General features: G+C 35.9%; 3 protein-coding genes across 8 annotated transcripts in view; 2 read left to right on the top strand and 1 right to left on the bottom strand.

Annotated features, from left to right (window-relative positions):
* LOC112053082 (eukaryotic translation initiation factor 4 gamma 3) overlaps positions 1–621 on the top strand; it is a 14,152-nt gene extending 13,531 nt beyond the window's left edge. The window contains exon 18 of the mRNA XM_024092364.2: positions 1–621. This exon is cut by the window's left edge and continues 649 nt beyond it. The gene's annotated coding sequence lies outside the window, so the exon portion shown is untranslated.
* Positions 622–4,044: 3,423 nt separating this feature from the next.
* LOC128198900 (eukaryotic translation initiation factor 4 gamma 1-like) lies at positions 4,045–26,709 on the top strand. Of its 6 annotated transcripts, XM_052886480.1 has the most exons (17): positions 4,045–4,396; positions 6,004–6,036; positions 7,032–7,126; positions 10,928–11,100; positions 12,472–12,675; positions 13,518–13,658; positions 15,279–15,363; positions 16,019–16,386; positions 17,714–17,830; positions 18,718–18,817; positions 19,351–19,612; positions 19,980–20,166; positions 21,784–21,960; positions 22,455–22,628; positions 23,239–23,458; positions 24,849–24,950; positions 26,411–26,709. In XM_052886480.1, the coding sequence occupies exons 4-17, from the start codon at positions 10,939–10,941 to the stop codon at positions 26,482–26,484; spliced, it is 2,373 nt and encodes a 790-aa protein (XP_052742440.1). In that variant the 5' UTR covers positions 4,045–4,396; positions 6,004–6,036; positions 7,032–7,126; positions 10,928–10,938; the 3' UTR covers positions 26,485–26,709. The 6 variants fall into 6 exon arrangements, with proteins under 6 accessions (XP_052742440.1, XP_052742438.1, XP_052742439.1 ...); XM_052886478.1 differs by lacking the exon at positions 7,032–7,126; XM_052886479.1 differs by lacking the exons at positions 6,004–6,036; positions 7,032–7,126.
* A 7,012-nt stretch (positions 26,710–33,721) lies between these two features.
* Positions 33,722–38,512, bottom strand: LOC112053083 (collagenase-like). The gene is made up of 5 exons (XM_024092365.2): positions 38,322–38,512; positions 36,438–36,705; positions 35,485–35,583; positions 35,182–35,378; positions 33,722–33,914 (listed from the first exon to the last, which is right to left on the bottom strand). Exons 1-5 carry the CDS (start codon positions 38,505–38,507, stop codon positions 33,810–33,812), a joined length of 855 nt encoding a protein of 284 aa, XP_023948133.2. The 5' UTR covers positions 38,508–38,512; the 3' UTR covers positions 33,722–33,809.
* Positions 38,513–72,089: the final 33,577 nt, after the last annotated feature.

The raw sequence follows: 72,089 nt of genomic DNA on the forward strand, positions 1-72,089 counted from the left end.
TTGACAGAGGGGCCATCGATATAAATCATTAGATGGGCCCCTACATACTAAAGAACCCACAATGTTATGTCATTACTCAACGACGTGCACGCACATCTTAACTTAGTATGAACAAGCGCATGCTGTGACTTAAGAAAATATTTTACTGTTTTTTTCTTGTTTAGTCCCATAATTATATCTTCGTGATCATTTTGGAAGTGTAAAAACACAAGCCGCAACACGAATAATGAGAAAGTTGTTACTTTTCATTCTTAAGTAATTGCGAAACTAATGACAATTCCGCGACGCTTCGGGGCCCATCTATAGATCTACGATCGATGAGATTGGCAACGTACTCATATCGAGACAGGTACCTATATAATTCGTTTGAAAAGTAATTTTATATAGGTTAACCCTTAACTGTAATCATGGGGCTAATTTGACATTAAATTAAAAAAAAAAATGTGCAAAATTCTTGTATTAGAAATGTATTTAAATGATGTTTTATATTTTTAGATTTTTTAAGAATAATAAAGAAGGTATGACCGTATGACGTTAAATTAATTTGTATGTTATTGATTTTGTATTGTTTAAAATGAATGTATAAATTTAAAACGAAAATAAAGAGAAATTAATGTTCATTAATCAGATTTTAATTTTTCAATATATCTTTTAATTGAATTTTTATTGTTCCGACTTCCAAGATCTATGAGATCTAGAGATATTTTCATCTCAAGATACTCAGTGAATATCCGGATATGGCAAAATGGTGATAAATTGTCAATGATTCCTAAAATAGTTTTAGTAGGTAGGTACCTAGGTGCAAATAAATGTTGTAATCCGCTAGCGATGACAAAATTAATGAGACTAGCCCCGTCATCAATTAATGCATAATTTATGTACGTATAACATTCGAGGAGAGGAGACCCGTGTTCAGAAGTAAGCCGAATATGGGTTGATAATGATGATGATGTACGCATTCGTAAAGGCCTATCCGGCCATCCATGTAGGTACTTGGTTTTCTTTATTTACTATTTTTTTTTTCTGTATTCATTATCATATTTTATTACATCGTTCTTATTTCTGTTGTTTAGAAGGCTAATTTCAAATGTTCCAATTCAGAGAATACATTATATATATAATAATGTATTAATATTTGGAACAACGAAGTGAATTCCAATTATATTAATACATTATTCTAGTAGAAAACACTTGCATATAAATCATAGAGGGAGAATAGAAATTGCACATTTTTTCTCTGTCTACTACGTAAGTATAGGTACTGGAGAACAGGTAAACAGAGACAAAGTTGCTTCACTTTCCACCGTTAGCTACCCCTCCGGTCGTACGTTTTAAATTAGTATTTATACGTCCTTTTTGGCGTACGACCGAGTCATCGAAATCGTACGCAAAATGTACGATCTTTTTGAATCTCAGATTTTTAAATCATAGTGCAGTCATTTTGGTGCAAAAAATAAGTCCTTTAAACCTGTAAAGTTTTCCGGGAGTTTTGAAAATAGGTAATTTTATAGATTTCTATGTGCTCTTTGCAAATTTCAACTTTGCCACCTCGTATCTTTGTCGCTCGAGCCGCCATATTGGATATTGGAAAAATGGCCTCTAAAAACAGTTTTTTGACAATATCTCCTTTCCGACGATCACAATAATAAATTAAACTAAAGAAAATTTCCTATAATTTATGTAATAACCTACTTTTTTGTCTAACCAATTGTTTTAGCGTACGAGCGCCGCAGACTATTAGAGTCGACGCTCCCTGTTTTGGACCTCACTGTATTTGACCGCTCCCTGTACTTGACCACATTCTCTCTGTATTTGACTCTTTTACACAGGTTTTATGGACAAGGACGAGTCTAGTAGAGAGAAAGGTCCCATACGGGCAAGTCAAAAATAATTTAATGAAAAATATTTTACTAGGTATATGTTGTAGGGTCCTCCTCAGGTAAGAGTGCATGTGAGTGGATTAGGCCTACTGGGGATACCACGATAAAAAAAAACGTGCGACTTACGAGTACGAGGAGTTCCCTTAACAATCCTTCGTCTTCATCACCAGACCCCTAATGACAGTCACAACCCATCTAGGTGGAAAGTTCTCATCAATAAAAATTAATCAAGCCCAAACACAAGACAGCTTACTGTAAACCATTAAGGAGTTCCCTTAATTGACCTTAGTCTTTATCACCAGACCCCTAATGACAATCACAACAATGGAAAGTTCTCATCAATACAAATTAATCAAACCCAAACACAAGGTAAATACTGTAAATCGTTGGAGAGTTCCCTCGTCTGTATTTTGGCTCGAACATTAGAATGATTCCAAACCTTCTTAAAATTGCAGTGCTCAAAATACTCATTTAAAAAATTTACGAACTGATTAGTCATCCATAACTGATTTCTATAATCAGATCCTAACATGATGAATATGGGAAGTATACCTACCCTTTAAAATAAAAAAAATAATTTTTAAATTGGTTCAGGCGTCTTCGAGTAATCGATGTTTAGACCTACCTACATGAAAAATTACTGGCCAACTTGAGAACCTCCTCCTTTTTAAATTTGGTAAAAAATGAGTCGGAAAGGAGATATTGTCAAAAAACTGTTTTAGACGCCATTTCTCCAATATGACGGCGTGAGCGGCAAAGATACAAAGATACAAAGGTGACAAAGTTGAAATTCGCAAAGAGCACATCGAAATCTATAAGATTATCAATTTTCAAAGCTCCCGGAAATCTTTCTAGGTAAAACTACCAATACTATAGTTAAAAGGTCGTTGAAAACTATGAAATGATTGTACTAATAAAAATAAATGACAAAATAAATTATTTTTTTGATAATATTATATACAAGTAGAAGACTTGAACGAGCTCAACTTTTTATATTTTTAAAAATGCATCTAATAATTTATAATCTATTTCATTCGCATTTATTTCTTTCATTTATTTATTTTATTTATTAAACACGTTATCAGAATATTCTGTTACTTTTAACTTGATCAATGTTTTGTTGTTCCGGCTCAAGGAACAACTCTTTTTAGATATTCTTTTTATTACGATAAAAATATATTATTTTTAATATATTTAGGTAAACTAGAAATTGTTGATTCAACTACACAAGCCGGCATTTTTAGGAGAGCTCTTCACATGACGAATACACTTACAACAATGAAACATCGATTCTATAGAACCAGTTTTTATAAACCAGTTAGTTCATCGTTGATCTTATACTTTGACTGAGAGGCAACGTATAGCGAGACAGGTCCCTACATAATTCGTCTGAAAATATTTTTTTCGCTATAGTCTATGTACGCTGCGGATGAGTAAATGTATCCATTAGAGGAGTTAGATATGTAGATGCATCGCGCCCAATTTCACCTACAAAAATGTCTGTCGTTTTTTGAGACGGACGAGGTAAACTCACACTTTGAAAATATTAAACTCCAATAAATATATTGTGTCCTTAAACTACACAAACTAAAAATTTGATTCGCAATACACACACGTATTGTAATTTTAACACAAACTAACAATCACATCGTTTAGATTCGTTACATAGTATTATTATATTATCGGTATTTCGATTACATGATCGATGTTTTTCTGTTCCGTCAGAAGAATCGATTCTTTTTATCCTATGTGCGCTGTAGCATGGTGTGTGTGCCAGTTGCCTGTTTGAATCGCGGCAATCAAACTGTCATGTGCACCATGCTACAGCGCAAAAGTGTAGATATTTTTATTACAAATTTAATATAATTAAGGTAGAAATACTTACCTACAAATATAACTTATCTTCATCTTTTAGTGAACAGCTAGAAGTTGCTATCGTTTTTTATGCTATGCAACTACATAAACCGCCATTTTTTCGACCAGGAAGCTCTTTACAGTTTTTATAGACACGTTAGATCGTGATCTTGAACTTTTGACAGAGGGTAACATCTAGCGAAGTAGGCTCTAAGGTAATTTAGTTATAAGTAAAGGTCTGAGATGTATTCCGATTTCTGATTCTGTCTGTGGACTTAGCGATGTCTATGGCTGTGGGAATCCCCTCAAAATCTGAGTTCACTACATTAATCACTAGATTTCAACATGTATTAAAATAAGTAATAACTAATAAACGATAAGTTTTAAGCTTTAATAAAGTTAGATTTTAACACGTCCGCTTCGTAGTTCGTATTCCGCGTATTCGTAATCGTATTTCGTATCGTAAATACACTAATAGGCTAGGACGCTGATAGTGATAAGATAACTTTCTTTCATTTTAATATCTCTTTTTTTTTCGTGTTGTGTTATGTAGGTCATTTAAGTAGTGTTATTGTAAATATATGTTCGTGTTTTTGGTTTTTTGTCGATTGGTAACGGCTTCAAAGTGCGGTTGGAATACTTTTGAGAACCTGAAAAATTAGGTAAGTGTTTTTCTTCTGCTTTGACATTACTTTATTGATAGGTACTTAAACATGCAAATTGCAATCTGTATGACGTTTCGCACTCGGAAAACAGTTGCGGATGTCGCTAAAGGGAGGAGTTGAGGGAGGACCTGAGGAGTTAGGACCAGGTCTGGCTGATGGGAGGCTTCGGCCGTGGCAAGTTACCACCCTACCGGCAAAGATGTAGGTACCGCCAAGCGATTTAACGTTCCGGTACAATGTCGTGTAGAAACCGAAAAATGGGTGTGGATTTTCATCGTAAACCGAATAAGTTCCATCTTAGATTGTAAAATCAGCATCACTTACCATCAGGTGAGATTGCAGTCAAGGACTAACTTGTAAATAATAAAAAAATGAAAAAAAATGTCATACAAACGTATATCGTCGTCATCAACCCATATTCGGCTCACTGCTGAGCTCGAGTCTCCTCTCAGAATGAGAAGGGTTAGGCCAGTAGTCCACCACGCTGGCCCAATGCGGATTGGCAGACTTCACACACGCAGAGAATTAAGATAATTCTCTGGTATGCAGGTTTCCTCACGATGTCTTCCTTCACTGATTGAGAAACGTGATATTTAATTTCTTAAAATGCACACATCTGAAAAGTTGGAGGTGCATGCCCCGGACCGGATTCGAACCCACACCCTCCGGACTCGGAGGCAGAGGTCATATCCACTGGGCTATCACGGTGTAACGTATATACGCTCGGAAAATTATCGTTCTCTGTCATTATTTTGACACAGTTTGGTAAAAAGACAGCTATTTTGAAATCACTGACAGACACTTCAATACTTACCTGAACTTTAATATTGAATGAAGAGTTCCTTTGTTCGTTAACAACCCGTATTCGACTCACTGCTGACTGACTCTCCTCTCAGAATGGTCCACCACGCTGGCCCAATGCGGATTGCCAGACTTCACACATGCAGAGAATTAAGAAAATTCTCTGGTATGCAGGGTTCCTTATGTTTTCCTTCATCGTTTGAGACACGTGATATTTAATTTCTTAAAATGCACACAACTGAAAAGTTGGAGGTGCATGCCCCGGACCAGTTTCAAATCCACAACCTCTGGAGGCAGAGGTCATATCTACTGGAAAGACATAAGAGGAGAGGAAGGCCAAAGGAGAGATGGTTGGATTGTGTGAAAGAGGACATGTGTGTAAAAGGAGTGGATGATGAGTTGATGAGTAATAGAGACAAATGGAAAAGATTGACATATTTTTCCGACCCCACTTAAGTGTGATAAGGGTAAGGAGATGGTGAATAAATTCACAACAAAATTGTATATGTACACAAGATTTTTCATTTTATTGTTGTAACCTAATTAAATTATTGCAACAAACTGATATAAATCAAGACTCAAGTATTTAAATACTCCTTTCATTGCCCCTTCACAAGCTTCTGGCTTTGCGCTTTACAAAAATACTCTAAGGGTAGGGTAGACAAATCTGTGTGGAATCTAGATTATATAAAAGTATGCTTATGTTCTATTTTATACTGTGCCTAGGCATTATATTATTATATTATACACTGTATTATACACATTGCTGGTAACATATACACATTGTAAATGTTTTGTTCTAGATTAAAACATGCAACCGTCTGATGGCGAAGACAGTAAGTTGACTGTAACTTAACCTACCTATTGTTTCATGTTTGTTATCTGCGACTTCTGATATTCCAGTCATAATTAATAATACTCCAGCCTAAAAAGAATATCCTTGTATATTATCTATTTTAATCAAGACTTCTATGTACCTATTCTCGTTCCCCTCAGTTATGATCAGTAGATGGATCACAGTTTCTAAATAAATAAATAGACTTAAACAATACACACAACACTATCTAACCCCAAAGTGAGCCTAGAGCATAGTCTGTGTCATGGGTACTAAGATAGTTAATTTTATGTCATACTAGTGGACCCAGTCAAGCTTCACTTTGACTCATTCACTACCCCTAGCCAATTCTACTCCCACCCTACTAAAGCCACCCCTGCCCTACCCTACCCTTGCCCCTACCCTTTTTTGTTTACCTTTATGTATTAATTACATAAACCTGCTTGCTATTTTAAAATATATTTGCACAGATTATTATTAACTATTAATAGTGGCCTCAGTTTTCCACTATCACTATGAAGTCAATGAGAAAAAAAAAAATTTAAAGACGTAAGTGAGTATATCGTGAGCATGGAATTTTAAAAGGAATTAAGAGGTGACATCCTGAATGCTTAGTTTGGTTTATTCAAAAGTTTTGTTTTGATGGCACTTGAGAATCTTCAGCAGGTGAGGCTTCTGGCAAGGCAGCAGGTCGAATTTAAGATACGGTTAAGTAAAATTCCAAAAAAAAGGAAACAATTGATAAAGAGGACCCCTCTGCTGCAGTTTGTAAGGTGCTGACTGGACCTCGTAAGCTGTGAGCCATCATCAGAATCTCTCAGCTGCTGTCATTGTTTTGGGCATTCTGGCAACAACAAACCTCAATCTATACTTGTGAAATTCAATGATTGGGCTCTGAAGGATGCAGTGTGGTCCTCTAAGACAAAACTGGATGGCTTAGGGATGATTATGTCCAGAGTTTGTCATCAAAAATCTGTATATGACCTTCCTCGTCAGAAATTTGGAGTCACAAAGTGTTGGACCAGAGATGGCATCATCATAATACTCAGTGACACTGGATAACATCTTTAGCAAAATCAAACACTATCCGGGTACCTTTTTATTTATTTATTTATATATTTATTTAATAATCAAGCAATACCACAAACACCTTCACAAGATCTTTTAGCTGCTGCAGTTCCGTTAGCCGTGTCTGAGGCTCACAAGGACTCTCTCCCAAAGTTAGGAGAGTGGATAAGAGATAGTATCATTGAGAACATTATTTTTTCTTTACCTACTCATCTCTCACTAATGTGCAGTAGGTATTTTTAATTAGTTAAGTTTTTATCATTAAAACAGTGTGTGGTGGATTTACCTATTCATTTAATAAATCAACCTTTTGTTTGTCTTTAAAAATTAACTTTCTGCAAAGTAACTTTAAAATTTTAAAGTAAGTTTAGTTTGAAATAATATTGATTAATATTGATTATTTTTGACAATGACAATTACAATTGACATTTGACATTGATGTTTAACAAAATGTCAATGACTATTGAGTATTGGTTGACTCCACAAAAGAAGTTCCGCGGTAAAATTGACAGCGCCTTACCCAAATGATATTATGACAGCCATTACCAAATGACAATGAGCACCATTATGACATTAGCGCGGCGTCTACGGGACTTGTTTCGTGGCGCGGACTATAGACATCGCACGACACTAATGTCACAGTCCGATCGTGGACAGAGATTGTAATTTGCTTAGATACATAAATGTCATAGGTCATTTGTAACTCTATGTCTATGAGTGCGTCATAGATTATTTATTAATTCCTCCCTAGAATAGATTCAACTAATTATCTGGGTAGGTATATAGGAGACTAGCAGGCACCATACGTTTCCTGTACACGTGGGAATACGGGGATATAATATACCTAATTCTAATGATCAAAGGATTTTTCAATTTGGTAAAGTAGTTTCAGAGCAAACAAACAAAAATACGATAACAAACAAAAAAAAAAAAATCTTAAAATATCAGAAGAAGAAATTCTTTAAAGTGCAGGGTTGCTCATTTGGCGACTGAGGACCAATCATATCTTTACATGTGAAAGATGACATGATTTTTATATGATCAGGAAGAAAATATAAAAAAAACATTACACTTAGTACTCGGATTATTGAGAATCAGGACATTTGAAATCTGCTTATTTCTGAAATAAATGATAGATAAAATTCACAGTGACACATTGCTAATAGGTTGCCTAGTTAAATTGCGGCCAGACACATTTTTTTGATTTTTATTAATAAAGCAAAGAGGGAAGTAGATTAAATAAATTTAATAAACAAATTAATCATTTAATACTCACTGGGCGCAATTTTACTAGGCAACCTATTTGCAATGGCTCAATGTGAATATTTTCTATCATTTATTTCTTATCCCAAATAATTAACAGACGAGGGTAGGTATATATTCCTTAAGCTGGATCTCGTACTTCATTCTTGTAAATAAACATGAAGGAAAACAAAAATAAAACATTGTGCACTTTAATAGCCAATTCAAAATGATACGCCAATTCAAACTAAATAACGTTTTTCTAATTGTAGTTTTTTAAATGACCATGATGTACCATTTTAGAATCCTCACAAAAAGCTCTTGAATTTGATACCCATATTGCAATATTAGAAAAAAAATTTCACCTAAAGTCTATAGCTTCTCACAGTAGTCTTCTTATTTTTCTTTTAGTTTTACCTAATAAACTTGAGCGACTTCAAAATGTTGCAATTCGGTTTATATTTAGCCTTCGCAAATATGACCATATATCTGAATTTCGCCAGAAACTCAAGTGGCTTCCTATTCGCCGTCGCCGGGATCTGCATGTACTTTCTCTTCTGTACTGTGTGCTCTTTAATCCAAAATATCCTCCTTATCTTAAGGAGAAATTCACATTTCTGGGAGTGCAATCAGAGCTAAGAACATGTCGTGCTCTTACTCTGTGTATGCCTTTCCATAGGAGTAAATTTTATAAGTGTTCATTTGTTGTTCGTGCTATTAAGCTATGGAATGCACTCCCAGTCGACATTCGGAAATCCAAATCCCTTGATATGTTTAAAAAATCCGTTAAGACATATTATCTTAGTCACTAGTTACATATTTTATTTTATTAGAATATTTATCATACGACATAATGATATATTTATATATTAGTTTATTTTATGATATTTATAATTATTATATAATTTGTGTATTATGGTTTATGTATTAGTGTGTAGTTATTTGTATGTATGTATATGTACAATATTATTACGTACACACCACCTACAGTTGTCCTAATAAGTTCCTAAGCCTAAGGTTGCCTGGAAGAGATCGCTACTAAGCGATAAGGCCGCCTTTTGTATTCTACTTTTTCTTGTGTTTCTGTTTTGCTTGTTTTCTTTTATTTGTGGTGTACAAATAAAGTGTATTAAATAAAATAAAAATAAACACTTGGGTTATTAAGACAAATCTAACGATATCCTAATTACGTAAATCCGTTGAGTGGTTTAAAAGATATGAGGTAATAAAGAATATTACATACACACATACATACAAGATACGCGCGAAAAACATAAAGAAAAGAAAAGAAGAAAAGAATAACATTTATTTCAAAAATTGTGCCACAATGCCTAAGTAAGCACTATTGCAGTGTCTGATGCTTCAACCACCTGATCAATTGAAAATCAAAACTAAAGTAGTTGAAGCATCAAAAACCACTTCGTCATGTTTGGCACAACCTTGAAAAAAGGTAACAGCTCAGCATTGTGCCGCATAAACCAAGCAATGTACTTGGCCAAGCGGCGCTGATTTTCAGCTGCTACCTCGATCCAGGTGACACCACGGATATACATAGCCACAGTGACATTATACTATATTGTCGTCATCAACCCATATTCGGCTCACTGCTGAGTTCGAGTCTCCTCTCAGAATGAGAGGGGTTAGGCCAATGGTCCACCACGCTGGCCCAATGCGGATTGGCAGACTTCAGACACGCAGAGAATTAAGATAATTCTCTGGTATGCAGGTTTCCTCACGATGTTTTCCTTCACCGATTGAGACACGTGATATTTAATTTCTTAAAATCCACACAACAATATAGTTGGAGGTGCATGCCCCGGACTGGATTCGAACCCACACCCTCCGGAATCGGAGGCAGAGGTCATATCCACTGGGCTATCAAGCTCTTATACTATATTATTACCTTTAAATTAAAAACAAAAACAAACAACCTTGAATTAATATGCTAAATAATAGGACTACGCTAAACAAATAAAAGTGTTTCAACAATATAAAATTAAAATGTATGTACATAACCCTTCTTGCAGTCGGGTAACTAAGGTATAGGTACTCTTCAAAGTTAGTAGAAGAAGAAGAAGAAGAAATACTTTATTGCACACAAAAATACAATTATAAATTGAAACATTAAAAACATAAATTAAACTTAGCATGCAAAGGCGGCCTTATTACTATAAGTAATCTCTACCAGGCAACCCCTGACGAGAGAACTTGCCAAGAAAGAGCGGGAAGGTGCAATACATTATATGTAATTATATATATATATATATATATATATATATATATATAAATATAATATATACGTAAATATAATATTAAAATTTACATATGTATTACATAATATATTACAACTAATACAAATATATATATATATATATATAATTAATATATACTTCATAAATAATAAAAAACAATAAAATAAATACCTCGAAAAATTAAATTTTAATTCAACGACAAATAATGTCGTTTCAAACGAAACTTAAAAATGGCAAGTGAATTACTGGCACGGACAAAAGACGGCAAATTATTCCACCTTTTGACATTTTGTTAGATTTTTGTTAGTAATGAATGTATCCAATTAAAAGGCAAAGGAAGCATGGAGTTGGTACCGCCGCCAGTGACCACTGTGCGTCCTCAATGTATATCCATATCTCTGACACGTGAAGAAGTCAAGTTGAGCCTGTCCAAGGATCCCTGGAGACCAGCTCGCTTGAAGAATGATCTCATGGATCTCAGTGAGGAAGAGGTTAAAACTCAGGTGAGTCATACGAGTAATTAAGTAACTTTATAGCAAAAAGAAAGCCAAATACCCACCGCACGGATCTCTTTTGACTTTTCGTGTGCCGGAACTAGGTACCTAGTGATGTGTATTGTTTAAGTATATTCATTAATAAAAAAAAAAAAGAAAAAGAAAAGAAAGAAAGTTATTTTTATACAGTTCAAATCAAATCAAATCAAATCCTTTATTTGCTGATACAGTTTACAAGGTCTTAACAAATAAATATAATCTGTTCTGTATCACGCCCGATTGGCATGCAAAATATTATAGTTTGCTATACTAATAATAATTATTATGAGCCGTGATAGCTTAGTTGATATAACCTCTGCCTCCGATTCCGACGACGATGACCTCCAACTTTTCAGTTGTGTGCATTTTAAGAAATTAAATATCACGTGTCTCAAACGGTGTAGGAAGACATCGCGAGGAAACCTGCACATCAGAGAATTTTCTTAATTCTCTGCGTGTGTGAAGTCTGCCAATCCGCATTGGCCTAACCACTCTCATTCTGAGAAGAGACTCGAGCTCAGCAGTGAGCCGAATATGGGTTGATAATGATGAATGTATTATTAATCAATTTTTAAGCGTAAATTTCAAATGGTAAGTGTGATTATGTTTGACTCTGCGATGGTTACTAAAGCCTTCCGTTTTTCATGTGTTTTGACTTAGCATTCCCACGTTTCCGGTTCCCCACTCCGCCATCGATACTGTTTCCGTTTCAATATGGCGACGAGGCGAGATGATTGGTGGGGACACTTTGTTTTGTAACTATTAGCGTAAGTACCAGGTAGGAATTATCTGGATCCCTCACAAACAGTAAATTCTTGATAAAGAAAACTAAGTTAAAACTATAACCAGACTACGTTAAAAGTGTTCTAAAAAGGACGAAACATGAAAATATTTCAGATAGAAATCGACAAATGCACAGGTACAAAAATAACAGAGCCGTGGCCGCACCTATTTATTATACAGGGTGCTGGGTAGTATTTCCCGTAATTAACATGATGTGTTCTAAAAATAATATTTCTCTTGTAAATAGATCTTTAAATATGTACCATAAACGCATCTTTATATTTACGACGTAGCCAGGTTTCACTCCTTTTAAAATGCAAGGATAGATAAAGGCGTGTATTAGGTACATATATAGTCCGAATTATTTTCATTACTTTGTAAGAAAACGTAAAAAAAAAATTGAGTTCAAAAATATTAGTTATTCAGTACCTTGAAGTTATGGGAAATACCCCGAGCATGCTGTATAATGGAGGTATTCCTGGCACAATCAATATGCCGTTACCATTTTTGTACCTGTGCATTTCTCGTTTCGTATTACCAAATACAAAAACATTTCAGGTTCTTTATAAAAACTTCCGTGATATACTAAACAAATTCACGCTACAAAAATTCGATACATGGCTGAACAGAGTGAGGGGTCTGGAGATTACCACACAGGCGCGTCTCGAAGGGATCGTCGATATAATTTTCAAAAAAGCAATCAAAGAGCCCAATTTCTCTGAGGCATACGCAATGTTGTGCATGAAATTGTCTCAGTTAAAGGTATGAATTGTTTTATGAATAATAATTAGAAACGTCTTCTAACTGCCTTCTACTATTCGTAATTGAAAACCTAAAAGACTAAAGCAATAAGTGTTAACGTGAAGAAATTATGTATGGATTGATATTTCTTCATATTTACAAGTTTATCGTACGTGCAATTTAATTCTTTAGTATGAATGTCATTATTTTTAACCGATTTTAAAAAACAATATTTTTAACCGATTTCAAAAAAAGGAGGAGGTTCTCAATTCGAGTCATGTTTTTTGTAAGTATATTAATTACCCATCTTGAAATAGCGTCGTACTTGAAGACGCCTGGACCAATTTGAAATTATTTTTTGCTTGAAACGAGGTCCTATTGTCATCATGTCTGGATGATGGGATCCTGGAGAAATCGAGAGGAATTTTCAAAAAATACAAGGGCAACTTAGCGTTTGTTAATTTTTTCATTAAGCACTTACTTACACAACCTTACAATTTAATGGAGGTCTGGAGTCGATCTGATGATGGAGCTGAAGCACAGACGAAGGAACTCTTTAACGGCTTGCAGTAGTTACCTTGTGTTTGGGATTGATTAATTTATGTCGATGAGAACTTTCCATCTAAATGGGTTGTGACTGTCATTAGGGGTCTGGTGTTGAAGACAAAGGACAGTGAAGGGAACTCCTATGCTTCAATCCAGGGGATAATCTAATTCCATTCTAAATTTGAGCTAAAGCTCGATTTAGTAATTATTTTTATTATATGTATGTATGTATTGTAGGATTTTTTTCTTTTTTTTCAGTGAAATGAAAAAGACTTACTTTTACATTTATATTATTAGCATGGGTTTCTCTCTACCAGGTACCACGTGACAACGCTTCCGACCAATATGTCAACTTCCGTGGACTCATTATCAGTAGATGTCAGAACCAATTCATGAACAAGAAGATTGACGAACAAGTATTGAAATTAGAAAAAGAAGTGGAAGATTGCGACGATCCTGTAAGATAAAGTGCAAATTCAAAATAAAGATTTTTTTAAATAGTAATTAATAAGTAGCAGACTTGACCATGTTTTTATTTTTTCTAAAAATGTAACCTAAGTATGCTCCTCTGCTCCAAGGTAAAACTATAGGGGAGACTGAGGACACTTGATTCTCTGGGACACATAAGTACATCACTTTTTTGATCGTACTATGCGTGATAGACTGTTTCCTTGACAGTCTACGAGTATATAGATCAGACCGTGCTCAAAGGGCTAGAACCCAGAGCCGTAAAGCTCATTATTAAAAAAAATACATATATAGACCAGGCGCATACACAGGTTGCTGCAGGGAGTATTTACCGTAACTACAGGGTGTTGACGAGTTCACTTATAAGAGCCGAACTGCATAACTAATATTTTTTTAACTAAAAAAAAACTTTTTATTGTTCTCGTACTAAGTAATTTATATAATTCCGACTATCCATGTAACACACGCCTTTATCTATCCTTGCATTTTAAAATACGTCAACCTAATTTCTACACTATATGAGCCGAACTGCATGACTAATATTTTATTTATTTATACTTTATTGCACAAACTTGTAACATTTATTTTATTTTTTAATTTAATACTATATTTAATAACTAAAAAAGTAAAAAGTAGAATGAATGCGGGATGGATGAAATGGCGACAGGTCTCAGGTGTACTATGTGACCCGCGAATGCCTCTTAGACTTAAGGGTAAAATATACAAAACGGTTGTAAGACCTGTCGTGCTGTATGGATCAGAATGTTGGGCGGTGAAAGGGATGGATAGTAAACGAATGCATGTGAACGAAATGCGTATGTTGAGATGGATGTGTGGTGTGACAAGAATAGATAAAATAAGGAATGAGTATAGAAGAGGAAGTCTGAAGGTGGCGCCAGTAACAGAAAAATTGAGGAGTAGAAGGTTAGCTTGGTATGGACATTTAATGCGTAAAAAGGAAAGTCATATTACTAGAAAAATGTTGAATGTGCAAGTGGAAGGTCATAAGAGGAGAGGAAGGCCAAAGAAGAGATGGTTGGATTGTGTGAAAGAGGACATGTGTGTAAAAGGAGTGGATGATGAGTTGACAAGTAATAGAAACGAATGGAAAAGATTGACATATTTTTCCGACCCCACTTAAGTGGGATAAGGGTAAGGAGATGATGATGACTATATTTAATAACTAAAAAATAAAAACTTTTTATGTTTTCATACAAAGTAAATCAAATCTATCCTTGCATTTTAAAATACGTCAAACACTTGGCTACGTCATAATTTATTATGTATAAGGATGTGTTTATGGCTACGGCTCTTATAAGTATAGTAATTAGTTAGACGTATTTTAAAATGCAAGGATAGATAAAGGCGTGTGTTACATGGATAGTCGGAATTATTTCAATTACTTAGTATGAGAACATAAAAAGTTTTTTTTTAGTAAAATATTAGTCATGCAGTTCGGCTCCTATAGTAGACTCGTCAACACCATGAAGTTATGGGAAATACTCCTAAGCAACCTTCGTTATTTGCGTAGACCTTGGTGTCGGCTATCACCCTATAGAGTAAGTCGCATAATTTACGGGGCATGTATGGCTAGACACTTCTTTCTTCAGGTAAAGAAGAAAGAGCTTCTAGAACGGCTAGCTAAAGAGCAACGGCGCGTCAGCGACCTGTCTGTTGGAAATGCTAAGTTTATCGGTAAGTAGGCATTTGGTTACCAAATACAGACGTCTACGATTTCGACCGCCCTTAAATATCCTTAATCAGCTCCTGTAGCAAAACCTGTTCTTGTTCTCACTTGTCCAGATTTGACAACGTCGAAATGTGTTAACTTTATGCAAGTTTGTTGTGGGCTCTTCTCGGACCAAGGCGCCCCCTTGGACCCCTCGTACGTTTAATTTTAAGTTTTCGTCGATTCTTATTACCATTAGATTAAATTAAATTATGACATTACTTGTCATTCCAAAAGTGCTTGTAAACTAAGCCTAATTGAAATAAATGATGTTTTTTTATTTTTTCATTTATTTATTTATTTACAACCGGACCCGGTCAAGTTTCAGGGGATTGATGGGGGGGGGGGGGGGTAAAGTTTAGTCGTTATACGAAACCTACCAAAAATAAAAACATAAAACTTAGGTACATAAGTCCTTTGTATATTACACTGATTTAAAAAACAAATCAATTCAATCACTGTGTGTGTCGTGTGGTAGAAAATGTGGGACATGCGGGACACATCCAACGTTTTACGGGACTGTTTTACTATTTATTTCAAAGCGGGATTACATCTAGCATTACGGGACGGACCCGCAGAATACGGGGGTTGGCCGCCTTACCTTTATTGTACTTGTTTCAGGGGAGCTGTACAAGCTGGGAATGCTGACCAGCAAAATTATGACCTACTGCATGAAAAATCTGGTCAACGAAATGAATGAAGAAAATCTAGAAAGCCTTTGCAAACTCCTTACAACTATAGGCCAAAAGATGGAGAACGATTACAACCATCTATATTTAAAAAATGAACTAGATGACATATTCAAGACGTTATATGCAATAGATTTTCGGAAAACAAACGGGGTCAGTAGCAGGGTGCGATTCATAATCCAGGATGTTATTGATCTGCGAAATAAATCTTGGATTACAAAGGATGAAAGGATATCCAAACAACCCAAGACGATGGACCAGATAATAGAGGAAGCGGAGCAACAGAAAACAAATATTAAGGTGAGTTATCACCATTTATTGCCATTCCAAGGATTGTCCGTTTCAGGTCCAATCTTGTACCCCGTATTATTAAAATTTAAAAAATACATGGATTTTATTAAAATCTAAATAATTAAGTGAATAAATCTAACTAAATAAAAAGAAAAATGAAAACCCAAGATTTTGAGTTATATCAAGATGGCGCCTTTAAAGCAACATGAGTCATGTTTGCATTTGACGTTTGCTGTCAATCGTCATGTCATGTAACATGACATGACGATTGATATTCATGTCAAATCGACTACTGCATAGAAAACGTCATTATTAACCTTATTTAGTGTTGCATTTCTTGGGAGAGAATGAATATTATTTATTATGAATGAAAATAAATTCGTAGATTTGTAGAATCAAAAATAGTTCAAAAAAATATTTTATTTTATTTCCGCCAGGGTACAATGACTGATCCTGGGCTCCATACAATTTTGGACCATCTCCTTTATTTACTTCAAATAGGCTTTTGAAGAAGAACCAAAGTCACTGATATAGCTCAGCGAGTCGCGAAGCTGGAGTGGCAATGGGCCACATAGTTCGAAGAGCCGATGGACGTCAGGGTCCCAAGGTGCTGGGTTGGCGACCCCGCACCGGAAACCGCAGTGTTGGTTGACCCCCCACTACGCTGCCCACTGATCGAGGTTGACCGAGGACATAAATCGGGTTGCAGGGAGCAGCTGGATGCTAGCGGCTCGAGACCGTTTTGTTTGGAAGTCCATGCAAGAGACCTATCGGCTGTCATTGATGATGACGAGGCTTTTGAAGAAATAAAAAAAAATACAAGCTGTTTTGAAAATTCAAAAGTGAGATGAGCTGGCAAGAAACAGCAGTAGCTATTTTTAAATACTAGTATATATAGTTTATGTATTTTTGTGCAAAGGAAAACACAGCTGATTGGTTCCTTGAATTCTGTCGTTAATCATCATCCGTCGTCGTCGTCGTCGTCAACGTCATCGTCATCCTCATCATCTATAGACATGTCCATGTCTATAGATGATGAGGATGAACTTCTAGACATAAATCTTTCGTAGGAACAATATAGGATTAGTCGTTAAAGTTAAAGTTAAAGCCATGTATCAAACTGTAAGACAACAATGCTGCTAGGAACAAATACGATCGGCGGAATTACGAATCGGAAGTTTTGTCACCAAAACCTCTATCACTAACTAGCTCGATGTATTTATGCTTATCTTCGGAACTACTGTTGAGTGACCCGTTGTGATGATGCAGTTTTTACAGATCGATTATACAGTATACACGTATATTCTATGATCCTTAAATAATAATTGTTTTTTAGTTCATTAACGATTGTCCAAGTCGAGATGAGCGCAGAGGCAATGTCAGGAGACAAGCCTCCAACTCAATTATAGGCAACCAGAACCAATGGAAGGCTGTAACACTCAACACGCAAAAGGTACCACCGTATTATAGTCTACGGCCATCCTACTCCTACTAATATTATAAACGCGAAAGTTTGTATAGATGTTTGGATGTTTGTTACTCTTTAACACCGCTACTGCTGAAGCGATTTGGCTTAAATTTGCAATGGAAATAGATTTTTCTCTGGATTAACACAATATATGCTACTTTTTATCCCGAAAAATCCATGGTTTCCCGAGATTTGCGAAAACTGATGATTTTAATGATATGAATGTTTGTTACTCTTTCACGCCTCGACTACTTAACCGAATAGCTGAAATTTGGTATTGAGATATATTATAGCATGGATTAACACATAGGCTACTTTTTATCCCGGAAAAAATCCATGGTTCCCGAAAGATTTGTGAAAACCTAAATTCCACGCGGATCTTGTATCTTGTATATGTATGTATATCATATTCTTTATTACCTCATATTTTCATTATTATCGTTGTCAACTTTGTTGGCAAAAGAAATTATATCTAAGTGGGTGCCAAATTCTACAGTTTATAAAACTTATAAACATAACATCATCATTCAGGTTATATAATTATTATAAAAATATTAATAATAATGTAGTTCAAGATTTTTTTAAATTCTACCCCGAAAAAGTTGTTGAAGGGGTTGAAGATTTTTTAATATTAATCGTTTTAAAAGACTAGTAAACTATAAAAAAAAATCATGCGGACGAAGTCGCGGGCGTCCGCTAGTATTACCATTCAATCCAATATTGGTCTCGGCTGCTTTCTAATTGATTACCTTGGTTAGTAATTAAGTAAGTTCTAATTGAGTAACTTGATATTTTTCTTTTTAGTTTTTAAATTTCATATTATAAGCAATCATGTTTTTTATTTATTTTATTTATATTATTTTCCGTTTCAGAATCTTATTAGAATTAAATTAGCACCACCCACCTGGCGTCATAATGCCTCCAGAACCACCCGCGGTTCTGTGGATACTGTTCAAAATCCTCCATCGCACAGTAAGTATCTTCTTCTTCTTCTTCTTAGGGAGCCTGTCCGACTAGCGAAGGACAGTCCAAATTTTTAATCAGGTCACTTTTGGGGGCAAGATAGAAATCTATCTATCTATATATATAAAAATTAATTGCTGTTCGTTAGTCTCGCTAAAACTCGAGAACGGCTTAACGGATTTATCTTATCTTGGTCTTGAAATGTTCGTGGAGGTATAGGGAAGGTTTAAAAGGTGAGAAAAAATCAAATAATTTCCGGGAAAACTAGGGTAGGAGTAGGGTAGGGGTAGGGTAGAGTAGGGTAGGGGTAGAGGTATAGAAGGGTAGAGTAGGGATAGAGAATAAGTGCACTTATGTCAAAACGAAGCTTGACCGGGTCCGCTAGTACAAAAAAAAAATTCTCCAATGTAAGAGCTTGGATTTCAAATACGGCTTTTCTAACTATGTGCCTTTACCATTACTAACTTTAACTTCGTTTAATATGATTTCCTAGAATGACTACACACAGTCAGGTTTTTTGAGTAATATATTTATTTATTTAGATACCAACAATAGCCGTGTCGTTTCTTCAACATCGCGGTCCAGTTCTGGGCGCGGAAATATCAATACCGCTATCAAGCGTCCAGAAAAAACCTTGCCCCAAGAGCCACTGTCCGAGGGTATGAAGAGGAAGGTCAAACTGCTCGTCATGGAGAATCTTGTCAATCCCAATGATGAAGAGTTCGTGTCAGAGTTCAAGGACACATTGCCTGGCCTGTACCACTCTGCTGCTGTCACTGAAATTCTCAACATCGCTCTAGAAAAGTAGGTTTTTTATGGTCAATAGGCTTGCGCTTGACTATTATGCCTGATTGTCAAGCGACTATCAGGCATGATTGCAATCGCGAATATTTTAATGAGCCATTATTCTCTAAAATGGAATTTTCGCGATGACTGGTCAAATAACGTTTTTAGTGACATTAGGTAATCGTAAGTATAGGACAAAATATGATTTATAACCATCAAAAACTGTTGAGCACACCACAATAGAATTTGTAAATTCCTAAAAATACTTTGTTGTAAATGTTTTCTTTTGTTCCCCTGTCTTTGTGTTTTAACCGACTGCAAAAAGGAAGAGGTTCTCGAGTCTTATGTTTTTATCATTTGTGGTTTAATTATTTCTTTGTTGCAGATCAACAAAAAATGTTCAGATTATCGCGAAATCTACGAATCGCCTCATATCGAGTGGTACTGTTTCTGGTGAACATTTCTTGTCTGGTGTGACTGGTATTATGGAGTGCGCGCCAGATTTGTATATAGATATACCCATGTTATATGAATATTTAGGGAAATTCACTGCACCGCTAATAGAAGGAAAGGTACAATTACTTATAATTAACTAAATGACGCCCTGCGTTTTCCGTACACTAAATAATGATATTCTACTCCATGGGATAGACGATAATAAATTCATCATCATTTTGCTTAAATGTAAGGAACCCCAATTTCAAATATTCTTTTTACCATTTTCACGTATTAATATACATATTCATACCAAGCTTTTTAGTTTTAACAGACTCTGAGTTATCTTACCAACGACTTTATCTTTTTATTTAGCAACGGAATTTGTATGCAATTTTCGATTTTTAAGTTGGTGGACTATAACTCTTTCAATAGCATAGCTATTATGGTTTTCCTTGTAATTTCATTATATATCCTACTTTCGAGATTTTTTTCACGTATCCATAAATTACCGTTACTTAACATCTTTTTAACAAAAAAAACAAATATCTTCAAAACCGTCTTCAAAATCAAAAGATAAACTAAAAAGCGAAAAATAATATACCTACTATGTGTTACCGTCTGATCACTTTGAAGGATGTGTCAAACCAATGGCGTATAAATTAAAGCTGTTTTTGAAACAACCATCTGAAAATTTTTAAATTTTATGATTCAAACGGCTTGAGATAATGCATTACTGTACTGTACGTGTGTACTGTAGCACATGCGATGTTATTTTTCTCTTTTTGGTTTATTTTTGTGATTTGGAAGTCGGTTAAACTTTTTTGTTAAAAAGATTTTATTTTTTCTGTTTTTAGTGTGTCCTAGCATATATTTAACTATTTTTTTGTATGTGTTTGTTCTTTACAAATAGTCAACTGACGTGTCAAAAGTGCTTGTAAATTGAGCCTACTTGAAATAAATTATTTTTAGTAGGTTAAGGTAGGGTAGGGGTAGAGTATCACGCGGACGAAGTCTCGGGCATCGGCTATTAGGTATTATATAGTATGGATATGTCACGAATAACGTCAATTTCTAGGAGTAATAGAATTTCCTAAATCAGTTTAGTAGACCCAGAGATTACCCACCACAAAGTTTACCTCTTTATAATATTTTTAAGTTTATACCTACAATAAAGATGATCTTTTATTTCAGTTAAAAACTCTAATGCGATTATAAAAACTGTCTCTATATTATCGATGTTTCATAGTTGTAATCGTGTTCGTCAGTTAAAGAGCTCCGTAAAAATACGTTTTTTTTTTTGTAAAGTTGAATGGTGTAAAAAACAGGCAAAACTTTTTGCTTAGTTTAAGATATAATATACCTACCAAATCTAGGCTCGTTTTCCCCAGAAAATGGCGAAAAATTTTGTTCGTGAATTTGGGTGCGATACTGATCTTTCTTTATTAATTGGTCTGAGGTTGAAAACGTACATTAATAAATAAATCTACCATTGAATAATAGTTAATTTAGATGCTATAGCTTGGCAACTTCGTTCGTAACACTCCCGATGTTACGCGCGGGGCGGGTGGCGTGTAACGATGAATGAAAAACCCACCCAGTGCACGTCACTTTCCCGCACGCACGATTTCACACCAGCGCAGTCTTCCCGCCCGTCGCCCGCATATCATGGGAGTGTCATCAACAAACTTAAAAACTTAACTTATAAGTAGTAACCAAATAATTTCTAAAATAAATGTTTCTATTTGTTTTAGCACATTACATTTGCACAGTTATTCGGGATATGTCAAAATATTATAAAATCTAATCATGGGCATTTATTCTTAAGACCTCTAATCAGAGATTTAATAGAAAGTGCGGGGTCTTCTTTCGTAAAAATGATTTGGTCACAAAATAGCTTGGAACTGAAACAATGGATCAATGAAGAACAGGTACTTGTATGTTGGGTCATTACATTTTAACCGACTTTATAAAATAAGAAATATCATATATAGATATTGTAGGAAATAGAAGTCTGAGACGGGTATGATGTCAGGTCAGGTAATTCTTTAAGGGTACTTGGATAGGCGGGGAAAGTGACTTGAGTGGAAAAGGGGAGTGTTGGTTAACCGCTAAGGACGTCTTTAACCCTACACACTACGTGCACAAGTGCGTGACTCGACTCAAGGTCATTCTATCCCATTCTAGGGTCCTATTTTGGTTACAGTTTGATTTGTTAATTAAGTTGTCCTGACAAATGTTGTGAATCATAACCTTTGTTCGACATTGGTTTCTTATTTTTGTAATCCGTGAGTCTGCTAAAAATATAGATACCTACTTATATCTAAAAGTAAATAAAAAATAACGGTTTTTTATAATTTTTTTCTGCATTTTTCATTAAGCGTTTTTGGTTTTACATTTTTTAATTTATTAGTTCTTATTACAGATTCCGAAATGGCTAGAAGACAATAAGTTCGATTTCTTGGTGGACGACAAGGCTACCGAGGCAGAGAAACGTTTGTCTGCAATTCATTCAAAATTCATTAAAAAAACACAGAGCATTCTCTTGCAGCTTATGAATTCTGAAGAAAACTGTGAATGCATATTAGAATGGATTCGGGTAATTAACAAGTTCGTTCAATCCGCGAGTTAATACTTACCCGACAAGGGCAAACCAAAAAGAACAGGTTTTTTTATGGTAGATAATCGTCGAAAACCATCGTTTCAAACAGTTCAACACATAGAAAAGCATGCAAGGAACACATGCTTTAGTATATAGTTTGAGTGCTAGATATGTACCTATACCTATGTGTGTTCATTAATTTTAATGCTTTTTTTATTTATTTAGCTGTTTTACAGATCCTACAGACCAACATATTTTTTTTTTATAAAAAAGAAATTTTCAAATCGATACAGGCGTCTCAGAGTAATCGAGTAACATACACACAAAAAAACATAGACTCGAATTGAAAACCTCCTCCTTTTTTGAAGTCGGTTTAAAACAATTATACATATTATAATACAGATTGGAGTCTTGCTTGCTACAACTATCCATAATCAATTTCATTAAATAAATACGTTTTCACTAATGTTTATAGTTATATGTATATTCGATATAAACGATTTTTTTATGTGTCTGTTTGTCGACTATTCTCTGGGACAGCTGAACCGTAACAAAACAATCAGATTCCCATAAAACCAATAATAACACAAACACGGTTTCTACGCAGAATAACGTAGGTGCGTCGTCAACAGAGGATTGGTTCATGCGGGCTCTGATCCAAGCGATCTGTGAGCACGCACTGTCCGGAGACAACGCACGCTTCAGTTACGAGCGCATGGCCCAGTACTCGCCACTCATAAGCGAGTTTGGGCACTCTAGAGAACAGAGGGAAGCGAACTGTCTCCTCGGGATCCAACAGTTAATGCTTCAGCTCCAGTATCCTCCAGGTTGGTTAAGAAAGAAAGAAAGAAAATAAAGTTTATGGAGCCCAGGTCAAGTCATTGTACCCTGGCGGAAATAAAAGAAAATGTTTTTTTTAACTATTTTTGATTATACAAATCTACGAATTTACTTTAATTCTTTCGAAATAATATTAATTATCTCCCGAGAAATGCGACACTATTATGGGTAATAATGGCGGATTGATGACGTTTTCAATGCAGTAATCAATTTGACGTTTGCTGTCTGTCAATTGTCATGTCATAGTTGCTTTAAGGGCGCCATCTTGATAAAACTCAAAAACTTGGGTTTTAATTTTATTTATTTATTTTTAATTAGTTACATTTATTCATTTTAATAAATTTTAATAAGATCCTTGTATTTTTTTGATTTTGATGATCCTGTATTATATTCCTGTATATTATTTAAAATCATAAAAATACAAGAGTGGACCTGAAATGGACCATCTCCTTTATTCATCTCTAAAAGTTACAGACAGTCAATAAATACCCTATCCTTATGACAGCATGTCTGTCTGTAACCCTTAAAAAGAAAGAGTGTACAGCTCAGCATATGCCGTGCACTATATACAAGCGTAATACACGACTGATTTTCAGCTGAGACCCGTGTGACGACATAGCTATTATGAATACATTCAAATAAACTAAATTTAAATAAGCAGCAAATATGTGTTACAATTTAAAATAAATAATTACAACACAAAACGTTATTGCACAAAATCACTAAAGCGCTACGCTGCCTCACAAACACCTGAGCTCAAGTCATCAAATACCCTCTTAATCATTAATCATACCAACACTGATACCCTTCCCACAATGACATAAATAATGAATATCACCTCTAATCCAGGAACTTGTATCATAGGTGTGTGGGCTGCTTCGGTGCAAAGCGCATGACACAGTATTCACGCCAAATCAGCTAGTTCGACCACTCCAAATAACAGAGGGAAGCCAATTCATCATGTCAGGCTGTTTGTATGTCCCACTACAATACCTCTTCTTGGTACGATTCAAAACTTAGCAACTACATTAAGTGGCAGTGACTTACTATTTCCTGGCGATGGTTCTTCCACTTTATACTAGGTGAACCAACCTATCGTTCGTCAACCTGGGGTGCGATTCCGCTACTTTTTTCTCGCCGATGTAATATTCGCCTATTAACAAGTTTTATTGGAATTTGAACTTTATTTCTATGGGGTGCCAAAAATAAAAAATCCCTAACGTTGTCTGTGAAGTTTCCATGGAAACCAACGATGTCACAGCGCTGTAACTTTACAGAATGCGGGATCTGAATTGTGATGCATATATGTCTCTATAATTTCATATATTAAGTTTGTGTTCATGGTATCAGTACAAAGAAATGTTTCTTTATTTACAGGTTTAGCGATAGAAATATTCCAATTTCTGCTCGAGCAATACATAATATCCGTGGAAGGTTTCACTGCGTGGGAAGTGTCAGAATTGGAGCCGGAAGGCAAAGGTATGAGTATGTATACTATTTTGTCAAACAACGAACGAAAGAATGTAACTCGTTTTCCGACTGTTTCTGTTAATAATAATAATAATATCGTTTATTTGCAAGAATTACCGTTCCTTACAGCATTCAACCAAATTAATAGTGTGCAAGTACATGGTGAAAAAGAAAAAAATACAAACAGTGAAATAAAATTAAGAAAAATATAAATGTTTGTGTGTTTGTCTCTTTGGGACGCTCTGATGTAATCTATACCACAGTAAAAATATACTCACATACAGGGTGTATATCTATACTCACAAACGTATAGCGATCCCTTTAAGGGGTGTTAGTAGGAATCATTAGCTATCAAATTAAATCTATACTAATATTATAAAGCTGGTGAGTTTGTTTGTTTGATTGAACGCGCTAATCTCAGGAACTACTGAAAAATTCTTTCAGTGTTAGATAGCCCATTTATCGAGGAAGGCTTTAACGGGAACCATGCGGGTGAAACCGCGCGGCGTCAGCTAGTTGGGTTATATTGTACCGATTTCGAAAAAAAGAAGCTTTCCTCTTTTTTTTTAAGAAATATGGGTTACACTACTTTAAAGTGGATTATTAAATAAAACTTACGTATTAGCGGTTTTTTGGTGTTTAACCGTTTAACCGTAGGTAGATAACCTAACACATTACATAATAATAATAAAAAAAGAACACAAATATACTGTTTTTGAATGATATACATAAAGAATCTAAAAATATTTAAAAGTTTTTCGGTAAAAGACTTTATGCAAATTAATTTCATAAAATTACTTTCGTAACGTTATCAGCATAGCTGTTTTAAAACAAGTATTAGCTATCCAACGAAATATTAAGAAATTGCGGACGCCCGCGACTTCCTCCGCGTGAAAGTTAATGTAAACTTTCAACTACCCCTACCCTACTCCTACCTTACCCTACCCATTAAGGATGCACACGCGACGGAAGCTTAAAAAATGGAGTAACTTCTCCCGTTTCCTTTCCGTTTCGTTTCCCAACATTTCCCTTCACTGCTCTGCTCCTATTGATCGTAGCGTGATGAAAAGTACACTATAACTTGCCCAGGAGTATGAAGAACAATTGTACCAAGTTTCGTTATAATCCGTCTAGTAGTTTTTGTTTCTATAACGAACATACAGACAGACAGACAAACATTAAACTGATTGCATTTTTGGCATCAGTATCGATCACTAATCACCCCCTGATAGTTATTTTGGAAATATATTTCATGTACAGAATTGACCTCTCTACAAATTTATTATAAGTATAGATTAACAAGTAAATGGGCTTAAACGGGAATAAGTGAAAAATCGTAATTATTAAAATATAGTGATTTTTTTGCTTAAAATTTGCAATTGTTTGCCTCGTATTTCCTTTATAGGGTGCTGTCAGGTTTTTTTTTTCATTATTGACTTGTTACTCAAACGGGTTTTGGATTTTTACAGAAATGATGCTGAGAGCATTGAAACCATTCTTCACCAACATCAGGGAAGCGACGGAATCCAGCGACGAGGAGTGAGGAGGCTATTGTCTCCTCATTAGTCCATCCAGTGTTTTAACTAAAACACTGAGAAGAGGGAACTAACTTAATTGTATGTGGTTACTTTAAAAATTCTTTTTAGTTTGAGAGAGGGGGGTTTCAAATACTAATAAAATATGTTATTCTTAAATATTTGATATATTTTCCAATAAATGTTATAATTAAAGTTAAGTTTTTTAAAAATAAAAAAGAATAATTGCCATATCTTTTTTTTTAATTATGACCAATGTTCCCATTCTCCTCCAACTATTCGGGAAAGACTGTGCTAGGAGTGGGTACGACAATAGACCAACGGGGCGGGGATCGAACCACCACCCCTCGATGATGAGTCCGACCGCTCTTACCGTTGAGCTATTGAGGCTGTAAAGTTTGATAATTACCAGGTCGGTTTTAAATTCTGATAATTTTTTTTTAACAAACTCATACCCAAACAATCTAGGTACTTTACATAAAGTACACTATTGATCGACTATTGACTTTGTTAGTTGACGAAAATTATGAAATATTTGAAAAATAATCCTTTTTTTAAAGATTTTATCTATTTTTTTTGCTATTCAATACAATACGATGACGTCAATTCTTTTTAACAAATTGGAACACCTCTCGTTCTGTAAGCCAATTGAAATATCGAGAACATATCCGACGTACATTTTTAATTCGTGCCGAGTCAAAGAAAGTTCGCGAATCGGGCGCTCTAACGAGCTATAACTCTGAACAACTTACACAGAACAACTATATCTATTTGGAAGCATTCCAAACGGCGGATATTCATCAATTAAGCTTTAGCAGATCCGCAACCATCTTTAATGGTGCCTCTACGCACTACTGTAAGTTGTAAGAAACCTATAAATGTATTAAAAATGCTTAAAATTTTAACACTGATTTTCAGATTAGGTATTAGATAATTTATTATACGTGAGTGACATGATAGCCCAGTGGATATGACCTCTACCTTCGATACGCAGGCGGCAGGGCGTAGGTTCGAATCCGGTCAGGAGCATGCACCTCCAACTTTTCAGTTAGTTAGTTAGGAAACCTGCCTAAATGCTGTCTGCATTTAGCCAGCATCGTGGACTAAGGCCTAACCTCTCGTACTGAGAGGAGACTCATGCTCAATATTGAGCCGAATATGGGCTATTAATGATAATGATGATGATAACTAAAGGCTTGACGAGCCGTCTGAAGCACGGGGTTAGGTTACCGACTTCTCAACTGTGGTGTGCAATTCAGATATCATTGGAAAACAGAATGTGTTGGTAAGGTAAGGTAACTTACTGTTGCACTTATTAAGTTTAGCAAGCAAAAGAGACGGAGAAACTAGTTGAATAGACATCATAACTTTACATAGCCATAATATAGACAACAAATTCAAAGAGAAATACACATGTAACACTAATATATTACTATCATAAGAAGGAAGGCTTTACTGTGATTGGAAACGCAGTTTAGTGACTGTAGCGCATCTATCACTATCTAATCAGAAACGCTGCCATTACAGTTTTGATGGCCTCCGTGGCGCAGTGGTATGCGCGGTGGATTTACAAGACGGAGGTCCTGGGTTCGATCCCCGGCTGGGGATTGAGATTTTCTTAATTTGTCCAGGTCTGGCTGGTGGGAGGTTTCGCCCGTGGCTAGTTACCACCCTACCGGCAAAGACGTACCGCCAAGCGATTTAGCGTTCCGGTACGATGCTGTGTAGAAACCGAAAGGGGTGTGGATTTTCATCCTCCTCCTAACAAGTTAGCCCGCTTTCATCTCAGACTGCATCATCACTTACCATCAGGTGAGATTGTAGTCAAGGGCTAACTTGTAAAGAATAAAAAAAAAAAAAAAAAAAAAAAAAAAGTATTACTCTAGTACTACTGTATTACACTAGTTGGAAACACAATTTATTGGCAAACAACAGAACCCTACAGAAAGGCTGCTACTCCAGAAGCAGAGCTTCATTGTGCTTCGCTGCAGATGGTTGTGCGTGTGAGCTATTTTTGTCACATTAATTAGGAAGTTACTCCAGAAGCAACGCTTTGTTTTGTTATGTTGCGAATAGTACATCAAGAAATAGGGCGAGTGAACCTTAATTAGATATATCACTCCTAAAATAGTTGCTATTACAGATACTAGACTACTCTGCAGTTAGAAATTCAATGTGCAGAAGCAAGGCTTCGCTGTGCTTAGCTGTGGATGGTACTCTGTTAAAAGCTTTTCTCGTTGTTTGACTTTAAAAAGACTGCTATGTAGGTACAGTGAAGTGGTAGTACACGTGGCCAATTTATTTTTCTCCTCACGTTGCCACCTTAGAAGGAAGGCTTTGCAGTGCTACGGTCCTGATGGTGACGCAGTAATGCGTGTTCATATTATGCAGATAGCACATAATATGAACTAACCATCGAACTGAAAGGTTGTTCCTCCAGAAGCAATGCTTCTCTGCGTGAACGCGGTAGTGCGTGGGCACCTCCAAAGATAGAAGGCTCACGTTTTCAGAATAACTATTATTCAATCAAATAGAATGGCCCATACGAAGGGACGCTGATGTTTTAGGCTTCGATAGTAACTCGTATACACATTATAAGTACACTATATGTATAACTTGTCCGCCCTAGGGCATAAAATGGTCACATACGAGATAACAGTAAAAGGACTAATATTTTATGAGTTTTGTATCCATAGTAAATCACCAGGGAAATTCGAATTTCGCTTATTTTAAGTAGGCCTTGTTTGTTCAGTCGTTAGCTGATGTGGTTTTTGAATCATGAAGTCCTAGGTTGGGCTATGAAAAACTGAACTTTTCTTCTTTCCAAGAAAGTTGTTGATATTTCACCTCCATCCCGTACTTCGTTAGTCATTAAGAGACGGTCTCCGTGGTGCAGTGGTATGCGCGGTGAATTTACAAGACTGAGGTCCTGGGTTCGATTCCCGGCTGGGCCGGTTGAGGTTTTCTTAATTGATCCAGGTCTGGCAGGCTTCGGCCGTGGCTAGTTCCACCCTTCCGGCAAAGAACCGCTAAACCATTTAGCGTTCCGGTAGATTTTATTTTTTTGTTTTTACAAAAAAAATAAAATCTTTTTAACAAAAAAATTAAACCGACTTCAATATCACAAAAAAAAACATACATACAGCCGAACGTAGAACCTCCTCCTTTTTGGAAGTCGGTTAAAAATAAGCTGAAAAGCAAAAAATAGCATCGTATATCCTACCTTCTGATCACTTTTAAGGCGGTGCCAACACAGTGATGCATTATCTCAAGCCGTTTAAATCATAAAATTTTAGAATTTTCAGACGGTTCTTTCCCGTGGTTTTCAGAAACGGCTTTAATTAATTAAAATTTAATTTAACAAACTGCGTCTATAGAATCAATGTTTCATTGTGTTTAAAGTATGTACACATGTGTGTATTACGATTCAAAATGTATAGTTGTGTAGTTTAAGGACACAGGATATATTTATTGGTGTTAAATATTTTCGATGTGTGAGTTTACCTCGTCCCCCTCAAAAAACAACAGACAAATTCGTTGATGAATTTCAGTGCGATACAAGTCCATTTGAAGGTAATTAGTCTGAGTAAGTCAGGATCCAAAGGAGATGGTCCAAAATTGTATGGAGCTCAGGATCAGTCATTATACCCTAGCGGAAATAAAAGAAGATATTTTTTTTAACTATTTTTGATTATACAAATCTACGAATTTACTTTAATTCTTTCGAAATAATATTCATTATCTCCCTAGAAAAGCAACATTACTATCCTAATAATGGCGGCTAGATGACGTTTTCAATGCAGTAATCGATTTGACGTTTGCTGTCAATTGTCATGGCATAGTTGCTCGATGGGCGCCATCTTGATAGAACTCAAAAGCTTGGGTTTTTGAGTTAGATTTATTCATTTTAATAAATTTTAATAAAATCCTTGTATTTTTTAAATTTTAATGATACGGAGTATAAGAGTGGACTTGAAATGGACCATCTCCTTTTTCAGCCATATAAAAGTGTGGACAGAACAATGTATCTAACTGAAACTACAGCAATATGCAAAACACTCAAATTCTATAAACTCTACAATAGTCTTCTACACAAAAGCTAGTACAATAAAACATTTCATATTTGAAAATTTGCGTTATTATATTAATTAGTATTGTAATAGTCCAGCCTTTGTTCCCACAAAACAAGAAAACGAGGGCAATTATCCCCTCTATTATAATAATTCCTGCGAGCGGTCACAAAGGCCGCGGGTTATCGTCGCTCGTTTCAGCACATTTCACCTACTCAGAGCTTTGCGACAACCAAATCTGGGTGAGGTTGGTACAAGATAATATACATTTTATGACTGTAGTTTAACTCTACATACAAACACATAGTCTATTATATGTAGGTACTCGTACTTACAGAGCTAAAGTGACTGGACTAAAACTATGTGACAGAGTTAGAAATTGTACCTACCATTTAAGAGGTTGTATTTTTTTCTTAAGATAACTAATGAAAGAAAAATGGAATGGTCAATTGTCGACTTATTTGTTTAAATAACTTTATATCTATTTTAAAATTTCAAATCCTCTTTAGCAAGAGGTTAAAGTTTTTTTTTTTTCAACTTTCCATCTTAATCCTCCTCGTAAGTGTCCCCGGTATGTATTTTCACGGTACATCCCTGAGTTTGGGTCACAAGAATTGATATGTGTACCTAATTTCAACTTGATTGGACTAGTACATTCGGAAAAAACAGACGGACGTTTAAATGTGCGCGAGTGGTATTATAAGGGTTCCGTTTTTGTACTACTTGCGTTCGGAACCCTAAAAACTGCAGAGTTCTCAATTCAGGAATGACAAAGTCAGAAATAACAAAGTAATATACTTATCTTTCTTTTCGCGTTAAGTGCGTGCGCCCAAAAGTGGGAACATCCTATAAAGGTTATGTCAAATTTAATTTCAGCGAGCATTTTAAGTTTCTTTGGGAGATATCTTTAGCCTTCATTTGCGCGCCCCCCCCCCCCCCCCCCCCCCTTCAAGTAATTTTGATAAAGGGCATGCTGCGCCACTGTCTTAAGACCCTGTGATAGTCAGGTATAGGTTTACGAGGGCTATAAATACTTACTCGTACCATAGGTAAGTACTACACCTAATTAAAATACGAGTTTGGATAATTATTGGATAGTTAACTCTGACATTATATTTTGCACACTAGTCGTTTTGTGGATTTTATAATACGAAGAACATATCTTGCAAATAAATGATTTGATTTTGAACAATTAGCTACGTTACCTCGTAATCGTCATCATCATTATCAACCGATGGACGTCCACTGCTGGACATAGATCTTTTGTATAGACTTCCAAACATAGATTATTAGCGTTATCCAGAAATAGAGTTCCTGCATGAAAACTGAGTCTTTAGGAGCCCCACGGCCACTATCCTACTAATCCTACTATCCTACTAATATTATAAACGCGAAAGTTAGTATGGATGTTTGAACGTTTGGATGTTTGTTACTTTATAACGCCGCTACTACTGAAGCGATTTAGCTGAAATTTGGAATGGAAATAGATTTTACTCTGGATTAACACAAAGGCTACTTTTTATCCCGAAAGAATCCATGGTTTCCCGAGATTTGCGAAAACTGATGATTTTGATGATGAATGTTTGTTACTCTTTCACGCCTCAACTACTGAACCGAATTAGCTGAAATTTGGTATTAAGATATATTATAGCCTGAATTAACACATAGACTACTTTTTATCCCGGAAAAAACCATGGTTTCCGCGGAGTTTGTGAAAAACTAAATTCCACACGGACGAAGTCGCGGGCGTCTGCTAGTTACCAATATAATTGAGTGTGTGCGACCACCCTTTCACCATTACCGCAATAGATCAAACCGCAGCTGTCAACAGTGAGTCAGTGAGCCGTGAGCCACACAACAAACTCAGTTAATGGTAATTAACAAATAAATCAGCGCCGACCCTTTATCCCCTAATTACCGACCAAGGACCATTACGATGCCAAATTGTTTCCCTTACTAACGACACTTTAATTTATTTACTAATATGTATATGTATGTATTTATGTAATGGTCATCGTCGTTATCAACCCATATACGGCTCACTGCTGAGCTCGAGTCTCCTCTCAGAATGCGAGGGGTTAGGCCAATAGTCCACCACGCTGGCCCAATGCGGTTTGGCAGGCTTTACACACGCAGAGAATTAAGAAATTCTCTGACGTGCAGGTTTCCTCACGTTGTTTTTCCTTCACCGTTTGAGACACGTGATATTTAATTTCTTAAAATGCACACAACTGAAAAGTTGGAGGTACATGTCCCGGGCCAGATTCGAACCCACACCCTCCGGAATTGGAGGCAGAGGTCATATCCACTGGGCTATCACGTCTCTCCCTGTCATCATGGTCTCCATGTCAATGGTCATCACTGTCAGCCTATTTCAACGGTCCTCTATAACCACCACGAAACAAGTCCCATAGACGCGGCGTAATGTCTTATCCTCATTAACAACGCATATTCGGGCTCACTGCTGAGTACGAGTCTCCTTTTAGAATGAGAGGGAGGCTATAATCTCTCTTATCAATGTCTTAATTGCAAAATGTTAGTACTATTTTATAGTAACTAATGAAAAGTAAATTGTTTCTTTAAATCGATTCCTCATGATTATTTCAAGTAGGTATATTTTCCCCTAAATTCATATAGTTTACGTATAAATAGTTCCTTTCTCCTATGTATAATTAATTATTTAATATATTATAATTATATATATAATATTTAATATATTTAATTATATATATAATATTTATGAATATTATAATTATATATATATTCATAGGAGAAAGAAATTTAACTCTATTATTAAAGCCTACAGAGAGCCCAGTGGATATGACCTCTGCCTCCGATTCCGGAGGGTGTGGGTTCGAATCCGGTCCGGGGCATGCACCTCCAACTTTTCAGTTGTGTGCATTTTAAGAAATTAAATATCACGTGTCTCAATCGGTGAAGGAAAACATCGTGAGGAAACCTGCATACCAGAGAATTATCTTAATTCTCTGCGTGTGTGAAGTCTACCAATCCGCATTGGGCCAGCGTGGTGGACTATTGGCCTAACCCCTCTCATTCTGAGAGGAGACTCGAGCTCAGCAGTGAGCCGAATATGGATTGATGACGACGATTAAAGCCTACGCTTGTTTGTACATTTTTGGAAGTAGTAAAAAAAAACATTTCCCTCTTTTTGAAATAGGTTTTAAAACTGTTTAATAACTAATTAAATGTAAGTTCATACAAATATATCACATCTTCAGTTAGCTGCTAGTTCTAGCTCAGGTTTAGCTGTTAGCCTGTATCCATGTAAGGAAGGAGGTGACCCGGGTATACACAGAAGGATATCCGGATTGACAAGCGTCTGCTAAGCCGAACGATACTATGCCCACCTGAAACAATCATTAAGAGTGTGCAATATGTAATTTGGTGGTTACAAATGGTTCTGGATCTCAGATTCTGGAAAAGTTAGAAGCCTGATATTTGGGTAAATGGGTTATGACTACATAACGAAGCTAACTCTTTGAAATATCATACAAAATGATACATGAAATCATATAAATATCATTACAAAATACACAATTTGTAAAACTTTTCTCGATAGTTTATTTTTTGAAAAATACATGTCTTGCTCACATTTTGCATTCAATCTCAGGAAACTTATTTTCTTAAATTTTTGTTTTGTATAGAAAATTAGGTATATATCTTGAACATGGCCATTTTGTTTTTCGTTATGTTGTTTAATTTACTTGCAATTAGGTAAAAATGGTTTTGGCGCTCACGTCATAAAATTTGCTTCGCGCGTCAATCGCTTCGTGCTTTTCACTCACGTGAAAGTCATAATTCGGCGTCTCGCTTGCGCTTCGAATTTTATCTATATCGTACCGACGCGCTGCGCGCTCTTAAGTATGTTAATTTTATATCATCATTATTATTATCAGCCGATGGACGTCCACTGCTGGACATAGGTCTCTTGCGTGGACTTCCAAACAAAACGGTCTCGAGCCGCAGCATCCAGTGACTGGAATTTTATTTCAAACTACCTACTTTATTTACACATAGTATGATTCTATAATACACTAGCAGACGACACGCGGTTTCACCCGCGTAGTTCCTGTTTCTGTAAGAATACGGACATAAAATATAGCCTATAGCACTCTAAGATACTATAGCGTCTCAACAGTGAAAGAATTTTACAAATCAGTTCAGTAGTTTCCAATTCAGTGCAAATAAACAATAAAATCCGACGACTTTGACTTTTTCCGAGGTTCGTGGAAGCCCTGAATCGCAACATTCTTTATTATAATATGCTATACATGTAAACCTTCCTCTTGAATCAGTCTTATAAATTGTTTAAAACTGTATTAAAATCCTGAAAACTAGGCACTCTACATGCCAAATTTCAGCCCGATCCGTCCAGTGGTTTGGGTTGTGATAGATCACTATGTCAGTCAGTCAGTCACCTTTGAGTTATATATAGTTTAATTTAGTTTTGTTATTAATATTATTCTTATCACTTAGATAATCATGTTGTTGAATTAAAAGGTTCTCAATCAGTTCTGGTGGGTTTTCTGGTGTATTGTCTAATTACCTATAAAGTCCAGGGTTCCAAGTCTGAGTCAAACAAAAATTTCGTTGTAACATGTAGTAAAATCTTACCAAAGTCCGTTTATTCTTCCACACAACAGTCAACGGTCCCCCTGAGTCACCGTCGCATGTGCCGACTTTACCAGCACCGCTGGTGCACATGTGACTCGCATGTAGAGACATGTCAAAGCTGCTCTGACAGGCGGCGTTGGTGATGATGTTCAGGTTTATGTGGTGCAGGGAGGTTGTGGTTGGGAAACCTTTTTGGGCTGAAACATTAAGTCATTATAAACATTGAGATACGTACTTCTGTACGATAAATAAAGTTACGATAATAATATAAAAATGGCAATTAATATTCTTAAAAAAACATACCATCCCTAACTTTTCCGTATCCAGTGACCACGCCCTGCATACCAGCAAACTGTTGGTTCGCGTCAGCGGCTGCTGGCAATGGAATTGCTTGGATGCTACCTACGAAGTGAAAACGAGGGATTTACAAAGACAGAAATACACGAAAATTGTCATATTCCTTTATCGGCTTGACGATTTCTCTGATGCTGTTAAGAATGGTTCCTAGAATCTTGATATTCTGTCAACAATTACTACTAGAAAGCGGATCAGATGGATAGATGGATAGTCGACTATCCACAACTGAAACGCGTTATGGAAGACCGGAAAGCAGTCTCGTTACATTCGAAACTTTACTTCATTCCTGGAGGGAAAATCCTCATGGACACCCATGCTGGGTAGTGCCAGACTCTTACCGGCCAAAAACAATTCCGACCTTCTAAACGCTGGTGTCACTGCCATAAAAAGCCTACCACCAACGTCGCGAATCTTTTTACCTCTCATTCTTTCTTTCATCCTTCTCCTTGATCTTCATTGTATATTCCAGAAAGTTTTTAGCTCCGTTTAAACTGTTTTTTGACCTTCTTACCAAATTTCGATTCTCCAAGTAAGGTAAAGTTATGCGAAAAATTCTGGAGATGAACCTTCGTTTCTAAACTGTACTTTGAAGCAATGATGACATTAAGACCTCTGTCTTTTGTGCCTCAAAGAGCACATTTAGCTGATCAATGCACACGAGAGAAATATTACCATCATCATAACATCTAGCTACTGATGGACATTGACTGCAGGACATTTCCTTTTGTAAGCATTTCCAAACACCACGCTCATGAGCCGCCTGCATCCAGCAACTCCCTGCGACTCGTTTTATGTCGTTAATCCACCCAGTGGAAGGTAGACCAACATTACGCTTTCCAGTGCGTGATCACCATTCCACCAGGGTAAAATTCATTAAATCGGGATAAAATTATACTTACTACTAAAGGTAACCTTGGTTATCTTAGCCATTGCGATGTCATTGGTGATGTCCTTCGTGTTCCAGTTGGAATGGGCGGTTACATCACTGGTGTCGATCCTGGTGCCGCCGGAGAATATCTTGACGGAGCCGAGGACGACGGTGAACTTCTTCGCTTTGATCTGACCATCCCACCAGCAGTGGGCGGCTGTGAGGACCCTCGTGTTGGAGATAAGAGCGCCTCCGCAAAGAGATGTTGAGCCAGTAGTAAGGGTGATGACTATGCCCGCCTAATAACATAATATAATATACTATCTGACGCCGCGCGGTTTCACCCGCGTAGTTCTTGTTCCCGTAAGAATACGGGGATAATATGTAGCCTACAGCCTTTCTCGATAAATGGGCTATCTAACACTGAAATAATTTTCTAAATCGGACCAGTAGTTCCTGAGGTTAGCGCGTTCAAACAAACAAAGAAACAAACAAACAAACTGTTCAGCTCTATAATATTAGACCAGGCACTCGCACGGTGAATCCATGGATTGCTAGGATATTCGTCTCATATTTCTCCTTGAAACCTGCTAGCTTTCAAAGGCACCACGGCAGCAACTCCGTAGTCGTCTACTGTATTTACGGTAGGAGAAAGTATTGACAAACTTTTGGTGGGCAAACTACTGGATCAATGAAGCAGTTCAAATATTACTGTCCCTATTAATTTCCACGTAATGAGGCGTAGCAATATTGACCCAACATAATCTAGTTAGACACAAGCTCACATCTAAACTCAATTAGTTTCAGATAATTAATGACCGGCAATCGACATCTGTGCAGTGTCTCCGAGAACCGGCCACTTGTAATACTGTAATTAATAACTGTACTGTAATTTGCGGGGATAATATATACTTAATATAATTAAGTAGCAAAATAAACAAAGGAAAGGCTATGTTGGTCGGCCAAGGGCTGGATGCTAGCGACTCGAGACCTTGGTGTTTAAAAGTCCTTGCAAGAGGCCTGTGTCCAGCAGTGGACGTCCATCGGCTGTTAATAATGATGATGATGGTCAAAATACTTGGACATTGTTCACGAGATTACCATTTAGAATGTTGAGTCAACTGTTATTGCTTGTTTTAGTCGTTTGAGTCAATGGTATTTTAGTGAAAGCTTCGACCAACAGCTTAAGAAGCTTATTTAATGATTTATTTATTTTGCTATCATCCGCGAAAAGTCGACGAACCCATGCGACAACGTCATGTTGGGTCCAGGCCCAGGTCCGACAAAATACTCTCTACGTACGTTTCATCCCGAAACTGGAGCATCCTCTGCAATTGCACGTTGTAGAGTCAACATTTCGCGGATGATATCAAAATAAATAAATCATTATAATAAATAAATAAATAAATAAATAAATAATAATAAAATAAATAAATCATTATAATAAATAAATCATGATGAACTTCCGCAAAGTAACGCCTGTATCTATCCAATACCTTAAGAAGCGTTCACTTGACTGTTGGATCAAGGCTTGGATACAGAAGGCAGGCTTGAGTGTGATTGTGAGGAGGTTCCTCACTCTGGAGTCAAGAACATCGGTTGCGCACTCAAAAGTCTTGTTGCGAGCTGGATTTTTTAAACATATTATGCTACTTTTATCCCTTAAAATTCATAGTTCCCGCGCAATTTGTGAAACAGTATTTCGATCGTCCGCTAATCTACACAAATGTTATAAAGAGGAGTGACTCAAAAACTACTGGACCTATTTGAAAAATTCTTTCACCAATAGAAAGCTACACTATCAGGGAGTAACATAGGCTATATTTTATCCCCATATTCTCATGGAAATTGGAACTACACGGGTGAAAAGGCGAGGTCGGCTTCTTGTATCAACATAAAAATATTGAAAACTCACTTGGTACGGATACAAAGTAGTAGTAGGCACTTCGTTGCCTCCGACTATTCTTGTGACATATCCCTCCTGGCTCATCACTATAAATGCCTCCGGTATACCCACCGCTGTGTGGTAACCCTGCCCATTGTAAAAATCACATTTACCCGAAATGTATAAAAACTGAGTTAAAAACAAAATGAACCACATTGCAACAGCTCTGACTATGTACTGGTGTTTGTGTGAGGTGTTTATTTATAAATATCGTTTACACGATTATAATTAATTGTGTTTATCGATAACTAGCTAACCGCTGGTCCTTGGTTCGATCCCCTGCTGGGCTGATTGAGGTTTTCTTAATTGGTCCAGGCCTTGAGAGGCTTCTGCCGTGGCTAGTTACCACCCTATCGACAAAGACGTACCGCCAAGCGATTTAGCGTTCTGGTACGATGTCGTGTAGAAAACGAAAGGGTTGTGGATTTTCATCCTCCTTCTAATAAGTTACCCCGATTCCATCTTAGACTGCTTCATCACTTACCATCAGGTGAGATTGTAGTCAAGGGCTAACTTACAGACTAAACTGACAGACATAATGAAGAGTTTCGTTTTATAATAATATGTATTTAATAGATATTTAGTCATAGATAACACAGATATATTGATAAGTTATCATAAGTATATACATACACAATTAAACACAAATATGTAGGTATATTATTATAGGAATTATATTATGTGCTAGGTAATTCAAAATTCCACGAAACTGCGGTTTATACCCTGCAAAATGTTATGCAAAAAATTACATAACATTTTAAAATATTTAATAAAGATTTTAGTAATAATAATATCATTACTTATTACTTAGTTTACAATTGCCTATGTATTCGATATTTTTTTTACAAATTACTTCTGTACGATACCTTGTCTACGATCTCACCTGACGGTAAGTGATGATGCAATCTAAGATGGAAGCGCTCTGGCTAACTTGTCAGGAAGAAGATGAAAATCCACACCCACTTTCGGTTTTACACATCGTACCGGAACGCTATATCACTTGGCGGTACGTCTTTGTCGTAGGGTGGTAACTAGCCATGGCCGAAGCCTCCCACCAGCCAAAAAAATCGAATGAATAAGAAAATAGAACATTCTAAGCCATGACTCAAAACTATTTTTCAATTCGAAGCAGTTGGTAGTTCCTGAGATAGCGCGTTCAACCAAACAAACAAACACTTCAGCGTTATTATATTAATATAGATAACCAGAAATTTCAACAATCTAAGCCGAAGGTTTCAAGCTTTTTTGGAATAATGTTTAACTATGAGTAATAAAGGCCCATTCACACCAAACAGCTAAAAGGCTAATGCCCGTTTACAGCTTCCGGGCTTTAGAGATAACGCCGCGTCAGTGTATTAACACCTTTTTACGCGAACCCCTTAAAAATTCCCGACCCCCTGACCACCATAATGTCTATTCAGATAGGCGAAACGCGGTTTCGCTTCCGTTTCCTAATAGAAAGAATAAAAGCTAATGTTTTTTGGCGTTAAAAGTTTTATGTTTATAATTGTGCCCTGCGGATTTACCTGCGATTCCATTATTGTTGGAAGATCGTTATGATAATTGGCATATTATGTAGTATCCCCGACTATTTAAACTGGCTAACTTTCTAACAAACATTTCTTGAGTAGTAGTAGTAGTATGCTAGAGTAGTAATTAATGCTACTAAGTGATAAGGACCATATTCTACTTCTTCTTATGTTTCTGTTTTGCTTGTTCTTTTTGAATTATTGTGGTATACAATATAATGTTTGTAAGTAATGTTTTGTAATAATCCGCGATAAACCAGCGGATATGATCTCTGCCTTCGATTGGGAGGCTGTAGTTCGAACCCGGTCCGAGGCATGCATCCACCTTTTCAATTATGTGTAATAAAAGGTTATCACGTGTTTCAAACGGTGAAAGAGAAACATCGTGGGAAAGCTGTAGGTACCTCTGAGAATTTTCTTTCTCTGCGTGTGTGATGAAGTTTTCCGATCATTGCACCAGCGTGGTGAACGTAAAAGCCTGGTTAATTCTAAGAGGAGACTCGTCCTCCGAAAATGTGTTATTAATGCTAATGATTATGTTATTTATTTCAATAAAATACAATTTTCATTAAACATATGAGAAGATGTCAATATTACTTGGTATCCTCTCAGCACTAACTCAATCTGGTTTTGAATCTTTACCTTATTCGATTATTTTATGCAGATAAGACTCCACAAACTTATCTATACCTTAATACTTCCCAGTCAGGTCTCGGTTGCAATTACGCGGGAGCACGGAGCACGTAAAACTTGCCCCATCTTGCGCCGCGTATCTCCGCAACTGCAATCGAAGTCCCATTATTGGAGTGGTAATTGCAAAAACTTGCTCCGCGGACCGTAGGGTGGAGTTATTTTGTGCGGCTTGATTAATTCCCCGTACAAGAAGTTTATCAGGATGATCATTATGGTTATAGTTTTTAACTTTAGTAGACTTACATACAACTTTTTATTCAAAGCGCATGACCTCTCTGATGCAGTTAGTAATGGCTTTCAACCTTCGACCATTAACATCAGGACCTGCCTCACTAACCGTTACAACTGTGGCAAAGATCAAAAATCAATGATCTAACGCGTTTATAAAAACTGTTGCTATAGAATCGATGTTTCATTGTTGTAATCGATTTCGTCGTGTAAATAGCTCCCTAAAATGCCGGTAGTTGAGTGGCATAAAAAACGGCCAAAACCTTGTAGTTTAGTAAAAGATGGAGTAATGTTTCATTTGTAAGTATTTCTAACTTAATTTTATCAAATTTGTAATAAAAACAAAAAAGACTCGATTCTTTTGACGGAACAGCAAAAAATTGATGAAGTAATCGAATATTCTATGTATAGGAATATTCTGTGGATAGTCTAAGCGATGTGTATGTTACTCTGTGTAAAAATTACGCGTGCGTGTGCGTGTGTGTATTGCGAGTCAAATTTATAGTTGTGTGTAGTGTATGGACACAGAATATATTTAATGGTGTTAAATATTTTCGATGTGTGAGTTTACCTCGTCCCACTCAAAAAAACGACAAACGTTTTTGTTGGTGTATTTGGATGCGAAACAGGCCCATAATCTTAGTCTAATAGTCAAAGATTTCAACAGAAAGGTCCTTTGTCATTCCACTCGGATAAAGCAGACGTCCGAAATTGGGCCCACTTTTCAGAACGATACAGAAATGAAAAATATACTAAAAATCTTGAATATTTTACTAGATTACTCTGTCTCTGAATCTTAGCCGAAACAATATTCGCCAACAGGAAAAATAAGATGATTTCATTATTTTCACAGCGATGCAGCTTTGTAAATGCATATCGTAGTGATTTAGGTATCCTATTTGGTACTCTTTGATTTTACACATTTTCTGTTGTCTTTGCAAACGCAGGCTGTCAATGTCAATCTATAAATGAGATGTCATTGTCAAACATCAATATTATCTTATTGATTAGATGTGTCAAGTTATTGTCAAATCGTTATTAAAAGTCGCCTGTCAGTTAACACAGATATTGCAATAAATTTTATGTCAAAGGCGGGGACAAATACTTTCTTATGGAATGAAATACCAATGTTTGTCACCATAAAGAATTTAGTCAGAACTTTATACAGATATTGTGATACCTACTTGTTTTTCTCTTTTCAGTTCATTAAGCAGTCGGGTTTTTCGTTTTTATAATAATTAAAAATTGCTTTCAATATACTTAGTTAAGGACTTAGTTATAACGCAACACACACGCCACTGCGCCAATAGTATCGCATTGCCTCAAGCAACACTTTCTCGCACCTATCTGTAAAATCATTTGTAGGTTTAATGAAGTACTACTGTTCCGTTCGGTCCCTTTGAAATGGCTATCAAAGGGGGCCCCTTAACGCAAACCACCATAGACATAATAAACCAAGACACCACATAGACAAGTTTGTTTGTAACACCTTCTATACTACAGACTTTCTTGATGAGTATTGTTTACCAACAAACAAATTAAAAATGAGGGTATAAATCGTTACTCATTTCACACCTACTAAAAATTATAATTAACTTGTTCTTAAATTAATGAAAATAATTTTGATTAATAAGCTTAGAACAATTAATCAATCAATTAATTTATTTGCAGATACATGCATTTTATACAGGTGGTCGGTAGATGTAGATGGTAAATGTATCTTGCCTTGTATAATGTATCATTTTCATCTATACTACATATATATATAGATACATACATATACATATACATATAGATGTAGTATAGATGAAAATGTACCTTTTTTAAAAAAATTATATCCATTTATTTCTAGTACAATTTTTTACACTAACTAAAACATGTACCTATATTTTTAGTTACTTGGAAAAATCTATGTTCGATTGTATAAATAAATAGTTCCTGAGATTAGCGCGTTCAATCAAACAAACAAACAAACAAACAAACTCTTCAGCTTCATAATATGAGTATAGATTCTCACATTGGCTAAATAAGTAAGAAATATATCCGTTGTTTTAAAAGTAAAAGTTAAATTCATTGTGTAGTATTGACTGCAATTTCGTTGAATTCCTTAAACATGTCCATTTTATATATGTCTATGGCGTAGACCCTTTGAAATGACCGTCAAAGAGAAACCTTTAACACAAATCACTAATAGAGAAGGGGCAAAACTTGTAATTAACTTCATCACACCTTTGACACGAAATACTTGCTATTTCATTTAATTTGACGACCTTTTTGGCGTAACAGTGAACTATGAGTGCCTATGGGTGGAGGATCCAGGATTCAATCCCGAGCAATGCCTTAAACCGGCCCCGAATCCGAACAGTCTAGAGTTCTGTTCCCGCCTGTTGGATTATTATCTTTAATAACACTTCGTTTAGTTATAGGGGAAAGAGTTCTGTTATTTTTATCTTTCGATATTTTATCCCTCTTCTGTGATCTACCTTTGTGATTTTATTATATTTAATTTTATTTTATTTTATTCACACAAAACAGTGATTAATTAACATCATCATCACTATCATATCAACCGATGGACGTCCACTGCAGGATATAGGCCTTATGTAGGGACTTCCAAAACATCACGATACTGAGCCGCCTGCATCCCTGCAACTCGGTTGATGTCGTCGGTCTACCTGGTGGGGGGTCGACCAACACTGCGCTTTCTAGTGCGGGGTCGCCATTCTAGCATTTGGGACCCCAAAGTCGGCATTTCAAACTATGACCCGCTGATTCTGTGGCACGCTGTACATCATAAAATGGTTAATGGATTTAGGCATATCAAGTTATATTCTACTCAGACAGAGTAGCGCAGTGGTTCAGTGCGCACTATTTGCATTCAAGGCCGTGGATTCGATCCCCAAAACTTGAAAATGATTGTATGATGAATATATCTTAGTGACCTTATGCTTCTCTTTTCAGTGAAGTGTTTATAGTCCGAATATAAAATATCATTATAGTACTCAGAACCTGAATTTCTACTCTCCTAAACTAATAGGCTAGTTGACACTTTTTTAAACTGTCTTAAATCGTAAAAAATTAATAATTTTTTTTGAGATTAACTTTTAATTTTAAATTATACTTTTGAACGTCCGAAAACGCTGTCCGTCATGATGGTCTATAAATTATCTATGCCATTACGTAAAGCACGTTTTGTATAAGAGTTTTCGCCTTTCAATTTTATTAAAAATCATTATTTTTAATATTTACACCGAAAGTATAATAGCTGAAAATTCACAGCTTTTCACGACCAATTCTGAAAAATTCACAGTTTCCAACTGAGCTTCCAGGAATTCAGTTTTCCTGGAATCTCGTTATAAAACGAGTTTTCAGGAAACTGTGAACCAAAGCTTTCTGATCGGTGTAGCAAAAAATCGAACAACCTTGTGTTGACGGTATATGTTTACTATGATACTATGGCGGCCGAAAATGTTTTTGGCGTTTGAAAAATAAATACGCAATTATCATTTAAAGTTTCTAAAGTACCCGGGACACGGGGAATTCAGAGCTACGGGGTAATAAGAATCACTTTAGTCTAAGTAGAATTCATATCCACTGGGCTATCACAGCTTAAATTATAAAATTATAATTATGTTCTTATTATAAATGTGTTGATATTATGTTTGTATATTAGTTAGAATAAGGCTTTGAAACTAGTAGACCGTTTTTAAAAATGCCTTCATCGTTACTAGGCCACTATTACCAGCGAGTAAGGCTATATTTTATCTCCATATTCCCTGAAATCTGAACAACGCGGGTGAAACCGCGAGGAATTTGTTAGTTTATATATCCAGATAACAAACGTTAAACTAAATTACGGGTATCGCAGACCCTCGCATTAGTTTTCAAAGCTGAAACCTTTAAAACAAATAAATTGGGACAGAGGTAGCCATGGAAATAGAAACAAATTAACTTCATCGCTTCTACAACACGAAAACTTGTAATTCAATTTATATTTATTAGTGAGTGAATTTCTAAATTGAAATAGACTACGGATGTTTGTGGCTAGGGTTGGAAAGGGGTAGATGATATAAAAGGGGTCTTTTGTGGTTTTTTTTACCTCTTTAATTCGTTTTTTTATCTATACTAATATTATAAAGCTGAAGAGTTTGTTTGTTTGATTGAACGCGCTAATCTCAGGAACTACTGGTCCGATTAGAAAAATTTTTTCAGTGTTAGATAGCCCTTTTAACGAGGAAGGCTATAGGCTGTATATTATTCCCATATTTTCACGGGAACGGGAACCACGCGCGGCGTCAGCTAGTAAACAATATTTGCCTAATCTTTATCAATTTAACCAATTCTCGTTTCCGTCCAACTAATCACCTGTGTTTGGAGTGGGAACAACAATAGACCCCCAGCCGGGTTTCGAACCCGAGACCTCTCGGTGTTGAGGCACCTATACCGGGGAACTATTAAAGCTTGGCTCCGATCATGCCTGATAGAACGCAAAGCTGAGAATTAAGTTGGGACGCACTTATCTGAAATTTTTTTTATTGTTCGATCAATTTAACTTTAATTTTTTATAGGTAGTTCAAAATTGACAATAAGTAGGTATAGATTAAGAGCCTGTGATAACCAGACATTTGTAATTTATCACACTAATATTATAAAGGCGAAAGTTTGTGTGTGTGTAAGTATGTTTGTTCCTCGTTTACGCTGCGGTTACTGAAGCGATTTGGCTGAAATTTGAATTGGAAATAGATTTTACTCTGGATTAACACAAAGGCTACTTTCATCCCGGAAAAATCCATGGTTCCCGCGGGATTTGAGAAAAACTAAATTCCATGCAGACGAAGTCGCTTGCGTCCCTTTTTTTATTCTTTACAAGTTAGCCCTTGACTACAATCTCACCTGATGGTAAGTGATGATGTAATCTAAGATGGAAGCAGACTAACTTGTTAGGAGGAGTATGAAAATACCCTTTTCGGTTTCTACGACATCATATCGGAACGCTTAGTCGATTGGCGGTACGTCTTTGCCGGTAGGGTGGTAACCAGCCAGACCTGGTCCAATTAAGAAAACCTCAATCGGTCCAGCCAGGGTTCGAACTCAGGACCTCTGTCTTGTAAATCCTCCGCGCATACCACTGCGTCACGGAGGTCGTCAACATGGGGTGACTAACTTTCAGGCTTCATTAAATGAAGTAAATCTAAATATTGGTCTCACTGTTAATTGTCTACCGTGGCGAAAAGACATCATTAAGTACCTATTATTTTTAAATTAGTAGTAGAAAACTCTGCGCTTACAATTTTCTTTCTAAATGATTTTTGGAATGTTGTCAGAGCTGAGAAATAAAACGTGTCCCCGTTTTTTTGCGATGAAAAGATATTTATAATTCCATTAAGAATTTCCCTAAGTAGGTCGTCAAAAGAAAAATTACCTCCTCACTGCGGATCACGATTGATGAAGCGTGAAAATCGGGATTAATGCCAAATTGAAATTCGTAACGCGGGAAATTATTTGAATGATTGTGTTCGTGCTGGCATTGTCATTGTCGAAGTAATCAATGCTTTCTCGTAGTAACCTCAATGGTTCAGAAGTTAGCCTGTGTGCTTTCGTACCACGAGATCCTGGATTTGAATCCTGAGTCTGGCTATGAGATACTGAGTTTTCGTTGTTAAATACCCAGCCAGAGAGCCTAGCGAAGTGAAGAAAAATAAACAAAATGTCGACCAAAGTGAACAAAACAAAATGGCGGCAAAGTGACGGCCTCCGTAGCGCAGGGGTATGCGCGGTGAATTTACAAAACGGTGGTCCTGGGTTCGATCCCCGGCTGGGCCGATTGAGGATTTCCTTAATTGGTCCAGGTCTGGCTGCTGGGAGGCTTCGGCTGTTAGCCGGCTAGTTACCACCCTACCGACAAAGACGTACCGCCAAGCGATTTAGCGTTCCGGTACAATGTCGTGTAGAAACCGAAAAGGGATGTGGATCTTCATCCTCCTACTAACAAACTAGCCCACTTCCATCTTAGATTGCATCATCAATTACCATCAGGTGAGATTCTAGACAAGGGCTACTTGTAGTGAATAAAAATAAAAAAGCTTGTAGAGAATAAAAATAAAAAAATGCTTTATTAAATTTTATAGTTTCTACGTGTGTGAAGTCTGAAAATCCGCATTGGGCCAGCGTGGTGAATTATTAACCTAACCCTTCTCATTCTGAGAGTAGACTTGTGCTCTCGAATATAGTTTGATGATGATGATGATGATGATGATGATGATGGTGATGATGATGATGATGATGATTAGCTCCCTAACTCCGCCAACAATAACCCTAGTTACTGTAATTTAGTAATTTCCTCGTGCTTATCCTGTTGATCTATACGCACTATCTAGTTTATAATTGTTGACTTAAAGTATGCAATTCGTTGTGAATGAACAAAAAAATAACACAAAAGAATTTATAAAGTACCCTCAAAGTCCGAAAGCGTTTGAGAGTTGAACGAAAATGCATTTCACGAGCTGAAAACGAAATCCAAAAAAACAATTGAACCAAGTGCGGGAAATGTAAATGAGTGGTCATAAAGTTGCTTTGAGCCGTTTGAGCCGCTTCAGCCGAAAACACCGGGAAAGCGCAGTTGAAGCACGAAGCTCTCTGGTGATAAGGATACAAAGTTACTGGAAGTTACAGAAATAGTTATAACAAAGGATCGAGAAGAAAATTGTTGAATCTTAGACAAATGTATACGAGCCAAAAAAAAAACTAAGTGTATCTATTATATTATTATTTATGTACTTTGTAATTATTTCTCAATTTATATGTGAAAACTTCGCTGGCTTAATGTCAACAACTATATATGTTTAATTTTAAGCTAAAGCTGTTTGTTTTCCTTTAATAAATAAAAAAAAAACCTTGCTTGCTGCTTGTTTGAAGCTGCTTTTCGATGTGTTAAAAGGTACAAGGGAAAATTGGTCTTGTTTAAAAAACAACGCATTTTCTTAGAAAATAAATACTTTAACGCTTTGAGATCTTTGAGAATTCGACATATTAAATAAGGATGACGTCATTTACTAAACGGACAACTTCAAATTTGTCATCCAAACAATTACCACATAATTATGTATTTAAAATACATATTTTAAACTAAATGTAGTTCGACTAGATACATAAAGCTCAGACATTTGGACTTATATAGCACTCAAATTCACCATCAAAGTTGTTTATCGTTTTTTGAGGGAGGGGAACTCACATATAGAAAATATTTAATAATAATATATCCTGAAGAATATTTAACACCGATAAATAATTATATCCTGTGTCTTTACACCACACACAACTGTAAATCGTCTAACACACACGTGTAATATTAACACAATGAAACATCGATTCTATACACGCAGTTTGTATAAACACGATAGATATAATCATATGCGTTTTATTTAAAAAAAAAAAAAGAAAATTTGCCATTATCTTTTAAATATGACCAATAATCCCATTCCTCTCCAACTAGTCGGGAAAGACTGTATTAGGAGTGGGTACGACAATAAACCAACGGGCCGGGGATCGAACCACCACCCCTCGGTGATGAGTCCGACCGATCTTACCGTTAAGCTATTGAGACCCAAACAGAGGAGTAACGTTTAGCGAGGCAGGTCCTATGGTAATTGGTCTGAGACCTCGTACCACATCTAGTATCTCTATGTCCAGGCACAGTTTTTAATAAGGCAACATTACGAGGCCTGACACGTCAGGCGCTATCCTCAAACGCCGTGTATGCGCCATTCGTCTTGCCGACAACTAATTAAAATTTAGGGCGGAATCCTTTACCTAAATAAAACATACATTTCAACTGAAAATGTGTTATATTTTGCCTAAAAATAGAAGCTTGAGCGTATTTTCTAAAAGAGAATTTTGTATATTATTTGAATACTTCAATTTGTAATGTAAACCAAAAAAGTATATCAATATTATCAGACTGTCTTATCAGCTAAAGAGCTAGGTCTCCCCCCTTATAATAGAGGGGATGACGCTTACACCCACCACATGCTTTTAATGTGGGTTGGTGGGCGTGCTGATATTTTGAATATATAACTCTAGATTACTATCAGTATTAGGACCGACGGCTTAACATTTTCTCCGAGGGTGGTAACACCACCAATTTTCTAATTTTGACCGCAAAATTTTTAATGAAGATTTCTTAGAAGAAAGTAATATTTAACGGCCTCCCTGGCGCAGTGGTATACGCGGTAGATTTATAGGACTAAGATCCTGGGTTCGGTTCCCGGCTGGACCGATTGAGGTTATTTTAATTGGTCCAGGTCTGGCTGGCGAGAGTCTTCGGCCGTGGCTAGTCACCACTCTACCAGCAAAGACGTATCCCCAAGCGATTCAGCGTTCCGGTACGATGTCGTGTAGAAACCGAAAGGGGTGGGTTTTCCTCCTCCTCCTAACAAGTTAGCCCGCTTCCTTCTTAGATTGCATCATTACTTACCATCAGGTGAGATTATAGTCAAGGGTAACATGTGAAGAATACAAATTAAAAAAAAGTGAAGGCTACCGAACTATAACCCAACTTAGGACTGGAACAAGGATTCGTAATCTGTAGGCACATATTCGTAAGAAGTTAAATATATGGGTATTATATTTACTGTATGGAAACTTTGGTTTAATGATTTAATATTGTTAGATTAAACTACGTACCGATAACAATGTATATATATAATTAATTAGAAAATATCATTATCGAATTGATTCAAATCTTCAATCTATGCTATTTATCTTTGATTTTAATAATTACATAGATCATCAATATATATATCTTACTGATCAATATAAATAAAAAATGATTCACTTATAAAACGATTTAATATCCGTAGGTACGAACCCGTGATAGCCCAGTGGATATGACTCCGATTCCGGAGGGTGCGGGTTCGAATCCGGTCCGGGGCCTGCACCTCCAACTTTTCAGTTGTGTGCACTTTAAGAAATTAAATATCACGTGTCTCATACGGTGAAGGAAAACATCGTGAGTAAACCTACATACTAGAGAATTTTCTTGATTCTCTGCGTGTGTGAAGTCTACCAATCCGCATTGGGCGAGCGTGATGAACTATTGGCCTAACCCCTCTCATTCGGAGAGGAGACTCGAGTTCAGCAGTGAGCCGAATATGGATTGATAATGATGATGAAAATATATATTTTGTGTTCGTACACAGTACACACAACTAAAAATTTAAATCGTAATACACCCATAAGTAATTTTAACACAATGAAACATATCGATTCTATAGACGCAGTTTTTATGAACAATTGGATCATGATCATATACTTTTGACAGAGGGGCAACGTCTAGCGAGGCAGGTCCTAAGGTAATATGGTCTTAGATGCAAAAGGATGACGTTGTGCGGAACTCTTATAATCTAAGCTCCGAAACCCTATAAATAATCTATACCACAGAATACACATCATTGTAATAAATGCAAAGGTATGCCTGTATACCTTTTCACGATTCTACTGAACCGATTCAGATGAATTTTGATACAGTGATAAATGGGACTTTGGAGCAGAATATAGGCTACTTTTTTATACCGGGAAGATCCATGGTTACTGCGGGATTTGTGGAAACAATTTCACAGGAACAAAGCCGCGGACGTCCACTAGTTCTATAAACAGAGAGGACTGCATTTGTAGGCCATTAGAAATTATAATGTTAACTACCGGACGCCCGCGACTTCGTCCCTACCCCCTACCCTACTCTACCCTACCCTACCCTACCCCTACCCTACCCTACCCCTATCCTACCCTACCCCTACCCTACCCCTACCATACCCCTACCCCTATCCTACCCTACCCCTACTTTTTCCTGAATTTTCTTTGCTATAAACCTCACGGGGCCCGAGACCTTTCCAACGAATGCAAAACCGTGGAAATCGGTTCGTGTGTTCTGGAGTTGTAGCGTCAGGAAGGAAAACCCGACTTATTTTTATATAGTAGAGAAGAAGATAAGATTTGTGTGTGTGTGGCAGCTTTATAATTTGACACTTCTCATTAATCGTACTTTTACCTATCGGTATATTCATCACAAGCAGTTAACAAGTTATTGTAACAGCAGTTAGTTGCGCTGAACTACACTAGCGATAGCTCTCGGGCGCGTCGTAAAAAGCTACAGCGGGCACATCCGGCGCAGACAGACAACGAGCGCGTTACAGCGCTTGGAATGTAGCTGCGGCCACGGCACCAGCGGACAAGTATTTTATTTGTCCGCCTGAAACTATGATCTCTTGGTCATGCCGCACACCGTTGCGCATGCGGCGTCGGACACGTAATCCTATCCTTCTTCCTACTAATATTATAAACGCGAAAGTTTGTATGGATGTTTGGATGTATGTTTTAATGTATGGATGTTTGTTACTGTTTAACGCCGCAACTACTATAGTGATTTGGCTAAAGTTTGGAATGGAAATGGATTTTACTCTGGAGTAACTCATAGGCTACTTTTTATCCCGAAAAAATCCATGGTTTCCCGAGATTTGCGAAAACTGATGATTTTAATGATATGAATGTTTGTTACTCTTTCACGCCTCGACTACGTAACTTACTATACTTATATTACGTACGATATTTTGACTAAGTGGAAATGTTATTTCCCATGTGTGAAGTGATAAACCTCCATTTGCGGTATGTATTTAAAGATAAGTTTATTCCTTGTACTTTAATCTACATGACGGTACATTTTATTTTAAAATCAATGCTATATTTTTATTCCGGTAAATGGTTTTATCAAGTTGAGAGCGGGGCCATTTTTTGAGCGATTTGAGCGCTCGTGCTTTAAGCTATGTTAGTTGTACCTTCGCGGAGTGGGCTTTCAAGTGACAAGTCGATCTATCTCCAGTAGATAATGATTTAATTAATGTTTTTTCCGGATTTTAATGCTGGCAATAAGTATCAAAGGAACGTTTTTACTGACGAAATAATATTGATTTTGCGTGGAAATAAACCGAAAATTAATATGCCACTCCTAATGAGGAGAATGCTCGCCGTTAGATGCGTTGTAAGTCTTTAAATATTGACACCGATCGATATTTACATACTGACTATAAAGTTAACAATATTTTTTTGTAACATAACAGCAGATAGTTGCATTGTAAGTACTCTACACAGTAAACTAGAGGTGCTCGTAGCTCCCGAGCGCGTCGTAAAAAGCAACAGCGGGTGCATCCGGCGCAGACAGACACGAGCGTGCGGCGTTTAGGATACTGTGTGTGGCCACAGCTCCAGCGGATGAAAGTTTCATTATGTTTAGATGAACACCACCTGACAAGGTGCCATAAGAAGTTTAGATGGCGTTCGCTACTGTCAAACAAAAATTGATAACATGTGAACGTACTCGATCACTACTGCAGAAAAAAGTATATTGCCGTGATTGACGTTGTAGTGGACGCAGGCGTCCACTGATTCGCATCGTACGTATCGGACGCATCGCATCAAATGGATTTTAGTATTCCAACTTGTATAGAAAGTCATACAAGTGTATCCACTGCTCCGCATCGTACGGATCACATTGAACGGATTTATCTACCGTAAAATTAAAAAATCCGTTTGATGGAATCGTACCTATGATGCGGATCAGTGGACGCATACTTTAAGCCGCCATTCTATTACTACTACTAACTTTTAGTCCGGTCAAATTAAACCAAAAAATAAGAGTAAAGTTACCTAAATTCCCAAGTTTTTAATGATATTTTAAACAATCTTGGTGGGAATTTAGGTAACTTCGAATGTCTAAATTGACCGGTCTATATGAGTTACTTTCAAACAACTGATTTCTACATTGTATCGTACTAGAAGACTTGATCATTTGACGATAATTTATAAAACTAATTCGGGCCAATTTAGCATTATAATATGTTTTGCTGACTTTATGAAATTCACCGTCTTACCAGCAAAAAGTACTCCTCAAAAAGTATTTAAAACGCTATACAGTACAGTTTCATAGCCACAAACAGTCCCTCATAACACGTTCCTAATAGTCGTTATATACAAACAAACATACAGTTACAGCTCCAGATACGATTCCCCATAACCGTTTATATTATACTAGTCGCCCGTACGACTTCACCCGTCGGGAATAGTTTTTTGTTCTTTTTAAAATTAACAAATTAATGTCTATGAGTACTCCCTAAGCAACTGTTTTAAATTACTTTGAGTGATACAGAGGGCAGCGTATAACATCGAAATAGATTTTTGAATTCTTAAACTCGGTTATTAAAAACTAATTATTATTTAGTAAAAAGAGATACTTGTAATAATTAATTATTAAGTAATGATATCGTATTCACACACTTAGCCCAGTGGATATGACCTCTGCCTCCGATTCCGGAGGGTGTGGGTTCGAATCCGGTCCGGGGCATGCACCTCCAACTTTTCAGTTGTCTGCATTTTAAGAAATTAATTATCACGTGTCTCAAACGGTGAAGGAAAAACATCGTGAGGAAACCTGCATACCAGAGAATTTTCTTAATTCTCTGCGTGAGTGAAGTCTGCCAATCCACATTGGGCCAGCGCGATAGACTATTGACCTAACTCCTCTCATTCTGAGAGGAGACTCGAGCTCAGCAGTAAGCCGAATATGGGTTGGTAACGAACGATTCACACACACCACATAGATTAATGATATATCTAGTGTATTTCACTCCACTGTTACCTCCAAAACTAAACCGTGTCACAGAATATATATAACCGTGTTCCGAAAGTATAGAAAGACTTCATCATTATCAATCCATATTCGGTTCACTGCTGAGCTCGAGTCTCCCCTCAGAATGAGAGGGGTTAGGCCAATAGACCACCACGCTGGCCCAATGCGGTTTGGCAGACTTCACACATCCAGAGATTAGACCTAAAAAAAATTGGTTAAGTTTTTTACACCGTCAGTCAGAACTAAAGTTTTAGCTTCCTATTTTGATTGTATTCATAAATACTAAGTTTGTAATGTTTTAGTACGAGTATATACACAGTATACGAGTATCCACAGTTGCTGGAATGGACTCCAATGGACGTACCCTGAATAGTAAGCACAGATCTCGTCTAGACGGTACTCCGATATCGATATTGGTATCATAAAAATGATAAACGGAAGGAAAATACTCGTTGCACGTTTAAAAATGTAGTCAAGTTAGAGTAGACGTTGTTTCGTCATGGTTCCGTATTAGTTTTTATTAGATTTGATATTTGTGAAAACGGAGACATGTGCGAACTTTTACGTATATTTATTTGGTTGATTGAAGTTTCGTTTTGGATGTTATTAGCAAACAGCTAGATTCAAGACAAAATACATTTAGAAAAGTTGTAGATTATGGGCATGTAAAAAATTGTTCATAGATTATTTTATTCTTTATTTAGTGATTGTCAGAGTCGAAGATTATTACAGGCAGGATACCTAGCCCTACTACTATCAAGCATTGAAATAAAGTGAATAATTATGTGTCTTAAACCCATCATTATAAAATCCCTTCTGAAATGAACATGACCAAACGACCTGTAGAAATTAATAGCTTTGTGACATGGTTTGATATTGAGTAGATTACGAGATCGGAGTAGAAAAAATAATATAGGTACTTATAGGAATACATACTACGCAGAACATACAAGAATTACTCGTTTAAATTATATTAGATTCCCCAAGGGATAAAAATGCATTACATTAGCATGCGGTGGGTGGCGGTTGCATCGACGCTTGCAGCCTGCGCGGAATGAGCGGTAATGTATGCAGACGCGTGCTGGAGGCAATTTTCCACAGAGAAAATTTCATATTTTCACATCAAATTCACGACGAAGACGTTTAGAAACATCTCGAAAAGCCACTCTGTGTGTATCACACACGGTAGCAGAACCTCGCGGTTTAATCCGTGTAGTTTTCACTCCCTTCATCATCATCATCATCATCATATCAGCCGATGAACGTCCACTGCAGGACATAGGCCTTTTGTAGGGACTTCCAAACATCACGATACCGAGCCACCTGCATCCAGCGAATCCCTGCGACTCGCTTGATGTCGTCAGTCCCCCTGGTGGGAGGTCGGCCAACACTGCGCTTATTCGCTTATGAAGACGGAAATAAAATATAACCCATGTGTAACTTTCTATTGGTGAAAGAATTTTTCAAATCGATGTAGTCTTTTTTTTATTCTTTACAAGTTAGCCCTCGACTATAACCTCACCTAAGTGATGATGTAATCTAAGATGGAAGCGGGCTAACTTGTTAGGAGAAGGATGAAAATCCACACCCCTTTAGGTTTCTACACAACATCCTACCGGAACGCTAAATCATTAATTATATAATATAATTGGCGGTACGTCTTTGCCGGCCAAAGCCAGACCTGGGCCGATTAAGAAAACCTCAATAGGCCCAGCCGGGGATCGAACCCAGGACCTCCGTCTTGTAAGTCCACCGCGCATACCACTGCGCCACGGAGGCCGCTTTGGTCGATATTTGGCCTCCTTGGCCCAATGAATCTTTTACCCGTTTAAAACCAGGAAGGGTAGTAAATTCCGGCACTTTCCGAACAAAATGGTCTTCTGGACATTGATGTAGAGACGTTATTTCAATAGGTCATCATTTTAATTATCAGCCTATTTTAACATCCACAGGGCTAGGCCTCCCTCTTCATAGAAGAGGGTATATGGAGCTTAGAACCACCATGCTGTTCCTATACAGGTTGACAGGCTAAAGTATTCCTTTTTAGTCATGCAAAAAGGACGCAGCGTTAGCTTGTTAAAATATAATACACTCTCATATTGCGTTTCATTATGAAGCGCTCCACGTTTATAATTTCCCAAAATGGCTTCCAAGTTATACTGTATATTATTTTCATGTATTTTGACGGAAATTTCTCATGCTTCGTTGTAAGCAATTTTCAAGAAAATTCACTATGAGATCGAGTTCATTTTAATAATGCAAAAACGTAATTCAACTTGCTTTTCAGAGATGAAACATTTATAATTAAAGTAACAAGACAAAATATAAGATTTGTATTTTATTTAGACGATTGGGTCTAGACCTATGAAACCTACCTACATAGCATCGCAGTCAAAACTTCAAAGTTTAAAAGCCCATCCCATAGGCACCACGATCAAAACTTCAAAGTTTAAAGGCCCATCCCATAGGCACCACGATCAAAACTTCAAAGTCTAAAGGCCCATCCCATAGGCAGCGCGATCAAAACTTCAAAGCTTAAAAGCCCATCCCATAGGTATCACGATCAAAACTTCAAAGTTTAAAAGCCCATCCCATAGGCACCACGATCAAAACTTCAAAGTTTAAAGGCCCATCCCATAGGCATCACGATCAAAACTTCAAAGTTTAAAGGCCCATCCCATAGGCACCACGATCAAAACTTCATAGTTTAAAGGCCCATCCCATAGGCATCACGATCAAAACTTCAAAGTTTAAAAGCCCATCCCATAGGCACCACGATCAAAACTTCAAAGTTTAAAGGCCCATCCCATAGGCACCACGATGAAACCTTCAAAGTTTAAAGGCCCATCCCATAGGCACCACGATGAAACCTTCAAAGTTTAAAGGCCCATCCCATAGGCACCACGATCAAAACTTCAAAGTTTAAAGGCCCATCCCATAGGCACCACGATGAAACCTTCAAAGTTTAAAGGCCCATCCCATAGGCACCACGGTCAACGACGGTCTTATTCACTGAAAAATAATGTCTTCTTTCCTACTTTCTACTTTTACTGTTACTTTAGCTCTACATGAAGAAACTGGCTGTTAAACTGCATGATCCCATCAGGGCTGAAAAAATTTTATCTTTTTAAAATTACGAAGATTCGGCCAACAAAACCCATCTACAGGCCCACGGATAGTTGAAGCCTGCGATTACATGAATTAAGAAAAAACTAATAATTAAAAAAAAACACTTAGAAATGGGGTCTAGACACTTTGAATAAAATCGCCAAGGACACCCGTATATTTAGTACGCCTCTGTATCAATCCGCAATAATTATTTAGCTCTATTTCTTAATAGTTATTTAACCGGCCTAAATGATTAACAACTTTCGTAGCAAAAACTTTATAACGGGCAACCTTTATAAAATATAAAGGGTAGGGTAAAAAATAGTTGCTAATATATCAAAGTATAAACGATGTTTCAAGAAAACGTGATCGTACATCACCCATCAGTGCTGCACAAAGCGGCAAGGCTGCTTCACACTACACTATTTTTCTTGAGGGAAGGATAAACCCTATTTATCATCATCATGATTAAATCCATTCAAGGCTCACTGTTGAGCACGAGTCTCCTCTCAGGATGAGAGGGGTTATTCTAATAGTCTACCGCGCTGGCCCAATGCGAACTGAAGACCGACTTCGCATACGTAGAGAATTAAGAAAAATCACGATGTTTTTCCTTCACTGTTCGAGACATGTGATATTTACAGTGGAATTCATAGACGTTGCAGGGGCTCCCCCAAGGGACCATTCACCCGCCGAGTGTCGAATTCTCAAAGTAAAGTACATAGAGTTTAAATTCGACACTCAGCGGGTAAACGATCACTTGGGGGCACCCCACAAAGTCTATGAATTCTACTGTTAATTTCCTATTATTATATCAAAATTTAAAATAATTAGTAGGGTACTAATTATTTTAAATTTTGATATACAAATTATGAAAAAAGTTTGTATATGCGGGTGTCAAGGAGACGCATGACGTTTGTTTTTTTATGGGTTTCACCGGCTTCACCGCGATGCTTGTAAAGACTCTGTATCATCTTTACTCTGTGAGTAGGTAATACTGACTGAGCTAGAGAGATACTATGTTGAAACGAATTTGCGGGTCACCCTGTACCACAAATAGGACGACGTTCGGAAAACATAATCCCCCTTCGTCAGTCGGGTAAAAAGCCAGTCTGAACCGGCTCTAACCGGATAAGCCGTGAGATTAATGACGACGCATTTATCCGGCGGCTTGCGGGAAATTTTCTGTTTACGCAAACTCCGCTAAAGTCGGATAACCCGTTTTATTGATTCGTCCAATAGCCGACGGTGCCTTGATTTACGTCGCTTGCACTCTATCTATATAGTTCCCGGGAAATTAGATCTGCGAATATATTATATCACCACAGATAATAGCCAGATAGAGCGTACGGAACATAGCAGGGATGCAGCCATTACTAATACAAATTCAAAAATGAATACATTCTTGAGTCAGGTAATTTTAAATATTATTTAGGAAAAATGGCGTCTTAAGTTTTTACATATTTTAAAAACTGTTTACAAAAACTAAATTAAATAAGATGGAACATTTTTTTTGTAGGTAATTAGTGATTTTATTAAAAAAGCGTTCTATTTGAACGCCTTTTTAACAAATGCATTCCCAAATATATGTTCACACGACAGCGATTATAAAACGCGATGCTTTTTTTCGAGCAGTGTTGCATTTTCAATTTTGGGCCATGGAAATAAACCTTCATTTACTTCATACAATATTTGAACGCTTTTTTAACGACCGTTTAAAAAACTCTTGTGCGAATGGGCCTTATAAACTACGTCGTAGAGATCGTCATTTAACATCAAACGTGTCAACCATTCCTTCAAATATTACTACAAAAAAAAGAATATAACAGTACCATCGCTGCAAAGGGAAAACCGTCTTATTACTTTTCCTCTCATATTTCCAATACGGAAAGAGGGGTGGGAAAAAATGTGAAAATCCCGCCTTTGAAAATTCCGCAGATTATTTCCGATTGTAGCGGGACCTCATGAATGCTTAACGAACTTACTCTCAAAACAAACTGCACAGAAAGACGTTGGGCGAGTCGCAATCAATTATATATTTCCGATTGTGTAAACAAATGTTACGTGATTTTTTTTTCATTAAGTCAAAGTTGAAAAGATTTTTCTGACAAACAACAAAATGAACAAAATATCCTGAATGAAATCCTATTTTCAATGCTTGAGTACAGAACCAGGGGCCTTAGCCATGCGGCACGTCGATTCTATACATTTTGTTAGTTTTCAAAGCGTTAACGTTTGTAGAAAGAGAACCGACATGCCACATGACGACCTCCGTGGAGCAGTGGTATGCGCGGTGGATTTACTTAACGGAGATCCTGGGTTCGATCCCCGGGCCCGATCCCCTTAATTGGTTCAGGTCTGGCTGATGGGAGGCTTCGGCCGTGGCTAGTTACCACCCTACCGACAAAGACGTACCGACAAGCGATTTAGCGTTCCGGTACAATGTCGTGTAGAAACCGAAAGGGGTGTGGATTTTCATCCTCCTCCTAACAAGTTAGCCCGCTTCCATCTTAGATAGCATCATCGCTTACCATCAGGTGAGATTGTAGTCAAAGGCTAACTTGTAGAAAATGAAATTTAAAAAAAAAACATGGCAACAGGCACTGGACCTATATCTATTGCAGGAAAAAGTAGTCTGAGACAGATATGACATCAGGTGGCGCGACTTGTTTCCGTAAAGAGTGAGGAGTTAGAGAGGGGTGCCAATCGGTTGGCGGGAACGATATAAAGCGCTCGTCGTGCGGTCGGCTTCAGTATACTCGTTGCGTTCGAGCCGTCCACATTTCTCGTTGTATAATTCTTTATGGGTTATTCGGGACGAGCTGACGCCACGAGGTTTTACCCACGTGGTTACCACTCCCGTAGGAAATCGGGGATAATATATAGCCTTCCTCGATAAATGGGTTATCTAATACTGAAAGAAATATTTCAAATCGGACCAGTAGTTCCTGAGAATAGCGCGTTCAATTAAACAAACTCTTCAACTTTATAATATTAGTATAGATAGGCGGGGAGATTGACTTGAGTGGAAAAGTGGGAGTGTTGGTTAACTGTTAAAGGCGCCATTAACCCTACACACAACGTTCACAAGTGCGTGAACCTACTCAGCCATTCTAGGGTCTTATTTTGGTTACAGTTTGATTTGAATGACAAATGTTGTGAATCATATCCTTTGTTCGACATTGGTTTTCTTATTTTTTGTAAACCACTTCGGAGTCTGCCAAAATTAAGTTACCCTTTCCTGTATGAATGGAAGGTTGGCCATGTAGACCGATAAAATAGGCTAAAAATTATGCTCATCTTTAGAGTATAAATCAGAAGACAGACAGACAATGAACTAAGAAATACCGCGTGTATTAGAAATTATTTCCTGGAGGAAATCAGAAATTGTCTTGTTACTGCTACAATTGCTACTGAAAAATAAAAGAGGTTAATTATGTGTTTGGTCCAAACTATAAGATTAAGCGATATTTGACAATAGACATAAATTTATTTTTTAATCAAATTTATAAAGGCCGCTGTACAAATCCTCAATTATTTGTATGTACAAATCATCTAGACTTCTTACTGTTAACCTAGTTAGACTGTTTACAGAAAGGATTGGTGTTTTTGTCTATTATCTCGGACTTTAAAGACCTTTCAATTTGTGCAATCATTTAGTAGGATGAGTTTCACGTCTTAAAACCTTTTAAAAATATAAACTGATAATTGACAACTTTAGAATTTATATTCTAATTTAATGCATTAAAACTTGGAGCTGCTGGAGCTGGAAGTAGGAATTCATAATCAGTACTTCTTGATTGTATAACAGTATACATAAACAGAGCGTTTATTAGCATCTTGTGACTCAAGCCAAGCGCCAAAGCGTAAGCGATTCCAGGAAATTAAGCGACTTCGTCTGATTTAATTAGAATCTTCGTCTTTATTTTGTGGTGTTTCAATAAAAAACATATTAATTCTTTTAGACCATTATATTCGCCATTAGTCCGAAGGAAGGAAGTGACCGAGGTTGTAAGTATACTTTACAATATCATTACCCTTAGATACATAAATATAGGTGTCAAAGGTCATAACCAAGTTCGAATGTTGAACGGAAGGTTGAGTTTTTAGCATATAACTAAGCATGCTCTGCGCCTATCAACTTGAGATATGAGTTCTCCGTAACAGTTATTCACAAAGAACTCTTACTTTCTTACTTCAAGCTTACAGGTAGATAGGCAGTTTAGTTTTGAAAGTATAAATTTACTGCGTATCTTGTTCTTGTCGCCTTCATACCGACCGACATCGTATCGGGTGTCTTTTGTTTTTTTATTTTTAAATTATGATGTAAAACATTAATGACTATAATATTCACTGAGGATTACATGATTGTACTTTAGCGTTGGGATAATTTTCTGCGCAAACAAATTATACGTAAGCAATTGCGGATTGAAGAGTTGATAGAACTTTACCTCTTGTAACATGGGCCATACACCAAAGCATCAGCCCATGCTGCGAAATAGGGCGTATAAATTAAACAAGGGCTTGTGATGATTTAAGGCTGCTTAAAGTCGTTTCCTTAATGAAGTAAAGTTTTCGGTTCCTTACATCGATACATGTTGCTTAAGACTGACTTCTTTTTCATCTAAAAAGGAAAATCATCATCACCATTAACCTCCTCTCAGAATGAAGAGCTAGTTTAACAGTCCATCACGCTGACTTTATTCGGATAGGCAGACTTCACGCAAGTAAAGGACAATTCAATTAAGATAAACATCAGGTATAGTCTAGCAAGAAGTCGCAATTTCTTTACATGTTCGTAGATAATGGATTTTTTTATTTAACGGACTTGTATGGCATTCTATACCAAGAATACTAAAATCCGTTTGATACGTACGTTGCGGATCTATGGACGCCTGCCGTAAGTCAGCAAACCCCAACGATGTGATGGGTCTAAAATCCAAATCCTCTTTCCTATAAACAGAAAATCCAAGACCTGCAGAGGATAATTAATATAAAGCCAATAGGGATGATGACAGTTTTTTAAATTGTATATAAATTACGAGTAGGTATGCTAATAGTAAAGCAATTTTGTAAAAGTAACAGGGTATCTGCAATCATTACTTTCGGAGCTACAGCAGGGATTTGAAGGGTCAGATTTGCGGCGCTGCCGCGGATCCCTGAAAAACGCTCCACACAAAATGGTAAGATTTAATGACTTGTACATATGTTTTCTGTGACGTAAGTCATAATGATCGTTAGATTTGTATGGGCGTTCAAACAAAATTATGTATTGAAAAATGTCACACATAAGGAAGCTGAAACTGTATGAATTTTTATCTAATTATGATGAAAGATTTTTAATAGATTTTGAAATTTTATAAGTAATCTTATTTATTTTGCAAGTATCCAGACCATATTTGTTTTTTTTTTATGTATAAATTAGTTAACATTGACCTTATTTACCCGTATGTACCTATCATAAAAATCAATACATTCAAACCTAGTCATCATCCCCATTATCGCGATGTATCTTTGTTTGTCGTATATCAGTGGTACTGAATTACCGTTTATTTAGGCGTCGCCTGCAGTAATGATTTACTTAACATTAAACGTATTCTTAACTTATTTACTTTTAATTATGTTTGGTAATTAGGTTTTAGGAAAATTGCTAACAACTCGTAATTCATCCTACAGCGATTAATTAATATTATTTTTATTGAAAACTAGATGACCTGGCAAACGTTGTTTTATTTTGGGCAACCTTATTACTTAGGTATAACACCCTATAACTTCAGACCTATAGAATATACATCTAAAACTTTATCGAAATTGATCAAGCCGTTTCAGAGGAATATGGCAACTAAACACGAGAATTTAAATGCACAAATATTGTAAAGAGGTAAAGTTTGTGGTGTTGTAGGCGGTTATCTCAGGATCTACTAAACCGGTTTTGAAAATTCATTTTCCACTTAAAAGCCATGTTATTTGTGAGTGTTATAGTGTTATAGTTTGTAAGTTTGTAAATAAATAAAATAAAATAAAAAAAATAAAAAAAATATTTTATTCCCATATTATTATGGGGACGAAAACTACACGAGTGAAATTGCAGAACGTCGGTAAGTATACCTAGACCAGATACTGTGCCTAGACCTACTTATAAGATCAAACAAGACAATATAATGTGTATTGTTGAAAAAATTCCTTCCTATTTCCTCTTATTTTGTTCTGGGACCCAAGGACTATTCCGTTACTATCCGTACCAAAACACAACATTATCCCCATGGGAGCTACAATCGGACTTTAAAAACCATTCCGCCCAGTGGCGGATTTACCAGTAGGCTTAGTAGGCTGCAGCCTAGGGCGACAGATTTCAGAAGGCAGCAAATTTGGCCCAAATTTTTTTTAATACAAAAATAAAAATAAAACTCATGAAAGCTTTCACAAAAATTTCATTATTTTAGTTTTACTAAAAATTTTAAAAGTCGCAATGTTACCGACAGATAAAATGTAATATAAATGTTTTTGAACTACAGTGAAATTTTTTTAGATATAATTTTCTCGTTTGTTTTATATTTAATTTTATGTGACTTGTTGTTTTTTTTTTATTCTTATAGCTTTTAGTTTATTGTAGTCTGTCATTTTTTTAATTTGCACTGTATATTTTGACATAACATTAATTAGTGTATGCTGTGATAACCTACAATTAGCTGTGCAATAACTATATATATTATATATAATATATATTTTTTTTTTTAATAATAAATAAAATCTTTATTCACCAAAAAAATATACAAAAAACCATAACATTGCCTGTGGTCTCCACACTAGATTGATCTGTATTGTGGAGACCAGGTAGGATTTTCTAATGCTTTCCGTTGGACTAGGACTAATTACAAAAATTACAATAAATAGGACTACATTACAAAAAGAAAAATATTATAATGTAATTTATTAACATGTAAAATTGTATCAGCTGTTGGTTGTCCCAAAATGAATAAATAGCCTCGAATTTCAGAGAACAGTGGTGCGATAATTTAATAGCCTACTGGCGGCATATTTGTAAATCCGGCACTGATTCCGCCTTTCATACCTCTTTAAATCTCAATAAAACCTTCCAGCAAGTGCTCGTATGTTAATATTAAAGCTGTTTAGTTAAGTGTGAGTGGTCGCTTTCCCGCCATTTCCATGACTCCATGAGAGCCAGTCGAGTGAACACAGAGAATACAGTGAACTAGATTGACATATTTAGCGGCAATTGTCGCCGCACTTTATGAATACTAAGCTACGCTTTTTACAGGCCTTTCTTTTACTTGATTAAAGTTAGTTTAGGGCACGTTTATAAATGGCATTTCTTTGCTACAAAAATGCCTTAGTTTATTTAAATAAATAAATCCGCTTTTTCTTTGAAAAAAGAGATAATTGAATGAAGAAGAAACACAAGGCATTTAGGTTATAGTTGGAAATATTTATTAAAATATTAGACCAAATTAACCTAAAAAAAATATATACCTCCTCCTTTTTTTTAAATGGGTTTAAAAGACATTTTTTTTTATTTTGCTTTGATTTTTTTTAACCTAATGTATTTATATACTAGCCGACGCCCTTCTGTTTCACCGGCGCAGTTCGGGGAAGTACGGGGATGAAATTTAGTCTATGACACTTACAAAAAACGTGGTTTTCTATTAGTAAAAGATTTTTTTTAAATTGTTTCAGCAAATGCTGAGATTACCCCTAAAATACTACAAACTTTACTTCTTTATAATATATTTTTTTAAAACTTTTTAATAGAATATAATATCTTAATGTAGGAAATAGTAGTTTGAGACGGATATGACGTCAGGTGGCACCACTTATTTCGTAAAGTGTAGGGATTTAGAGAGGGGTAGCGATCGGTTGGCAGGAACGACTTGCGATATAAGGAGCTCGTCGTAATGTCGGCTTCAGTACGCTCGTGGCATTCGAGCCGTCCACAGCATGCCATGGCAACTTAGAAGAACGTGAAATCTTTATGAAGCAGCGCCATCTACATTCTAGATTTAAGATTCCAGGATAGTAAATTCAATTACTTATGGTGTGTATGTATTATAATGTTTTTAGAGATTTAAACCGTGTAGGTATGGAAAAAGAAACAAAAAAAAAGAATTATTTATCCTTTTAATTTTGAGGCGCAATAGGAAGAATGTGTTTGTGTTTCTAAAGCAAAGGGATTATTACAGATAGACAGTAACCGTACATTAATTTCAACGATGTTCCATATAGACATTTGGCCTAGTGGTGTATAACAAAGGTACGATCTAATAATCCTGAGTTCGAGCCCGGACAATGGAAAACTTTTTGTCTTTTTTTTTTTGTTTTTCTCAATTGGTTTCTTCAACTATTACAAAATCAAAAATCTCACATTTATAAAAAATATGCATTATTATTTTTATAACATAATGGATACTATATTAAAAATACCGTAGCTAGTCACTAGATGGCGCAATCACAAGCGTTCCGAAAAAAGTTAGAGTAGCCTATCTATTTCCAATAATACATTGTAATCTTTGGTCCACAGTTCACATTTCTTGTTGTGTAATTCTTTATGGGTACCTAGTTGGGATGGGCGGGGAGAGTGGCTTGAGTGGAGAAGGAGAGTGTTGATTAACCGTAAAGGATGTCCTTAACCCTACACACAACGTTCACAAGTGCGCGACTCCACACAAGGTCATTCTAGGGCCTTATTTTGGTTACAGTTTGATTTGTTTTGTTGTTAATCATAACCTTTGTTCGACATTGGTTTTCTTATTTTTGTAATCCACTTCTGAGTCTGCTTAAACTATAATAAAAGCTCTTTCATACACGAAAACCTGTATTAAACAACAGTCATTATTTACAATTACTACACTACTACTACTATTGTTTTCTATTCATTAGTACTTAATACAAAATATTAACCGCAATACTGGCTGAAACAGAGGAGATACCAGTTCTGTACACTAATTGGTACATTACCTACTTTCACAGATTAAAGAATAATAGGCAGATGGAGCATACGGAATACAACGGTAAGTACATATTTTAAAAACTGTTAACAAAAACTAAAGAAATAAGATGGAGTATTTTTTTTAAATGGCAATTATTGATTATTATATTAAAATACGTAAATGTTGTTAGTGTTAAATTTTTAAATACAAATTGTGAAAAAACTTTGTACATGAGGATGTAAAAAAGTCAAAAGTCAAAAAGTCAAAATTCATTTATTTCAATAAGGCTTAGTTTACAAGCACTTTTGAAAGGTCAAGATTATGTTATAATTTAATTTAAACTAATGGTGGTAATAATAGACGAAAACTTAAAACTAAATTAACGAGGGTTCCAAACGCGGCTTGGTCCGAGAAGAGCTCACAACAAACTCAGTCAAGGTTTTTTTTTGTTTACCACCTTGTGCTTAGTTTTAAGTAAGTTTGTAAAATACAGTTTACATTTTACAAACTTATTTAAAACTAAGCACACAGTCGTATTTGGTGTTAAACTGTAAGTTTAACACCAAGTTTTTTTATCATTATTATAATCATTAACACTATAATAAGCCTTTCCCAAAAGCTTGCGTTTAATAAAGGACGCGTGACTTTTGGGTTTTTATGGGTTTCACCGGCTTCACCACGCTGCTTGTAAAGACTCATTCTGGATGATCTTTATTCTGTGAGTAGTGTACAGTAATCAGCGGCACTAATTCCCACCATTAACTCGTGCCTCCATACTCGCTTACCAATTAAAATCCACGCACATTCTCATTACGATCGAAATCGACGCCGCTTCGCCGTCTATTTGAATAACATTTCTAGAACAAATACCTAGCCTACTGTATTACGTGGGGGTACCAAGAATAACAATCCTACAGTTGGGAAACCATCATCATCATTATCAACTTATGAAATAGGCCCAATACAGGGCCAAGCTGTAGCCAAGTGGCAAGTCGATTCTCTTTCTACGATCGAAAACTAGAAAATTGTATAGAAATAATATATTTTTGCAATTGACAGGTCACGTGATCAAGATCTGTCATTCCCATACATTTTTCAAGGTTTCGTAGGGCAGGTTTTTATAAAAGTGAGGATTTGGAGTATAGACCCAGACTATAAACGCTAGGAGTGCAGACGCTGCTTCAGTATAGATTGAATGGGATTGAATTGGAAATAATCATCATTCTGCCTTATCTAACGCCGCTTTTGTTGAATATAACAGCTCTAAGCATATAGTAGCACTAACGTTAAAATTAATTCGTGAAATAATAAACACGGTAACTACCCCCGAGAGCGTAGTTGTTAATTAATTTTCCTATTTATTTCAACATCCATAAAGGATTTTATCACCACAAGCTTGCCAACTCGCATTAGAGCAGCATTATTAGCATCTCCACTTAATTTTACTCTCAGAATCAATCGCGATTTTTTTCTCGTTTCCGAACTGTACGATTGGCAAGCCGTGTCAATATATACCCGTGAACAAATACAAGTACGTATCCGGTTGAATCTACAAATTTGCAATGTAATTCACTATTGATCACAAAAGTCATTATTTGGCATGTGTGGCAAATTAATTGAATTTCTGAATAATATGTTTTTTGTAATACCTAAGTGATATTTTAATTATAACAAATAGTTATAGGAATATGTTTTGTAAGTATATGTATATAATGATAATTATTTCACATGAATGTGATAGTAGTAATAAAAGCTTGTTTGTGTTTCTATAAATAAAATATACTTGTTATTTACAATATTAAGTTTTACATTAAATAATTAAATTAAATACTAAACTAAAACTTACCTATAAATAAAATATACAAACAACATTCAAAGCTATTATTTACATCTACTTTATATTTTAATAAAAATTTTAATGTTTTGCTGTTAAGTCAATAATAATGTATCGAATATTTAAAATGCGACAATGTCATGAAAAAAAAAGTAAATTACCAAAAAGAAATAATATTAAAGAGGTTTTCTTTTTACATCTCCCCCCCTTAAAAAAGAACTTTATCTAAATAATGTTCTCTAATTTATAATTGTTCTCTCATTAAGAACAGGATACAGTTTTGTGATATGATAAAAGTTTGATTCCGCTTTTTTGTGGCCGGTATCAACTTCATAGATTGAATTGGAAATCCTTTGTACAATTTTGAACGGTCCAATTCTTAATTCATCGGTTTTCTTTCTATTTAAACGATTTCCGTTTTCTACATATACTCTATCTCCTATTTTCAATCTATATTCTTGCCTATTCTGGTCGAATATTTTTTTATTATAATTGTGAGATTTTAGTGTGTTTTCCAGAGCTAGTTTTCTGTCTCTTTCTAGATCGTCTTTAGTGTATCTTGATTTCAGTTCATTTGGCAAAATATTCACATTTTCTCCTTCTAAAAGGTATTTTGGAGCAAATTTCGTAACAGTGTGTTCTGTTTCATTATATTTTTCTACACATTTTTGCGCAATTGTACTCCATGCTGTTTTATTCTGATTTTCATTAATCTTACACCTTATTTTATTGACTAATGTTTGATTTAGCCTTTCATTAAGTCCATTTGAAAAAGGTGTATCCACAGCAGTGAAAATCATTTTTATATTTTCCTGGTTCAGAAATTCTTTGAATTCCTTGGAATTGATACCAGGGTACTGGTCTGTTAATACCATATCTACTTTGTAAGTTTCTGTAACATTTTTCATTAGTTTAATAAAATCTGTGGAGCTTTGTGTCTTTGATGTAGAAATATAAGCATATCTTGTGAAATGATCAACTAAAAGATGTAAGTATTTTTTTGTTGATCGTGATCCTCCAAAACCGCCAATGGTATCAATTGATACAATGTGAAAAGGTTGTGTTGCAGGACCTAAATGAGACATTAAACCATATTTTGATTTCTTCCTTGATTTGTTTTTAATACAAGTTTCACATTCATCACACATTTCTTTAATGTTTTTGATGAAATTTTTTGCTGTATAAAATGGTGTTAATTTATTTATCATCTGGGTCCTCCCAATGTGACAATAACTAACGTGAACATCTTTTATAAGATTTATGCTCATCTCTTCTGATAATATAATCTTTTCCCGTCTTTTATTCTTTTTGTAGTAAATTCCATTTTTCTTAATAAGTTTTTGTTTTTGTAGGTCTTGATTTATATATTGGTCATTCTTTATATCTTGTAGACTTATTAAATTTACAACTTTTAAACAATCATCTCTGTTTTCGTGTGGTTCTAAAACTGGGTTTCTGCTTAAGCAGTCGGCTTCCTGGTTGGATTTTCCTGGGTTATATTTTATCTTTTAACCGCTCCTACACCCTTTATACTAGCGTCTGTATAAATGTATATTGGTAGTTCTGGGTCAAAAATATTTAGAACTGGTTTTGAACATAATAATGTTTTTATTTTATCAAATGCTTCTTGACATTCTGCAGTCCATATGAATTTCACATCTTTTCTTAATAAATTGTGTAATGGATCTAAAATAATTGCACTGTGTGGTATGAATTTATGATGAAAATTAACTTTTCCTAAGAATTGGCGTATATTTTTTTTTGTTTTTGGAAGTGGAAAGTTTTTTACAGCAGACAAATAATCTTTCAAAGGCCTTACTGAATTATTTTCTATTATGTGACCCAAATATTTTGCGTATTTTTCCGCAAAAGTACATTTTGAAAATTTCAGTTTTAAGCCTTCCTTTAGTATTGCCTCAAGTAACTTAGATATATGTAATATATGTTCTCCAAAAGTTTTAGAAAAAATTAAAATGTCATCTATAAAGTTTACTGCAAAACCAGAAAGTTCGTATTTTCTTATAATATTTCCCAATATTCTTTGAAAAATGGCTGACGCAGTCTTTAATCCAAACGGAAGACACGTCCATTGAAAGTGTCCTTCTTGTGTAACAAAGCCAGTTTTGTACCTGTCTTCTATTTTCAAAGGAATTGACCAAAAGGCTGAATTTATGTCAAAAGTAGAAAAATATTCGCAATTCACAGCTTTGATCATTAAATCTTCAATCAACGGAAATGGTTGTGATTGGGGAATAACAATTTTGTTCAATTCTCTAAAATCTATACATAGCCTTGTTCTCTTACCGTCTTCTTTTTTATATGCTAAAGTAACTGGGGCAGCAAATGGGCTATAAGATTCCTCAATTAAATTATTTTTTAATAGTTTTGATATCTGGCTTTCTATTTCTATTCTGTCTTCAGCTGTACATCTGTAAGGACGTTTGCAACAATATTTATCTACACTTAAATCAATATGTGCTTCATAATCCCGTACAGTGCCGATATCATATTTATCCTTAGCAAACACTTGTTTATATTTTTCTACCAACTTATCAATTTCAGATTGTTGGGATAAATCAAGATGATTTACCAATATTTCAAAATTTGCCGTGAAAATGTTCATTGAAATTCACTTCACATTTATTTATGGTTTCATTTTCTTTTGGATCATTAAATTGTACGATTTTTAGTTGTTCATTTTGCATCAACTTAAAGTTTTTAATACAATCTAGTCCAATCAAAAAGTCATAATTAAAATTTTCATTATCTATAATGAAGATATCCATAACTCTTTCAATATTGTATATTTTTATTTTAAGTTTTATAATACCTTTTGTTTTCTTCTCACCATTAATAGTTTTCAAGCTTACTATTTGGGTATTCTTTGAATTTTCATTTTTCTGTATTTTTAACAATTTTGCATTAATCAATGATACATTTGAACCTGAATCATAAATTCCAGAAATATCTAACGTATCATTCAGTAGTAACTTTACTTTTATTAATGGTGGCACATCTAGTTTTTTGGACTCTCTTCATTCAGTTCAACTTCCAATTCAGAGTTATTTATAGTTTTAACAACTCCTGTTTTATCTTTATCCTTAAACCAACAATTTTCCATTAAATGGTAACGTTTCCCCTTTCTTTCTTTCACACATATGGGGCATGGTTTTGTTTGTTCCTTTTTATTTAATTTAATGTCAGAGCAAATACTGTTTTTATTATCATATTTATTCTTTCTTACAAGGTGTTCTAATTTTCCAATTTCATAATAAAGATCCTCAGTACTTTTCAAAGCTGCTCGATCAATCTGATCCCCCACATAATTCGGTAATCCGACCGCTATAAGGTCAATAAGTGTTTCAGTATCGATTGATTTCCTTACTTCCAGTAAAAGTTTTTCTTTTTTTAAACCATATTCAAGTAATGAACCTGTTTGATATTTAAAGGACAGAGCATATCTAATGGGTAACCATCCTTTGTTTGCAAATGTTTCACAAAAACTTTTTTCCCATTTGTCCCATTCTGATTCTATTGTATGTTTCATTATCATACAACTATACCAATCGACACTAGATTGCTCCATAAAATTTTTTAAAACTTTAATTTTCTTTATATCTTCCTTTATGTCAAAACGTTCACATTCTTTATTAAAATCCTTTAGCCATTGATAAGCATTTGAGTTTCTACCATTGAATTTTTCAATCATGAAATCTTTTGCAATATTCCCTAAATTTTGATTTTCAGGTTTGTTTTGTCTTTTTTCAAGCATTTTTTCTAACAATTTTTCTAGTACTCCATGTGAACCACTAGGTATAATTTCGGAATAGTTTAGCATTTCTTCGAGATAAAAATCATAAAATTGTACATTTTGCTCCGCATCCAAATAAATATCTTTTATTTCCTTAGTTAAGGTTATCCAGACTTTTCTCGTTTGGTATCTTTTATTCAAGGATTTTTTTACCTTAATAAAGTTTGGAGTATTATAAATTGTTTGGTGGAGATTTACCGGCTGATATTCCTCTGGTATACTAAAAGTCTTACCATCAGGTGTGGCAATCGAAGTTACACATATTGCGTTTGACTTTCCATCACTTGTTTGTTTTACTTCAAAATCAAACCTCAGTTTCTCCATTTTTCGTAAAATAGTTGCATAAATGTTGTTTTATAATGATAATTATTTCACATGAATGTGATAGTAGTAATAAAAGCTTGTTTGTGTTTCTATAAATAAAATATACTTGTTATTTACAATATTAAGTTTTACATTAAATAATTAAATTAAATACTAAACTAAAACTTACCTATAAATAAAATATACAAACAACATTCAAAGCTATTATTTACATCTACTTTATATTTTAATAAAAATTTTAATGTTTTGCTGTTAAGTCAATAATAATGTATCGAATATTTAAAATGTGACAATGTCATGAAAAAAAAAGTAAATTACCAAAAAGAAATAATATTAAAGAGGTTTTCTCTTTACATGTATATCCGTAGCGATGTCTCCATGATCGTGCGCAGTAGCAAAGTCGACGGTATTGTTACCAGAATAATAGAAGGTAAGAACAGCCTTTCGAATAACGGTGGGGCTAAAACGTCTCTCTACTGCTTGAAGAATGGAGGGAAAGAAGCGTCTATTTTTTCGTGCTAAAAGAACAAAGAGGACGTAACATCGTCTTAAACATTGTGCTAGATGGACGGAGATAAATTAATGTCTCT

This window comes from Bicyclus anynana, chromosome 17 (assembly GCF_947172395.1).
Source record: "Bicyclus anynana chromosome 17, ilBicAnyn1.1, whole genome shotgun sequence".
Classification (NCBI taxonomy): Eukaryota; Metazoa; Arthropoda; class Insecta; order Lepidoptera; family Nymphalidae; genus Bicyclus; species Bicyclus anynana.

Bases quoted from the DNA above. Each gene is read 5' to 3' on its own strand.
- LOC128198900 (XM_052886478.1), top strand. From the start codon at position 6,012: ATGCAACCGTCTGATGGCGAAGACA. The intron at 13,659-15,278 runs GTAAGATAAAGT...TTCTTTCTTCAG, and splicing joins TGGAAGATTGCGACGATCCT to GTAAAGAAGAAAGAGCTTCT. The intron at 19,613-19,979 runs GTAGGTTTTTTA...TCTTTGTTGCAG, and splicing joins CTCAACATCGCTCTAGAAAA to ATCAACAAAAAATGTTCAGA.
- LOC112053083 (XM_024092365.2), bottom strand. From the start codon at position 38,507: ATGTGGTTCATTTTGTTTTTAACTCAGTTTTTATACATTTCGGGTAAA. The intron at 36,706-38,321 runs GTGAGTTTTCAA...TTATGTTATTAG, and splicing joins CTACTTTGTATCCGTACCAA to GCGGGCATAGTCATCACCCT. The intron at 35,379-35,484 runs GTATGTTTTTTT...TTAATGTTTCAG, and splicing joins ATACGGAAAAGTTAGGGATG to CCCAAAAAGGTTTCCCAACC.